Source organism: Bufo bufo, chromosome 1, assembly GCF_905171765.1.
Source record: "Bufo bufo chromosome 1, aBufBuf1.1, whole genome shotgun sequence".
Lineage (NCBI taxonomy): Eukaryota > Metazoa > Chordata > Amphibia > Anura > Bufonidae > Bufo > Bufo bufo.
The window spans coordinates 636,985,135-637,042,703 of NC_053389.1; the positions used below are offsets into that span (position 1 = coordinate 636,985,135).

Consider the following 57,569-nt stretch of genomic DNA (forward strand, 5'->3'; position numbering starts at 1 on the left):
TGGAGAAGGACAGAAAAGGGTAGCTATTGATGGCCACCACAGATGGCCAGCTTTTGGGACAGTATATTGTGCTATACTGTGATATTTCGTTCTGCTGGGATGGTATTTTGCACCATGGTATTGTTCACTCCGCCTACTTGTGTTTCCCCACCTTCTGTTAATTTGGACCTGCCTACAAAATGGGGCCCCTTTTTTTTTTTTCAAGGGCCATAAGTTCCCAGTCCGCCCCTGGCATCAGCCGTTACATCACCTTTCAGTAGGTGAAAGTCCAAACATCTTCATGCCGTAACTAGTGTATTCGAAGTAGAATATTGAATATGATATTGTGCATGCAATTCTTCTATGGGACTTAAATAGCACTAAATTTAGTGCATAGGGTTTAAGTGTGTATAAGACATGGAAGGATTTAACATGTTGCAGTATTACATATACTTGAAAAGTTCTTAGAATATTTCCAAAGTCTCTCTACATCAGAAATAAATATTTGCCCCATAAAAGGTATGGAAAGACAGGATACCAAGAATAGGACGTGATGCTTCAGGTTTACTGGAAAGTTATGCTCAACTGTTTTAAAAGCTCTCCAATACAATTCATAACATTCCCATAGGTTCTCAGTGTAGCAAGAATTCCACGACAAGATGCTTCAATGCTTATGGAAGTTCATTTAATTCACAGCACAGAAAATATACATTCTTTATACACGTCTGTCTTTGGAAGTGTACAATGAGCATTGCAGAAAGATTAACAACAGCCTATTGGATAAACTAGTCATAGCTGCCAATAGATTTTGGAGATAATGCAACCTGTTGCGTTCCTCGCCTTAGTATGTTAAGTGTCAATAATTAGCAATTGCTTCAGATACCCAGTAAGATCGAAATAGAAATTAAAAGGGTTTAACAAACTTAAAAAAAAAAAAAAACTAATAAAAAATATAATGCAGCATAACTGTTGCCACTGTACAAAGTAAGTGAAAAATCAGATAAAAAAATAATAAATACAGACTTCTTATCAGTCACTCTATAAATTCATATCTTGCCAGGTAGAAGCGTTGCCCAGCTCTGGAATAGTGGAGGCTCCACATGCACAGTCTTGCATACCGGAGACTTCAATACTAGTGGCAAGTGTTGACAGAATTTTAAGTCCCATAAGGTTGCATGGAATTCATAGATTCTGCACAAGCTTATTCCTTTCTGTCCCATTATGGAACCCTTTTGTACCATCAGGACCTCTAGGCAGCCTCAGGACACCAGGAGGAAGTCCATCCGCATTCTGTATCTTCCTCCCAAGCATTGGACTACACGCTGGACTTTTTTCCTGTGTTACCGTTTGGGCTTGTCTTCTTCTCTGGACCCAAGGGCTACTAGATGGCGTGATGCTGCTGTCTGAAGAGTACTCTGTAGACCTTCTTGAAACTTCAGGGCTCATGCCGTCAGCAAGAGGGGAATGCTTGACCCCCTTACGCTGGCCACAAGGACTACTCCAGGGGCTATTTCTGGGTGAAGCATTTGGACTCAAGTGATTATTTGGGTAAGCAGATGGGCTCAACTTATTGGTTGACTGGATCTTTCGGCCCACCATTGGAGAGTTGGGATTGCTATCAGGCTCTGAAGTGCTATAACCTGTAGACTCATCTCCAATATACTGTAACTCTTCAACCCTTTTGTTGAGAGACTTATTTTTGCGAAGATTCTTAGAGTCTTCTTCTTTGCTTCGGTCTTTCTGAATCTTTTTCTTTGGTGGCTTCATGCCTATTAGAACAACCTTTATACCATCATCAGTGTCACTTTCGGCATTAAGAGTTTCATGTGCTTTAATTGCAGCCTCCACCTCCTCAAACTCAACTATTGCACAATTCTTGGTTCCAACCTGAGTGTATCGACTGCTGAATCTTTTCACATCTGATGGAAGATCCCTACCAGGTTTTAGGATGCGTATAGAAGAGATGCTTCCAAAAGCTCCAAAACTCTTAAGTAGCTGCTCCATTATCTTTTCTTGCATCCCCCCATTTTCTTGCTCCTTATTTAAACATTGCAGCTCTGGAATAAAGTGAAGGTCATAAACCAAGAGCATTTTACTGGGGAGGTTCTCACTGGGAAAAACGGGAACTGGAGATTTTCGTCGAACTTTCCTGTTGTCTTCATTTAATTCAAGTATATCAGAATACCTTAAAGCGTAGGCAGTGGTCCTCCAGTCACGGGTGAGATGCTTTACCTGAAAAGAACACAATGTTATAACTTGTTGTATTAAACCTTAAAGGGAATGCGGGACCTTGATTCAATGTATCTTGTAATTTATTCATTTAAACCTCTGCTCTTTCTGTGCTTGGGAGTCCAGTGGGTGGTCCTTGTATATGTACATACAGAGATAGCAGTCAATCACAGTAGAATCGCTCACTGGACTCTTTAGCTTACATAGATTTATTTATTTTATTTTTAGATTTAGCCTACAGGAGGTTTAAATGAATGTAATCACCAAAGTGGTCAACAATTCAAGCGAAGCTTTGGAAAATATGCAAAATGATTCATGGTGGTCTTTTATAGCATTTATAAGAAAGATATACTATTACAAATGCAAACTGAGCCACATGTCTGGCACAGACGCTGTGCACCACATTTCTTTTTGTACCACGGCCAACACGGAGAGGGCAAGGCAAAAACAAAAGTTTAAAGGGTTTGTCCATCTGTGCACTGCTTCCCCCCCCCTTTGCTCCATTGCTCCCCACTGGCCACCACAGGTCCTGGGTGTAGCCGTGTCATCATCATTTTTGACGTAGGTCATGTGACTGCCGCAGCCAAAGCAGTGATAAGTCACCAATGTGCTACATCATGTGACCCACGTAACTACGGAACCAACGGCACCCGAGGTGGAGTAATGGAGCTGGAACCGAGCAGAGGGGGATCAGATCCAGCCTCGTGAGGAATCTGAAAAAAAATTTAAACACAATGCAACAGCATTCTGCTAACACCAAATAGTTGATTTATAAATAAAATGTAATGCTATATTCACTATATACATGAATATGAGGTACTTAAATATATTTAATTCAGTTTGTGCCCAACTACCGTGGCGCTCCCATTTGCTTGTATGGAGAGAGCGCTCAGCGGTGGCCGGACCCCAGGAAACCTGGGTAGGTGTGGGTCTCAGAGGTGGGACCCACACCTTTTACAAACAATGGGAGCATATCCTAGCAATATGTGCCCATTGTCTGTGATGGGAATACCCCTTTAAAGGGGTTATCCGAGTTAGGCTACTTTCACACTAGCGTTCGGAGCGGATCCGTCTGATGTTTCATCAGACGGATCCGCTCCTTTAATGCAGACGTTCAGAACGGATCCGTCTGCATTAAAACTTTGAAAATTTTCTAAGTATGAAAGTAGCCTGAGCGGATCCGTTCAGACTTTACATTGTAAGTCAATGGGGAACGGATCCGCTTGAAGATTGAGCCATATAGTGTCATCTTCAAACGGATCCGTCACCATTGACTTACATTGTAAGTCTGGACGGATCCGCTCGCCTCCGCACGGCCAGGCGGACACCCGAACGCTGCAAGCAGCGTTCAGGTGTCCGCTCACTGAGCGGAGCGGAGGCTGAGCGCTGGCAGGCGGATGCATTCTCAGTGGATCCGCCTCCATGGAGAATGCATCAGGGCCGGACGGCTGCGTTCAGGGCCGCTTGTGAGCCCCTTCAAACGGAGCTCACGAACAGACACCTGAACGCAGGTGTGAAAGTAGCCTTAAATAAATGTATTCTAATTGCTCTTATTGTAGTCCAGTGAAAGTTTGCTCAAATCACTTTCATAACCTATCTTTCACTATTTGGCCAGTTCAATTCAGGGTCATGTGACCCCCGACGTCAGCCAGCCGACTCTGGTGATGATGTTTCGTTTACAGGCTTCTCCCTGCTTGAGGGAGTGGCCAGGCTCTGTAAACGAGACGTCAGAGCCTCTGGTGCCCGCCCCTCTCCAGCTCTTCTCACTGCCTCGGCTCTGGTATGCGATCGCTCATGCGCAGTACATACCAGAGCCGAGGCGATATCTTATCCGGCAGCAGGATATGTTTCTCCCTCCTGCACACACTGGGGCTAGAGGTGCCAGTTTGTAAACGTTCCCCTCTGCATCTGGGGATCGTTAGTTCAGCCCTGAACCCCCCCCCCCCCCCCCCCCCCCTCCGTAGTCGGAGCTGCCTGTCGGATCTGCCGATCGGTTTGTCAACTGACAACATTTGTAGACGAATCAGTGTGCGGATTCGGCTAGAAATGCACTGCAATGTGACAGGAAGATCTTCTGCCCAGTGTGTGTATTTTTTTTTTTTCTTTTTTGCAAAGTGCAGAGCAGGGTGAGGGAAAGGTCAGGTTGTTCACGCCCAGAAATATTCATGAGGCAGAGCTCAGGCTTTGTTACACGCCCCCTCAGCATGTACTTCAGCATGTAAACAAAGCAATGACAGAACCATGAAAAGGTGTAAGTATGGGTTTTAACTTGATGAAATCTAGCTTAACCAAATTATATGTATATCCTGATGGATTTTAAGTGTTTTTTTTTTTTTGTTTTTTTTTAATTAACTCGGATAACCCCTTTAAGGCCTAATGGCACAAAGACAGGAGTCATTATAGAGTAGGTTCCCATCTAAAGAGGTCACTTTGCCTCTAAGCCATTTTTAGACTCCTCTTGTGCACATCCAACATGACAGAGAGGCCATGGCTATAGAAGCGTCAAAACTCAGGTGTACAATGCTAGTCCAAAATAAGCAGCCTAATAGATGGTTTTACACCACTCTGAGACTCAGATGCCAGAGGATGCACTTATTTTATGACTAGGCACACACCTTATCTTAAAGAGGACCTGTGACCACTCCTGACATGCCCATTTTAATATCTTCATGTATTCCTCATGTAACAATAATTCTGAAGCATCTATTCTTATGGCTCTATGTTGTGCCATTCCTTTAGGTGTGTCCCTACACAGTATGAAAATGGCAGCACTGATTGGATAGAGGGAGACTATGCAGGTACACACCCCCAACTGGTTACCTCCCCTCTGTACCCTTACTGCAGACTGCTAGCAATTCATTCATAACTTCTAGTAGAAATAATAAAGGAATAGTACAACATAGAGCCATAAGAATAGATGCTCCAGAATTGTTATTACATGGCTAATGTATGTAGCTATTAACACAGGCATGTCAGGAGTGGTGACAGGTCCTCTTTCAATTAGGCACATCCTCCGGCAGTCCTTGCGCCTAAATTGAAATCTACTTCAGCCCCTGACTGGAGTAAATTTAATTTGTTATTTGCCTGGGCTGATGGCCCTGCCCCCACTGTGCCTCCCCACTTTCCAGTGGCAAGGATGGCATAAAAACATTGTGTATGGCTACATTTAGGATTTAAAAAAAACTAGTTCTTGCAACTTGTACTCCAAAAAACGGCATAGGGGATCATGATAAGTGACCCCCAATGGGTCACATTTACCCAAGCTGTCTCTAATCTGCTCTGATTGCCTTTGCCACCCATAGCAACCACAGTGCAGCTGAAAGCTGAGCTCTGATTGGTTGCTACAGACAGTACCAGTTCTGTTCAACATCTTTGATGTCAGCCATAGAAAGGCATTGGGCCTGATTTATTATCCGACCACCTATTTTAGTGTATTAAGCTTTATTTACCAGCCAAAATTATTTCATACTTGCCATAAAAGTGCATAAACACCAGCCAAAGCAGTAAGGAAAAAAGTGGGGAATGGTAGCACGCACTGATGTGTACCCCATTATAATGCCATGAGTCGATTCTCAATGCGAACTTTACTTAACGAGTATGGGTCCACTCTCCTGACACGCTGGTTTTAGTAAATGCGTACACCAGGAAATAATTATCAATCATTGTGCAATTTGTAATTCCTCCTAGAGATTAATACATACATTGCCATCTGGGTGTTACCAGTCTGGAGGGTGTTCCTGCACAGACATTGTCCAGTCAGAGTCCTACTATGCTGGGACACACCCCTTTACACCCCTTTACAAGGGGAATGGAAACATCCAGCTGTCAGCTTATTCATAAATTTGTAAGAGCAATAACAGAGGAACGGCACTATGCAGTTCGAAGAAAAGACACGCCAGAAATGTTAGTTCATGGAATACAAACATTAAAGCAGACATGCCTGGAGACCTGACAGCTCCTCTAATTCAGGCTACTACTGAGGCCATGGAAGGGCGATTGTACTGGAAGGATCAATACGTGATAAGTAAAGCTACATGTTACCACTGTTACTGTAAACTGGTGTTCAAAACGCTAACAAAGGCCCATCTGCCCTTGTGGGTGCTCCCCATATGGTTAAAATACGTGTCATACCCAATGCTCCCTCTAAACCAGGGGTGCACAACCCGCGGCCTGCAGGCACCATGCAGCCCCCCGTCTTGCTAGGCAGAACGATGGAAGACCACTCCTGTCCCTGCACTGTAGCAGGAGCAGGAAGCAGGTCGGGTCGGGTCAAAACAAAGTGCAGAACCCCTTTAAGGCCTTTTCAAGCCTGGTCATTAAAGGGTTAACCAATGAGCTCCTTCCCCACTAGTAAGGCTACTTTCACACTCGCGTTTTGTGCGGATCTGTAATGGATGGATCTGTTCAGATAATACAACCATCTGCATCCGTTCAGAACGGATCCGTTTGTATTATCTTTAACATAGTCAAGACGGATCCGTCATGAACTCCATTGAAAGTCAATGGAGGACGGATGAGTTTTCTATTGTGCCAGATTGTGTCAGTAAAAACGGATCCGTCCCCATTGACTTACATTGTGTGCCAGGATGGATCAGTTTGGCTCAGTTTCATCAGACGGACACCAAAACGCTGCTTGCGTCTCCAAATCAGAATAAAGACTGAACGGAGCCAAACTGATGAATCCTGAGCGGATCCTTTTCTATTCAGAATGCATTACAATGCAAACTGATCCATTTTGGACCGCTTGTGAGCCCTGAACGGATCTCACAAACGGAAAGCACGAGTGTGAAAGTAGACCAAGTTAAAGCGCTTACCGGTTATTGCAGGGCCTCTATAATGGTAAGAGGCGGTAATAACCAGTGAGCGCCGGCCTCTGCAGGGAAGGAAAGTGCTTACTGGTTATTGCAGGGCTCCTATAACTGGGGGCAGGAGGTGGTAATCAGTGAGTGCTGGTCTCTGCAGTGAAGGAAAATGCTGATTTATAAATAGGAGGCAGGATGGAAGGAAATGTCACATGGACCCTGAAACAAAAGGTTTATACTTACCTGCTGCCTCCATCTTCCGGTCTCTGCACCGGTTTACACCTGGCAGTGCATGGCCATGTTCACATGCACCTCTCCAGCCAATGACTGGCTTCAGCAGTGACATGCTGCTTGTGGCCACATCACCGCTGAAGCCAGTCATTGGTTGGACAAGTGCATGTGAACATGGCCATGCACTGCCAGGTGTAAACCGGTGCAGAGACCGGAAGATGGAGGCAGCAGGTAAGTATAACTCTTCGGTTTCAGGGGCCATGCTGCAACACGATATTCGGGACAATTACTGGGAAAAAGTGTTCATAGGAGCGCTCCTATCTTAGATCTGGCCGATATAATCGCGCTGCTGGTCAGTCGATAACCAAGGAATCGCTCGTTTGTCGGCTGATCTCAGCAGCACATCTCCCTGTGTATTCAGGGATGGGCTACCAATAACCAATATAAACTAAATGAAGGCGGAATGATTGTGGTAGTGATCATTCCTCCCCAGTCACTTTACATTGGCTTGTGTAATAGGCTGATCGACTTTGTTTTTATTTGCGGCCCCTTGAAATAGAGCAATGTGACAATGTGGCCCTCAAACCAAAAAAGGTTGTGCACCCCTGATCTAAACCTTTGCAGCCAGTGATTAGGCAGTTTCCAACCTGGGTGCTGCTCCCTTTAAGCCAAGCACTACAGAACTGCATTAAAAAATGTATTAGCAATGGAGCAGCCAGATATACAGGGCCACAAAATCCAGGCAAATCATATTAAACAGCACTCAGGTCTAGCAAAGTTAATGGATTGCATTCCTGGTGGTCTAGGGCAGTGAAAAAGTTAATATCTGTACCCCTGGTAATAGAGGGCAGTGAGGGGGCTAATGTCTCTATGCTCAGTAGTGAATGGCAGTAAAGGTGTGCATGTCAGCGTCCATGTCTAAGGCAGTAAAATGGTTAATGTAAGAATGCTCATGGTCTAGAGCAGTGACCAAGTGAATGTCCATATACCTGGTGGACTAGGGCAGTCAGGGAATTCCTGAATTCCTGGGAACTTAAGGTGAAGGGGTTAATATAAGAATTGATGAGCACTGGCAGTCAAATGGTTACACGGGCAGTGGAAGGGTTAATGTTGCATACCTCTGTCCATAGGGTACTCAACTCTCTAGGCTTCAGCGTTGTCCTGGCTACAACAGGAAAATGAACCGCATGCGCTGATCATACAGATGAGAACCTGCTCGGTCCGGGAAATATGTCCGGTGTGTTCCCTGCATCTCTGTCGCATCATGCGATTACAGTGCAACAGATTCACGGTCAGATAGGAACTCGCTGCATCATAAATCACTATGATGTGGTGAGTTTGCATCAGAGTAGCCTCCGTCGGTCCGAGAGATGCAACCGATGGACAAGCTGTGTTTTTCAGACCGAGCCTGGTCGTTTGATTCCTTTCTGTACAGCTCACATTTCTCCCTAATACTGGGATTCTGGATTGCTGTGCCCGATCATTAAAGGGTTTGTCCAGCCTAGCAACTGAAAACCTATGTGATTGGTGAGGCCAGTGACTGGCTGCAGTGGTCACAGGACCAAACCACTTGAGGTCCCGCGGGGATCGGAAGCGGCTGGAAATGGGACAGAGGGACTGAAGACAGGAGAGTTATGGTTTTTTTTTTAAACTGGGCACAGGTTACCACCGCTGGGCCAGACAACCCCTCTAAGGAGAGAGCTCCAAGAACCTGTGCATGATCAGGGATGGCTCACCTTAAAGGTATAGTGGGCATAACTTCACATGGCTATTTTAGGACTTTAATTGGTATAAATGGGAATGGATCCTACTATATAGTCATGGGGAAAGGGCAGATATTCCCTGAAGCTTCCAATTTAGGACACACAGCTACCTATAATACAACTGTATTAAGTTCGGAATTTTAATTTGGTAATGTGCGCAGTGACTCTGCAAAAGACATTAAAAGGTTTTTTTCAGAAGTTCAATATCAGGATAGGTGATCAATATCTGATCGGTGAGGGTCCTCACATGATACCAAGCACAGCACCATACATTATAATGTGGCGGTGCTTGGTATTGCAGCCCAGGACCATTTACTTGAATAGGACTGAACTGTACGTAGGCTATGTGACCAATCAACGTGACATCACTGGCCTAGGAAGAGGCTGCAGTGTTCATGGGAACACCACAGCCGCGGGGTTCGGGAGTCATAGGTCATCAATACTGACCTCCCAGAAAACACCTTTAAGAATTATAAGCTTGAGCCAACTTTTTTTTCTCCTGTTCTGGCCTCCATCTCTACCCTCTTCAGTTAATAGGAACATGTAGGAGTTTATTCGATATTGCAGACTGCATTCAAAGCTCAAATCTCAAGATACCTTTTTGAAAGAGGTAAGTAGTTTAACACTGACAAATCCCATCTTGTTTCTTCTGACATGTTTCAACAGAAAGGCATCTTTCTCCAAGTTCTCATCAGAGAGGTAGTACTCTATCTGCACAACAAGTTTCTGGATAAGTTCTGGGTCTGGGGACTTCCAGTCCTGGTCAAGCTCATCCCCGTCATTCTCTCCTCCACTTGTGGCTGCTCCACTGCAAGACAGTATGAAATAAAGAATTCAATGATAGAAGACAGATTCTACCTCACACAAAATTGTGTCTTGTCAAACATTGTACTGCTGTACACACAGTGCACATGCTGTGGTATGGTCCATCAAATCTGCTGTGGCAACCATCGCTGTGGTTTTTACTGGCATGCATGTAAAAAGAGAAACCTCCAGCCAAATAACATTGTGGTACTGCAGCAAAACCACGTGCTTTTTCTAGATACAGTTATGATGTGGTTTATGTGCATAAGGGCTCATTCAGACGGCCGTATGCTGTCCGCAAAAATACTGAATGCTATCCGTTTTTTTGGGGATCCACAAAAAAAATGAAACATGTCCTATACTTGTCCGTGAAAATCAGGACATGGCCCCATTAAAGTCTAGGGGTCCGCAAAAATACTGAATGCTATCCGTTTTTTTGCAGATCCGTTTTTTTGCGGATCCGCAAAAAAACGGATAGCATTCAGTATTTTTGCGGACAGCATACGGCCGTCTGAATGAGCCCTTATAATGAGGTCTCGTTGGAGAAGATAGCCCTCTGGCCCGATCCGGCACCAGGGCTCAGGGGTGACTGCTCCTTCTATTGCTCTAGATACAAACCTGCAACAGCGATCCACTACCAGAAGCATACCGGCATGGTTTATGGCAGCTTGCATTGTATTAAGGAGTAATACAGTACAGCAATCAAGGGGCCTATCCTCAATATCTGACTGGTGAGCTGCACACAGGCCAGGTGACATCACTGCCGTGGGGAATGCTGGGAGTCGGACCCCCACTTATCAGATATTGATGACCTATTCTGAGGATAGGTCTTCAATATTATACTCCTGGAAAAATTATTTAAAATGTATGATCTATCCATAAGACAGATATTTATTCAGAAACAGTCCAATTTTAGACTAAGCAGTTTCTGTACTTCCCATAAGGCCATATAGATCAGGGATGCCCAACCTGTGGCCCCCTCCAGCTGCTGTGAAACTACAACTCCCACCATGCCCTGCTGTAGGCTGATAGCTGTAGACTGTCCGAGCATGCTGGGAGTTGCAGTTTTGCAACAGCTGGAGGGCCGCAGGTTGGGCATCCCTGATATAGACTATTAGCACGCATATACCTTAAAACTCTCCCACATGAAGAGGTCTCCCAATTCTATGAAATGGTAGGGGTCCCAGAAACATACATTACTTCTTCCATGGATAGGTTTCAATGGTTTGTGGCTGGAATACCTTTTAATAGGCTGCTCACAAATCCCAGTTTACAAAAGGTTCCTCCTGACGTTACCAGTTATCAGAATGCTTCAACATGTAAAAGGGAGCGATTGTGAAGATATTAGGCTTCATTTACACCAACGATACGGATGTGTCAGGGTGCGTTCAGTGAAACTTGCACCATTTTGTAAGCAAGCTCAGTCAGTTTTGATGCGTTTTTAAAGAGCGTAGAACAATCTACATCTTCTAGCAACCATCAGTGAAAAAGGCATTGCATTTAGACTGTATCCGGATGCGATGCATTTTTCACTGAAGCCCCATTCACTTTGTGACCAGGGCTGCGTTAAAATTGCAGACTATAGAACACGCTGTAATTCTCACACAACGCAGAAATGATGCGTTAAAAAATCTCATGTACACTGACCCATAGAAATTAATGGGTCAGGATTCAGTGCGGGTGCTGTGTGTTCACTTCACCTGCACGGAAAACTCACTCGTGTAAAAGAGGACTTTGGCCCCTTGCAGTCTGCAGCGCAGCTCCTGGCCTGAACTCTCAAGGTCACATAGCATTATATTGATTTATGATGCTATGTAACCCTTAAGTCACTTGCAGACGAGCGTAAGCGAAATAGGTCCAGATGCATTCAGTGAAAAATACGCGATTTCGCAAGCAAGTTCATTCAGTTTTGTACGCGCGGTTGTTCCGTTTTTATCGCGCGGGTGCAATGCCATTTAATGAGTTTTTCACGCGCGTGATAAAAAACCTGAATGTTTACAAACAACATCTCTTAGGAACCATTCGTGAAAAACACATTGCATTCGCACTTGCTTGCGGATGCGATTTTCACGCTGCCCCATTTACTTCTATGGGGCCAGCGTTGCGTGAAACTAGCAGAATATAGAACATGCTGCGATTTTCACGCAACGCACAAGTGTACACAGACCCATTGAAATTATTGGGTCCGTATTCCATGCGGGAGCAATGCATTTGCATCACACATTGCACCTGCGCGGAATAGTCGCTTGTCTGCAAGGGGCCTTACAGTTCTGGAATGTATTAGGCTACTTTCACAGTCACGTTTGGTGCGGATCCATCATGGATCTGCACAGACGGATCTGTTCAGATAATACAAACGTCCAGTGGCGTTGCTAAGGCTGGTGTCACCCGGTGCGGTAGAAAATGGTGTCACCCCCCCAGGATGAGTCACGTAGGGGACGTCCTTCAAGCTCCGCCGCGGTGCCGCTGACACCCCTTACGTCCTTCACTGAGCCTGCCGACTGACCCAAGCGGTAATGAGGGGGGAGGGTTTGGATAGTAAACAGACCGCTGACGTGGGAGGGGGGGGCTAAGCAGACAGATTGCCAACAGGAAGGGGGGTTGGGGGTGCTAGCAGGCAGACCGACAACTGGGGGGGGGGGGGTCGGATTAAAATTTTTGAGAACAGGTTCCCTACTACGGCGGGCGCGTGGCGTCGGGACACGTACACCATATATATCCAACACACATACATATAAATACACCATATACATGGTACACATACATAAATACACTATACTATACAGCAGCACATACCTCTCACATCCAGGGTCTCCCAGGTGACGTCTCCTCCGATGTAGATCTTCTCCGTTTGGTCCAGACACTTCTTTCAGCCACGTCTCGTCTCTGCAGAGTGTGAAACACGGACATCTTAGTGTCCTCACTTTTCTATCATCATCCCCCAACCTGGAGTCCCCACAGTGTTATCCTGCGGCTCGCTGTGCTCCCCAATACCCCCAAAAACTATCCTGAAGAAATAATAGTGCCCCCATAGTAATTGTGCTCCTCATAGTCCCACCCATAGTAATTCCCTTCTAGAGTTCCATAATTAGTAATACTGCCCCCTACACTGCCCCACATTAAGTAATATGCCCCCCCACACTGCCCCACATTAAAGGGGTTCTGCACTTTTTTTTAACTGATGATCTATCCTCTGGATAGATCATGAGCATCTGATCAGCGAGGGTCCGACGCCCGGGACCCCTGCCGATCAGCTGTTTGAGAAGGCAGCGGCGCTATAGCAGCGCCGCGGATTTCTTACTGTTTACCGCTGGTCCAGTGACGTCATGACTAGTATCACTGGCCTGGGCGGGGCTAAGCTCTGTTTACTTGAATAGAGCTTAGCCCCGCCCAGGCCAGTTGATACTAGTCATGATGTCACTGGGCCAGCGGTAAACAGTGAGAAGGCCACGGCACTTCTATAGCGCCGCTGCCTTCTCAAACAGCTGAACGGCGGGGGTCCCAGGTGTCGGACCCTCGCTGATCAGATGCTCATGATCTATCCAGAGGATAGATCATCAGTTAAAACAAAGTGCAGAATCCCTTTAAGTAATATCCCCCCCCCCCCCACACTGCCTCACATTAATTAATTTGCCCCCCACACTGCCCTCCATTATGTAATTTGCCCCCACACTGCCCTCCATTATGTAATTTGCCCCCCCCCCACTAAGTAATTTTCCCCCACACTGCCCTCCATTATGTAATTCCCCCCCCCCAATGAGTAATTTGCCCCCACACTGCCCTCCATTATGTAATTTGCCCCCCCCACTAAGTAATTTTCCCCCACACTGCCCTCCATTATGTAATTCACCCCCCCCCACTGAGTAATTTGCCCCCACACTGCCCTCCATTATGTAGTTTGCTGCATTTCCAGGAAATGCACTTTAATGCTCCATGAGTCAGAGCATTAAAGTGCATTTCCACCTTCTGTTCAAGCTTTAACCTGGCTGGACCTGGAGGCCAAACCCCCCCCCCCCCCCCCCCCAAATTTAATAAATACTATAATGGGGTATTAAATGAAATCATCTAAATATAAAGTCAATATACGCTCTCTGCGCTACTTACCACACCTCCTCCTCCCTCAGGCGCGGCAGTGGCAGGTCTGGCTGGCTGTGTGAGTGAGTCACTGCTGTCACGTGACTCACCACCCAATCCATTAGCTCCAGACTTGAGTCCTAGGCCTGCTGGCTGCTCCTGCAGTGCATCCGCCGCGGCGCCACTCATCAGGCAGTCACACCCCCTTCACCACGTGACGGCCGGGCAGATGTGCTTGCGAGAAGTAAGGAGAACTCCGGCGGCCGGCGGGTAACACCCCATCAGACTGGTGTCACCCGGTGCGGCCTGCACCCCCCTCGCAACGCCACTGCAAACGTCTGCATCTGTTCAGAACGGATCCGTTTGTGTTATCTTTAACATAGCCAAGAAGGATCAGTCTTGAACATCATTGAAAGTCAAATGGAGGACGGATCAGTTTTCTATTGTGCCAGATTGTGTCAGTGAAAACAGATCCGTCCCCATTGACTTACATTGTGTGTCAGAACAACGGATCCTTTGGCTCAGTTTCGTCAAACGGACACCAAAACGCTGCGTTCGCCTCTAAAGCGGAATGGAGACGGAACGGAGGCAAACTGATGCATTCTGATCCTTTTCCATTCAGAATGCATTAGGGCAAAACTGATCTGTTTTGGACCGCTTGTGAGAGCCCTGAACGGATCTCACAAACGGAAAGCCAAAACGCCAGTGTGAAAGTAGCCTTAGAAGACACTGACATAATGCTGTCAGTGTTATCCAATACATTCCAGACCTCTAAGGGTTATATAGCATCAGAAATCAATATAAACGCTATGCGACCCAGTCAGTGCTGGGAGGTCAGGCCGGGAGCTGCGCTGCGGACTCCAAGAGTGACACACGCTTGTCTGCAAGGGGTCTTAGTCTATTCCAGGGCTGCTAGAGAGACAGCTGGGAGAGATTTTCTAATGCAAACAGAAAATCATACGGCAGCAGCGCTGATGATCACATAGCGGCGGTTTAAAGCTACAGTGAGAACGCACATGTCCCTTATCGGAAACCGCTGCTCTGTCATCTTCAGTGGTGCCTACCATGGAAATAAACCGCGTGGTCAACTGGTAAAGTTTCGGTGCGGGTGACCATGCCAAAATTCTGTCAGAAAAACATATAATGTGAACGGGCCCTTCGACTACCCGCACACGGGTGTGGTTGGACTTGCAGAAAATCCTCTGCATTAAAATACATGTGCTACTTATTGATCATGTTCTGGATTTGATGCAATTTTGCCACAGGCCTGTGTGCGACAGCCACACAAAGAATTAACATCCTGTGGATTTCTAAATCTGAACAGGTCAGTTTCTGCACAGAGAAAAAAAAATAAGCTACATGTACATGAGATTTGTCTAATCCCATGCACTTTGCTGGTACTGTATATAAGCCTGTAATTTATTTTAATGCCTGCTCTTGTTATGCTTCGGAGTCCAGTGGGCAGTCCTCTATGCACAGGGAAGGCTGCCACTCACTGATCAGGCCAAAATGAGCAGGGATTTCAATCCCGCATTGTTTCCTAGACCTGCTGATGCGTCACCTGTCGCGCGGATGAATACATCCGGTGATGGGGGAGGAGCCAACAGCAGGCAGTGATGGGGACGAGCCTCCCTAGCATCGCGGTCTCCGTCGCGGCCTGCTATTGGCTGCTTTCCCTGTCACCGGATGTTTTCATCCGTGCAGTGGCTGTCAGAAGCGAAGCAGGAGCAAGGTAAGTAGAATCAGTGTGAGGGGCCCAAATGTTTTCCTATTAAATTCTACCAGTCTACTCAGCTCCTTCTGCTCTATAACATGCTGCCTGCAGATTGGACTATATGTACTATGTGACAGGTTCCCTTCAAGGCTCTATTCACACCCGTCATAGCAACAGAATATTGAAAACACTGACCAACACCAATGGTGCCCGACCAACCCCACTCACTGAAATGGAGTTCCTCATTTTACTGCATTCTGCACCATTTTATCCAGCGATTTGATAGAATCTACAATGTGCGGATGTGAACACAGCTTAGGCTACTTTCACACTAGCGTTCGGATCGGGTCCGTCTGATGTTTCATCAGACGGATCCGCTCCTATAATGCAGACGTTTGCATCCGTTCAGAACGGATCCGTCTGCATTATAACTTAGAAAAATTTCTAAGTGTGAAAGTAGCCTGAGCGGATCCGTCCAGACTTTACATTGAAAGTCAATGGGGGCGGATCCGCTTGAAGATTGAGCCATATAGTGTCATCTTCAAACGGATCCGTCCCCATTGACTTACATTGTAAGTCTGGACGGATCCGCTCGCCTCCGCACGGCCAGGCGGACACCCGAACGCTGCAAGCAGCGTTCAGGTGTCCGCTCACTGAGCGGAGCGGAGGCTGAACGCTGGCCGACGGGTGCATTCTCAGTGGATCCGCCTCCACTCAGAATGCATTAGGGCCGGACGGCTGCGTTCAGGGTCGCTTGTGAGCCCCTTCAAACGGAGCTCACGAGCGGACACCTGAACGCAGGTGTGAAAGTAGCCTTAACCCTGGGCCATACAGTCCCTGGCACTTTATTATCATGGGGAGAAAAACAGAACTGGATCGCACATCCACAGCGCTATGCTTTGATCTGAACTCGCTTCTCAGCGCCATTTTAAAGTGTACAGCCCCCCATACTGCATGCTGTACCAGAGGCATTAGTGTACATTTTGATCAAAAGGCATAAGCTCACTCACCATGCCAAGGTCGCCTCTGAGTGGGACCTACTCTGACAAAAAGGTGCAGCACAATGCGGTGACAAAGCGGCACTGCCCTAGTAGGCGGCGTCAGGAGTCAAACAGCAGCCCTGCTGTCTGACAATGCCACCCATGGCACTGGGTCCCACCAACCCACCACGCAGTACTGCACCATGTGAACAGTTGTCTAACAACATGTCCACTACTATCAGGAGCTGCAGGTCAATGACCACTTTATGCAGACTTCTGTGATTAAAACCACCTTTATATTGTGAGTGAAGTATTTCCGTTACATCTTTAGGCCTCTTGCAGACGAACGTATGGGCTTCGTGCCCGGGCCCAGCCGCATGCAGATCGCGACCCCATTCACTTGAATGGGGTCCGCGATCCGTCCGTTGCGCAAAAAGATAGGACAAGCTCTATCTTTTTGCGGAACGGAACACCACAGAAGCACTCCGTAGTGCTTCCGTTCTGCATCTCTGGATTTGCAGACCTATTCAAGTCTATAGGTCCACATCCGCGATGCAGAATGCACACGGAACGGTGTCCGTGTATTGCGGATCCGCATATGCAGTCCGCAATACAGCAACGGAACCCTTACGTTCGTCTGCAAAAAATAAAAAATATCACTATGTGACATTGCCTTAATGGACCTGGTGTAAAGGTAGAAAATATGAGAAATTAGGACTACTAGAGAGAATAGACACTTTGGGATTCTGTATAAGCCAGTCCTTACTGTGCACAATCCATGTTAAAACTTGTCTGTCACAAGGATTATACTGGTCTCAACTCACTTATGTAGCACATTCCTGTTAGTGTTCACAGTCTTCAATTTCTGTGAAATCCTCTGAAAACATGTCACGTGGACAGCACAAAGCTCAGCTCCTGCACCACCTCATTTCATTCAAGCCATATCATGGAAAACAGGTTAATATATACCAAGAGTCAATACAAAAGGTCAGCCAAAAATGGAATGCAGTTCGGATGCAGTTATTGATGGAGATGCGATTTTTACAGGTTATACAGATTTACGTAAAGGGGATGTCCCACCTCAACATTTACAGCGTATTGATCGGATATGGCACAAAGAGGTGAAACCTGCATCTATCTCCAGGAAGAGGCCCTTGAAGTGAAGTAGAGCACACCATGCATGAGCCGCCAACCTCCATTCATGGCTATGGGAGCTTCAAAAATAGCCAAGGGCGCTCGCTTGACCATTTTGGAAATCCCATAGTAGTGAATGTAAGGACGCTGCGCATGGACAGTGTGCTCTTCTTCCTTCACTTGAGACCTGAAACTCTGACATTTGTGGCATATCCTAGCAATATGGCATAAATTTTGAGATGGAATAACTGTTTCACCTATAAAAACCATAGCCGCTGCATACAAATTTATCCTAACACTAGAAGGGGCTCAAACCCAGGAGCAGCAGACTAATGCCTATTGCACACGACCATATGGCTTTTTCAGTATTTTGCAGTCTGCAAAAAACGGATACGCAAAAAAATACAGATGACGTCCGTGTGCATTCCGTTTTTTACAGAATGGAACAGTACTATCCTTGTCCGTTAGGCGGACAATAATAGGACATGTTCTATCTTTGAACGGAACGGAAATATGGAAACGGAATGCATACGGAGTACCTTCCTTTTTTTGCGGATCCATTGAAATTAATGGTTCCGTATACGGAAAAAAATAAAAGATAAAAACAGTTGTGTGCATGAGGCCTAAGGGTGCAGTTTTTGAAGCCAACACCAGTTGTGTCCTAAATATTTTCTCTCCTATGATCCACACCTGATTTTGGCTTTAAAAACTGCAAAAGCCTGAACGTGTGTCAGCACCCTAAGGGCTCATGCACAATTTGCGGTCCCCAACGAAGGGAGAACGTTCATGAGGCCTCCGGTACGGATCCAGACCTATTAAACTTGAATGGGTCCGCATCCCTCCGTTCCGCAAAAAGATGTTCTATCTTTTTGCGGAACGGAAGTACGGAACAGAACCCCACAGAAGCACTCTGTAGTGTTTCCGTGGGGTTCCGTTCCGTGCTTCCGTTCCGCATCTCCGGACCCATTCAAGTGAACGGGTCCGCATCCGTGATGCGGAATGCACACAGAACGGTGTCCGTTTATTGCGGATCCACATATGCGGTCCACAATACAGAAACAGAACCCATACGTGCATGAGCCCTTAGGGTGGCTGTTCAGAAAATCCTCACCAAAACAGCAAACACATAAATGGCACTATATCATGGTTTTGGAGAGTTATTGTGCAGTTTTGCCAATGATCTCACTATTCCATAAAAAAAAAAAAAAAAAAAAATTAAAAAAAATGTGAAATCTAAAAAAAAAAAAAATTAAAACAAAAACCAGGCCTAGTCATAAATTACCACTCAGTGAACCTGGAGTAAAAACTATTCCAGCCCCTGACTGCAGTAGTTTTCACTCTACAAGTATGCCTGTTTCCAGGTGTAAAAGATAGTGGGAGAGCTTTATCAAACAGGTGTAAAGTAGAACTGACTTAGTTGCCCATAGCAACCAATCAGATTCCAGATTTCATCTTTCAGATCTCCTTTGGAAAATGAAACGTGGAGTCTGATTAGTTGCTATGGGCAACTGAGCCAGTTTTCCTTTACACCAGTTTGATAAATCTCCCCCAGTAAATGTGTTGGGCCCGAATATCTCGGCAACACCTAAGTGGTGAGCAGAGAAAAACACCAGCCCTGTTAAAAAAAAAAGTCACAAATGACCTCCACTGTACTAATTTCATAGCCTGGCACAATACTGAAATAAAGCTGCAGCCTTCACTAGTGTCTCCCATGGTATCCAACAGCTAAAATGAATTATGTAAAGTGTCTCAAAGTTGCACTTCCCCATCTTGACACACTGCTATCTGTTAGATGTGCGGTCACAAGCTGTTGGTTCCCAGGTAGTTAGTCTTACATGTGATCGGACAGCCAGTACCAGGAATGAGTGTAATAAACATTGAGAAACTTTTTATAGACTATCCAGCCCCCACCTTCCCATTTCGCAATATTTCCATTGTGCAAAAGAGGACTATGGCTGCAGCCTGTATTATGCAGTGCTAGAACTAGAGGCCATGTAACGTACAGATGGACAAACATGTGAGGCCTACAATAACACATCTGTAGTATATAGTATTATTTAGGCCCATTAACCTAAACACAATGTTATAAAGCAGAAAAAACAAAAATACCCAGCCTTCTCATGCCTGCTGTAGTCCTCGTCACTGCCACTTCCTCCTTCTGTGACTCCGAACTCTGGGTCTGGACCAGTATTTATTATAATTTGGCCTAAATGATTTCCAATTCCATAACATTCCATTCCTGAGAAAGTTTCAAAGCCTAAATCAGCCCTTAGAGGTCCTCTCACAGGATGAAGTTGTGACCATCTTACAGGTGCAGAAACCATTTCCCCACCAGGTTCTAAGGGAAGCCACACATCTGAATCAATAGGCCTACCAAAATTCATAGGAGAGGCCACTGACTCATCTAGGTATTCAAGGAGACTATTCATGTCTTCATCAGTCTGACATTCCCCAACTGCAAATGAGGAACCACCTCCTGTTTCAAAAACAGTTAGCAAGTCTTCTTCAAAGGTCTGGTCTAGATCTAATCCTGAACACTCTGTAGCGTCTAATAGAATTTCAGGCCTGAATTCAAATTCACCTACAAAAAATTGGTCTGAACCTTGTCCCAGCATAACGGTTCCCAAACCACTATCAAAATGATCATCCCCTAACTGAGGAGGAGGTTCAAATTCCTTATTAACTTCTGAAAACCCAACTGTGGAGTCTACCTCAGTCAAGAACCCAAACCCCATTTCAGTATTGGAGCAATGATCTTCTGTCCCCTTTGTATCTGACTGCATGATGACATCTAAATGGTTAAATGGTTTGGGGAAACCTAGTAGGCTCCTCTGCAACACAAAGGGAGAACAAATGTGCAAGTCAAAAAACTGCCAGACCGCCCAGAACCAAGTACTTATTCCCCAAAGAAAGGCTACTGGGCCTAGATGTGAACTCCGGCCTGAATATGGTACACTGGCAGCCTGATCAGAACAGTCCAGCAATCCCTTTTTCCTTCCACACAGACAACCAAACCTGAGGTCACTCCTCTGCCCAGGCCATAGAATACCTTGAATGGGGAAAGGCAAATGAGCTAAAAAGCAGCTTACAAATGTATTCATTAACTGATACATCTTGTATGCAGACCTATCTAGTATAACCCACCACAGTCCCAATCTGGCTATATGAAAGCGCTCTGCTTTATATAAGGTAGGAAGTTTAACCCTGTTTGCTTTCTAACATTCATCCTACACAAGTGAGGTGAGGTGTGTAATCAAAGGTGGACTTCTCAGCCATTCATCGCTCCACCTGCACAACCTCGGGGTAGATTTTTCAACACTGGTGTAAAGGAAACCTGGCTCATTTGCCCATATCAGATTCCACCTTTTATTTTTCAGTTCCTTTGCAAGCCAGGTCTACTTTATACCAGTTTGATAAATCTCCCTCCCGTGTCCTGCTGCTCACATGATCAAAATGACTCCAGAGTATGATCCTACATTGTAAGGTAAGTGGCCGTTTTAGGCCAGGTTCACACACTACAGTTACTGTGCATGTTCATATTAAGCTTTCTTTTTTTTTAGATTGAGAATAATGGAGATGTAAAAGAATGGGTCTGTAGAATATTTCATTGTGGCGGCCACATCTTATATGACATTTTCAAAAATCATGCTGATGTGATAAAGCCAAAACCTAAACCACGCCTGCCATTTCTTCTCCAATCGATGTGATGGAACACAAGGGGATAATGATGGCTAAAAGTGATGCTCCTAACTACCTTTTTAGGGTCCATTCACACGTCCGTAATGCATTGCGGATCCGCCATACACCCGGGGTTGGCACCCCCATAGAACTGCTTATTCTTGTCCGCAATTGCGGACAATAATAGGACATGTTCTATTTTTTCCGGAGCCGTGGACTGGAAGATCGGGGCTGCGCTCCAGAAATGCTGATGCAGAGAGCACATAGTGTGGTCTCCGCATCCATTCCATCCCCATAGAGAATGAATGGGTCTGCACCTGTTCCACGGAATTGTGGAACGGGTGCAGACACATTCACGGACGTGTAAATGGACCCTTAGGGTGTGTATGTGTATATATTATAAAAAAGTATATATTATTGTGTGGGGAAAAAAAGTTACAAAACTGCACACGTTTTTACCATGAGTTGTCACGGTTTTGCAATCTGGTTTTAGGCCACACCGCTTGTGTAGGTGAGGTATATTGAAATCATGAGCTGTGTGGTCTAAAACACTGCGGGGGAGATTTATCAAAAATGGTGTAAATGAAAATTGGCTTAGTTGCCCACAGCAACCAGTCCAATTCCACCTTTCATTTTTCAGAGTGCCTCTGGCTTAGTTGTCTATAGCAGTCAATTTCATAGACCTTCCCTGCAGTGTTCGGTTTCGTATTATTATTTTTTTTTACCACACGGTCAAAGTCCTAAGTAAATACTCCCTGGCGGTCAATTACTATCTGCCCTACACCAGTTTTTGGTGTAAAAGTAAAAAGTCATAAGACCCTGTTTCGCTACTTTTTTAACGCCTGTGTGACACTATTTTGTCACGAGCATTTTTGTCCTGTGTTCGACACTTGGGAGTGGCAGGGTCTGGGTCTGGACATCAGTACCAGCAAATTTACTACCATTTACACCTGGTAATAGGCGCATGGACTGCCTGTGCCTTGTCATAACTTAAGCACCTCCCTGTTTTTCAGACAAATTCAGGCGCAAAAAAAAGGAGCACCTACGTAAATAGGTCAGAAAAAAGCCGCAAAAGTTAGAAAACATCAGAGTTAGGCCTCATGCACACGACCGTTGTGTGCATCCATGGCCGTTGTGCCGTTTTTTTTCACGGACCCATTGACTTTCAATGGGTCCGTGGAAAAATCGGAAAATGCACCGTTTTGCAGCCGCATCCGTGTTTCCTGTCCGTCAAAAAAATATGACCTGTCCTATTTTTTGGACGGACAACGGTTCACAGACCCATTCAAGTCAATGGGTCCGTGAAAGAACACGGATGCACACAAGATTGGCATCCGCGTCTGTGATCCGTAGGTTACTTTCATACAGACGGATCCGAAGATCCGTCTGCATAAAAGCTTTTTCAGAGCTGAGTTTTCACTTGTGAAAACTCAGAACCGACAGTATATTCTAACACAGAGGCGTTCCCATAGTGATGGGGACGCTTCTAGTTAGAATATACTTTGAACTATGTACATGACTGCTGCCTGGCAGCACCTGATCTCTTACAGGGGGCTGTGATCCGCACAATTAACCCCTCAGGTGCTGGCAGCCCCCTATAAGAGATCAGGGGCTGCCAGGCAGCAGGGGGCAGACCCCCCTCGCTCCCCAGTTTTAATTTCATTGGTGGCCCCCCTCCCTCTATTGTATTATCATTGGTGGCCAGTGTGCGGCCTCCCCCGGCCCCACCTCCCTCCCTCTATTGTATTATCATTGGTGGCCAGTGTGCGGCTCCCCCCGGCCCCCCCTCTATTGTATTAATATCATTGGTGGCCAGTGTGAACATGTCCTATTCTTGTCAGTTTTGCAGACAAGGATAGAACATTTCTTCAGGAGATAAAAAAAAAAAAAAAAAATGGTGGCATGCACTCGGCCGCTATCCGTGTGGACCGCAAAACACTTACGGCCGTGTGCCCCAGATCTCACCCTCTGCATTGCAAAGAGTGAAATCTGTACTGAAAATCCACACAAACAAATGACATGCTGCAGATTTCAGAAACCGCACCATAGGTCAATTTCTGCCCCGTATAACAAGAGATTGTAAAAATCTCAACTACTGAGAGGGTACTGCATTATGTTATGTAATACACATAGGGGCATATTTATGATGGTGTTTGCGCCTATTTTTGAAAAAAAAAATGCTGGGGCACATTTTATTAAGCTCGTTTTTTATGGTTTAAAGCCTCATTCACATGTCTGTGTCCGTGCTCAGATCCGTGAGCAGGTGGTCATGCATCCGTGAAGGATCCGTGTTGGGTCCATGTTTCTGTTTTTTTGCTGTCCGTGTTTCACTGACCCTGAACAGCTGAAAAATAATTTTCAAAGAATCTCTTAATGATCCGTGAAACACGGATGCAACACGGATGGCATCTGTGGTTTTCTCGGACCCATAGACTATAATGGGTGTGATGGATCAAAATAGAGCATGCATCCGTGCTAAAAAAGGGACCCACGGACGTGTTAAAACACTGATGTGTGAATACACACATTAAAATGAATAGGGACGTGTGCTGTCTGTGGAGAACACGTACAGCACATGTCCGTGAAACAATGACAAGTGAATGAGGCTTAAGTCTGACATCTGGTGGTTGTTTTCTTGCAAAACACGGATGCCGCCCGTGTGCCTTCTGCAATTTGCGGAACGGAACAGACGGCTCAAATGCCAATTTTTGTCCGCAAAACGGACAAGAATAGGACATGATCTATCATTTTTGCGGAGCAACGGATGCGGAGAGAACACATCTTTTGCGGCCCCATTGAAGTGAATGGGTCCGCACCCGAGCCGCAAAAAATGTGTGTGAATGAGCCCTAAAAAGGTGGTGCAAGTGAGCTGAATTTTGGCGCACGTCTTCATGTGGTACAACTCGCCACGCCAAACAGAAAAGTACGCCAGGTTATTTTTTACAACCAAATCAGGCGCACCTACGTAAATTGGACTGAGATTAGGCGCAAAAGTTAGAAAACTTCAGAATTTGTCTTAAAACAAGAATAGTTGGTAAATGCGACTTAAAAAATAAGACTGTCGTAAACAGGCTTTTCACTCGTGAAAACAGGTGGCGAGTTTAGTAAATGTGCCCCAATAATTTTTGTTTTAAATTTTTCTTTTTTTAAGGTGCATTTACTACAGAAAGAGCCTGTTTCAAAGGCATTTGCTCCTCATTCAACAATTTGGAAGTTTTCGGCTACATACACACGAACGTTTGTTAGGATGGCATGCGGACCCATTCATTTTATCGTGTGCTGTCTGCATCAGTATGTCCGTTCCGTAGCCCCGCAAAAAAAATAGAACATGTCCTATTCTTGTCCGTTTTGGGCATTGTTACAATGGATCCGCAAAAAAAAACGGATGGCATACGGATGCCATTGTTTTTTTTTTTTGCGGATCCGCAATTGGCGGACCGCAAAACACGTACGGTCGTGTGCATGTAGCCTTAGACTGATTCTGCAAAAAAAAAATCCAAAAAGGTCTTATTTATACTACTTTTTTTAATCTATTTATGGAGGTGTGCCTTTTTTTTTACAACTAACGTGTGCAAAAACTATCAAATTTTTACTCCACTCGAGGGCTGGCTTATTTTTATTTGTCAGTTTTGCAGTTTAATTGAAATTGAACCACCAGAGACCTAATGCAAAGACTCCTCGCATCATTCATCAACTGCTGTGCGACTTGTAATGACATGTGAATCCACTACTCCAGTCTAATTGCAGTCTAAGGCCTCATGCACACAGCCGTTGTGCGGCCGTTCCGTGCATTGGGGACCGCAATTTGCGGTCCCCAATGCACGGGGAACTTCTGTGCGGCTGCCGGGACGGATCGAGACCCATTCAACTTGAATGGGTCTGTGATCCGTCCGCACTGTAAAAAAATAGAACACCGCAAGTGAATGGGTTTGCGGGCCGGGCAACGGCTGTGTGCATGAGCCCTAAAGAAGACAAGCTTGATAAATGTGCCCTGCCGTGTTCATATACCCTTTACTATGCAGCAATTGGTAGACTACTACAAACTACCACTAAGGCCTCATGCACACAACCATTGGATGTTTTGCATTCGCAAATTGTGGCTCCGCAAAATACGGATACTGGCCGCGTGTGTTCCGCATTTTACGGAACGTCCTGACCTCTACACAACTGTCCTATCCTTGTGCTAAAATAAACAAGAACAGGACGTGTTTTTTTTGCAGGGCCGTGGAACGGACATACGGATGCAGACAGCACACGGTGTGCTGTCCGTATCTTTTGCGGCTCCATTGAAGTGAATGGGTCCGCATCCGACCCGAAAAAAATAAATAAAATGCAGACCAAAAATACGGATTGAAATCCCATTTCATACGTTGCTTGGTTTTACATCTTTCCTCTTTTAAATTTTCTTAAAGATATACTTTTAATATGCTTTTAAATATTCGTCTGGGAATCCATGAAAATGAAGCAGCAAAAAGGTACAATGTGCGGCATAGCAGTGGTCTAGCTTGTGGCCCTCCTCTGGCTATGCTGGGTTTTGTAAGGGTGCCTTCTTACGTTAAAGAAAAATCCTCCAGAAAATATGCAGCATAAATACTTTCCCAGAGTTATCCTATGGCCCCTTGCAGACGAGCGTGTCCGGATACGTCCCGGTGCATTGCGGCAAACTCACGCGAGTAGGTACGCAATTGCAGTCAGTTTTGACTGCAATTGCGTTCCGATGTTCAGTTTTTATTGCGCGGGTGCAATGTGTTTTGCACGCGCGTGATAAAAAACAGACTGTGGTACCCAGACCCGAACTTCTTCACAGAAGTTCAGGTTTGGGTTAGTTGTAGTGTAGATTGTATTATTTCCCCTTATAACATGGTTATAAGGGAAAATAATAGCATTCTGAATACAGAATGCATAGTACAATAGGGCTGGAGGGGTTAAAAAAAAAATTAAAAAAAATTTAACTCGCCTTAATCCACTTGTTCGCGCAGCCGGCATCTCTTCTGTCTTGTTCTGTGAGGAATAGGACCTTTGATGACGTCACTACGCTCATCACATGGTCCGTCACCTGATCCATCACTATGGTGATGGATCATGTGACGGACCATGTGATGAACGCAGTGACGTCATCACAGGTCCTATTGCTCACAGATTAAGACAGAAGAGATGCCGGCTGCGCGAACAAGTGGATTAAGGTGAGTTAAAAAAAAAAATTAACCCCTCCAGCCCTATTGTACTATGCATTCTGTATTCAGAATACTATTATTTTCCCTTATAACAAGGTTATAAGGGTCAATAATAATGATCGGGTCTCCATCCCGATCGTCACCTAGCAAACGTGCGTGAAAATCGCACCACATCCGCACTTGCTTGCGATTTTCACGCAACCCCATTCATTTCTATGGGGCCTGCATTACGTGAAAAACGCAGAGGAGCATGCTGCGATTTTCACGCAACGCACAAGTGATGCGTGAAAATCACTGCTCGTGTGCACAGCCCCATATAAATGAATGGGTCAGGATTGCAATGCGTTGCACCCGCGCGGAATACTCACCCATGTAAAAGGGGCCTATGAGGTTGAAAAGTGTCAATCTCTGCCGTGTGGTCCATTGCAGAATAACATTCTGCTGTGTAAATAATGAGGTGTTGCAGCTTTTTTTTAAAGCAGAATGGGTGTCATTTACTATCAGCGCTGCGTCAGTTTTTTGAGTAAAAAAGTCACAAGATTCTGTTTTGCAACTTTTCATAATACCCGGGGGCACCAATATTTTGCTGTACAGGCATTTATACGCCATGCTCGACACTTGGGTGTGTTAAGGGAGCAGGGCCGGGGTAAAAAAATTTTACATTTACGCCTGGAATAGGCATAAATGTTGGCAAAAACTCTAGTCTTTTTTACTCCTGTGGCAGGGACTGCTGGAAGTGTGCCTTATTTATGATAGGGCCAGTGCCTCGTCATAAATTAGGCACTTCCTTTGGGAGCACTAAGGGGGACCTACTCTTATCTTCAGAATGGGGCCTCTGAGCAGAGCACACTGTGCATGCATGGCATGCTTGAAATTAATTGCTCTGAATTCCTCCGAAAATAGCAGAACTAGCAAGCTTGGCTGTTTTGGAAGTCCTATGGCGGTGAAAGGAGAGTGTGCCATGCATCTGGAGATGGTATCTGAATACCATCAATGGTAATGCTAAGACGCAGGACTACAAGAAATGAGCAAACATCATTAAAGGGGTTTTCCTAGATATTTTACTGATGAGTTATCCTCTGAATAGGTCATCAGTATCTGATCGGTGGGGGTCCGACAACTGGGACCCCGGCGATCGGCTGTTTGAGAAGGCACCAGCGCTCGCAGTAGCTTTCCCTAGGCCAGTGGTGACACGTTCGTCAGATGGCCTAGGCTCAGCCCCATTGAAATCAATACAAAGCACAGTCTCAGAAAACGCTTTAAAGTAGTTGTCCATGTACAGTCGTGGCCAAAAGTTTTGAGAATGACACAAATATTAGTTTTCACAAAGTTTGCTGCTAAACTGCTTTTAGATCTTTGTTTCAGTTGTTTCTGTGATGTAGTGAAATATAACTACACGCACTTCATACGTTTCAAAGGTTTTTATCGACAATTACATGACATTTATGCAAAGAGTCAGTATTTGCAATGTTGGCCCTTCTTTTTCAGGACCTCTGCAATTCGACTGGGCATGCTCTCAATCAACTTCTGGGCCAATTCCTGACTGATAGCAACCCATTCTTTCATAATTAGTGGGTTTTTGTTTGTCCACCCGCCTCTTGAGGATTGACCAAGTTCTCAATGGGATTAAGATCTGGGGAGTTTCCAGGCCATGGACCCAAAATGTCAACGTTTTGGTCCCCGAGCCACTTAGTTAACACTTTTGCCTTATGGCACGGTGCTCCATCGTGCTGGAAAATGCATGGTTCTTCACCAAACTGTTGTTGGATTGTTGGAAGAAGTTGCTGTTGGAGGGTGTTTTGGTACCATTCTTTATTCATGGCTGTGTTTTTGGGCAAAATTGTGAGTGAGCCCACTCCCTTGGATGAGAAGCAACCCCACACATGAATGGTCTCAGGATGCTTTACTGTTGGCATAACACAGGACTGATGGTAGCGCTCACCTTTTCTTCTCCGGACAAGCCTTTTTCCAGATGCCCCAAACAATCGCAAAGAGGCTTCATCGGAGAATATGACTTTGCCCCAGTCCTCAGCAGTCCATTCACCAAACTTTCTGCAGAAGATCAATCTGTCCCTGATGTTTTTTTTGGAGAGAAGTGGCTTCTTTGCTGCCCTTCTTGACACCAGGCCATCTTCCAAAAGTCTTCGCCTCACTGTGCGTGCAGATGCGCTCACACCTGCCTGCTGCCATTCCTGAGCAAGCTCTGCACTGGTGGCACTCCGATCCCGCAGCTGAATCCTCTTTAGGAGACGATCCTGGCGCTTGCTGGACTTTCTTGGACACCCTAAAGCCTTCTTAACAAGAATTGAACCTCTTTCCTTGAAGTTCTTGATGATCCTATAAATTGTTTATTGAGGTGCAATATTAGTAGCCACAATATCCTTGCCTGTGAAGCCATTTTTATGCATCGCAATGATGGCTGCACGCGTTTCTTTGCAGGTCACTATGGTTAACAATGATTTCAAGCATCACCCTCCTTTTAACATGTCAAGTCATTTTAACCCAATCAGCCTGACATAATGATCTCCAGCCTTGTGCTCGTCAACATTCTCACCTGAGTTAACAAGACGATTACTGAAATGATCTCAGCAGGTCCTTTAATGACAGCAATGAAATGCAGTGGAAAGTTTTTTTTGGGATTAAGTTAATTTTCATGGCAAAGAAGGACTATGCAATTAATCTGATCACTCTTCATAACATTCTGGAGTATATGCAAATTGCTATTATAAAAACTTAAGCAGCAACTTTTCCAATATTTATGTAATTCTCAAAACTTTTGGCCACGACTGTACTTTATATGAGAGGCCTCGCGCCCAGTCTGTGCTCACAGTATCACTTGTGAAAGGTAAGATGCCTTCTCTGATACAACCCCAATTCCCCAAAAAGTTGGGACAATGTGAAAACGGTAAACAAGAACAGAGTGCAACGATTCGAGAATGTCATAGATCCATATTTTATTCACAACAGATGATCTCAGATCAGGATAGCGGTCTAATAAAATGAAGGCGGCTGGTGCCATTTAATCCCATCTATTTTGGCATTGGGGTTGTACATGCTGTAAACCTACGGCGAAGGAAAGTGAGTAAAACATATTACCTGAAGATACTGTGTGAGAAGAGGCTCCTGAACATCTGGTATTCCAAATCGTAATCCTCCGCACCAATGGACTGGCTGCCTTTATTTAATTAGACCACTTTCCTCAACCCATTATGTCAATATGACTTTCTGCGCCAGACTATCCTGCCAGAGATTACGGTCCGAGTGCAGGAGACACTAATCTGATTATCAGTTCCCTAGCAACAGATTCCACTTCATCTGCAGCGTTGTTTCTAGTCCCCAGCATCATCCTCCGTCTATAAATCATAGGTGTCTCTGTTTCACGAAACGCCAGCTGTGATGCTGGGCAAAACAAAGTGACTGGGCGATGTGCCGCAGTATCGGGTCTGAGCTTCTCCACTGCTATAATGGTTGCCTGTGTTAACAAATTTTGTTCCTCTTACTGATCTCTGTGTGGTAGGGTACGACAACCATTTGTAACTTGTGCAGTCTTATGCTTTTATGTGATGTACTTCAGCGTCCTTTTGTATGTACTTCTGGCTTTGGCCCAAAAACAGCATCAAACCTGCATGTGTGAATCTGGCCTAACTCAAGTGCCTACATAAAAATGTTCTAGTTCTCATTGCCTAGTCATGGTTCTCCCCTCACCTACTGGCCCATGTGTAGGGTGCTCTCTCCTTCTGTCAGTTCATGCATATTGTTATATATTATGTATATTACACGTATGTACAGCACCCTGGTATAAATGGTGCTTTAAAAAAATCAGTTACTCTTCCCATCACCGCAGTACAAAAATATAAAATGGAAACAAATGACAGAACAGGTTCCCTCCTGCGGGGTCAGTTTTGTGTCTGGTGGCACCACTGGTGATGCCCAACATCTCCCTGAGCTGGATAGTGAAGTGCTGTATCCACCATTTCTGTGCCCAGCTATGAATGACCCGAATGGTGTATAATTTGTCCATAAATCGTGTCTAGCTCAGGTAAAAACATCTTCTGGGTGGACTCAGCTGATGTCTGTGTTCATCTTTTACCCGCATACACTCTATGCCCCCTTATGTCTTAATATGTGCGATACTGGTCTCCCAATACCCCGCACAGACATGAAAAGTTTGCACGTTTCTGATGCATAATGTTGCATCACGTTTTAGACCTATTTATGAAGCAAAAGCACAAAAACCTCCCACGGCACCGAGTTCACCTGTGCTGCTTTTCCAGCTCAACCAGTGAATCTGTCACCAGGATTATTCTCTGCAGTAATACACCAGTCTCCCCGTTGTCAGGACTCAAAGCTGCACTGAAATACACAGTGCTGACCTTACATAATGGAGAGGACTCGTGTGCGCATGCACAGCAGTCCTGAAAATGTATAGGAGGCAGTAGGAAAAAAAAAATAATAGATCTAGATTCCTAATCTGCAGTGTTACTCCTGTATTACTGTGTAGATAACAATGCAAGATCGTATTGACTGAGCCCTAAAAGGAATCTTTCACACGACCGTATGGTCGCCGTGCCCGTGTTGTGGACTGCAAATAGCAGTCTGCAATACATGGACATGCGCCGTGTGAATCCCATATTGTGGTGCGGACCTATTGACTTGAATGGGTCCGCAATCCACAAAATACAGCAGGAAATAGGACGCGTCCTATCTTCTGTGGCGCAGAAGCATAGACCCAAAGCACTTCTGATCCATGTCTCCACTGGTCCTATCTTTTGCCGTATCTTGCCGATCGCAGACCCATTCAAGTCATTGGCCGTTTGCAGTCTGAACTGTGGGCACGGAGCCCATATGTTCGTGTGAATGAGCCCTTATGAAGTCACAACGTGTGCCAAGATAAGCCAATCAACAGTTGGTGTAAATCGCACAGCATGACCCACTGTGATAAATGTGGAACATCCTTAGACTGCCTGTCTACTGGCCCTCACCCACAGCTTATTGTTGGGAGAATCCACCATTTTCAGTGGGAGAAGCAGACAATATGAAGTGTATGGATTGCTTCCGACAGATTATGTCTGGGGAGAGACGGATCAGGCATGTTGAATTTTAACATTCGCTCCTTTTGATAACTTGACGCAAGAGGTGTTGGGCAGCGGCTTTCTCTTCTCGCCCTGTGAACTTTCTCAGTGAAAACGCATACATACCTGTTGACCATCTGTGTATGAGGGAGTCGGGAGAGATGGCTCATGTCACAGGTCAGCCTGCTTTACCACCATGATTCTAATGAGACGGACCATGTGATGAGCGCAGTGACGTCACCAAAGGTCCTTTTTCTCCAATGTCATCAAAGAAGAAGAAACAAGAGAGACTGGGCTGCACGAACAAGTGGATGAGGTGAGTTTAATTATTTTTTTAACCCTTCCATCCCTAATTTACTTAGCATTCTGTATTCAGAATGCTATTATTTTCCCTTATAACCATGTTATAAGGGAAAATAATGAAATCTACACAACACCTAACCCAAACCCGAACTTCTGTGAAGAAGTTCGGGTCTGGGTACCAAACATTAAAACGCTTTGCACATGCTCGAAAAAATCGTGCATTTTCCCGCAACGCACCCGCATCCTATCCGGCCCTCACACGCAATGCCCGTGTGAAAGAGGCCTAAAAAAAATTACTTGTAAAAATGACACAATCTGCAGCTTTGGTATAACATATGTAAGGCTACGTCCACATGTCTGTTAAGGAGATCACCTGTCTGTTAAGGAGATAGGCAGCTGCTGCCAAGGCCAATAAGATGATGGGTTGCATCAAAAGGGGCATAGATGCCCGTGATGAGAACATAATCCTACCACTTTACAAATCACTAGTCAGACCACACATGGAGTACTGTGTACAGTTCTGGGCTCCTGTGAACAAGGCAGACATAGCAGAGCTGGAGAGGGTACAGAGGAGGGCAACTACAGTAACAACTGGAATGGGTGGACTACAGTACCCTGATAGATTATCAACATTAGGCCCCCTTTCACAAGAGCGTGACGGATTAGGATTTTTTTCTCCAACTTAAACCTGGTATTTATGCAGTCAATGGGGATCCAGAGGTGAAGTAGAGGATACGGCAGGCTGAATGAGGCCTCAGAAAACATATTAATGGCTATTCATCTCTAAGGCCCCTTTCACACGGGCGAGTATTCCGCGCGGATGCGATGCGTGAGTTGAACGCATTGCACCCGCACTGAATACGACCCATTCATTTCTATGGGGCTGTTCACATGAGCGGTGATTTTCACGCATCACTTATGCGTTGCGTGAAAATCGCAGCATGCTCTATATTCTGCGTTTTTCACGCAACACAGGCCCCATAGAAGTGAATGGGGTTGCGTGAAAATCGCAAGCATCCGCAAGCAAGTGCGGATGCAGTGCGATTTTCACGCACGGTTGCTAGGAGACGATCGGGATGGAGACCCGATCATTATTATTTTCCCTTATAACATGGTTATAAGGGAAAATAATAGCATTCTAAATACAGAAGGCATAGTACAATAGGGCTGGAGGGGTTAAAAAATAAAATAAAAAATAATTTAACTCTCCTTAATCCACTTGCTCGCGTAGCCCGGCATCTCCTTGTGTCTCCTTTGTTGAAGGACCTATGGTGAGCATTAAAGGGTTTCTGTCACCCCATTAAACCGTTTTTTTTTTTTTCCTTTACTAATAATCCCTATAGTGCGATCTCATGATACATAAGCAAATTAATCATTTTGGTTCAGTAGAAATTGCTAAAAATCGATTTTTAAAATATGCTAATTACCTTGCTACCAGCAAGTAGGGCGGCTACTTGCTGGTAGCAGCCGCATCCTCCGATGGTAATGACGCCCCCTCGGCATGCTGATTGACAGGGCCAGGGAAGGGAATCGTTCTCTGCTGGCGCTGTTAGAATTTGAAATCTCGCGCCTGCGCCGTACCTGTCTTCAATCGGCGCAGGCGCACTGAGAGGCGGCCGCTCTCTCGACCGCTCCATCCTCAATGCGCCTGCGTCGATGACGTCATCAAGTACACCCGGAAGAGATTTATTATTAATAATCGTTGGTGGTATAGTGTTAATAACTGTCATTTTTATAAAATTATTTATTCCCATTTGGTTTTTGTGGCAGCATGCTTATTATGTACATACTTACCTGATTCGAGCATCCAGCGACATCACCAGACTCTCCGCCTCCTTCCAGCGATGCCGGCGTCTTCTCTTCCGGGTGTACTTGATGACGTCATCGACGCAGGCGCATTGAGGATGGAGCGGTCGAGCGAGCGGCCGCCTCTCAGTGCGCCTGCGCCGATTGAAGACAGGTACGGCGCAGGCGCGAGATTTCAAATTCTAACAGCGCCAGCAGAGAACGATTCCCTTCCCTGGCCCTGTCAATCAGCATGCCGAGGGGGCGTTATTACGATCGGAGGATGCGGCTGCTACCGCCAAGTAGCCGCCCTACTTGCTGGTAGCAAGGTAATTAGCATATTTTAAAAATCGATTTTTAGCAAATTCTACTGAACCAAAATGATTAATTTGCTTATGTATCATGAGATCGCACTATAGGGATTATTAGTAAAGAAAAAAAAAAAAACGGTTTAATGGGGTGACAGAAACCCTTTAAATACAGTTACAGGACCTTTGATGACGTCAATCCGGTCATCACATGGTACGTCACATGATCTTTTACCATGGTGATTCACCATGGTAAAAGATCATGTGACGTACCATGTGATGACCGGAGTGACCTCATCAAAGGTCCTTTACCCAGGTCCTAAAGAAAGAATACAGAAGCAGATGCCGGCTGCGCTATCAAGTGGACTAAGGTGAGTTAAACATTTTTTTTATATTTTTTTTTAACCCCTCCAGTGCTATTTTACTTTGCATTCTGTATTCAGAATGCTATTATTTTCTCTTATAACCATGTTATAAGGGAAAATAATACAATTTACAGAACACCGATCCCAAGCCCGAACTTCTGTGAAGAAGTTCGGGTTTGGGTACCAAACATGCGCAATTTTTCTCACGCGCGTGCAAAACGCATTACAATGTTTTGCACTCGCGCGGAAAAATCGCGGGTGTTCCCGCAACGCACCCGCACATTTTCCCGCAACGCCCGTGTGAAAGAGGCCTAAGGCTTGGTTCACATGTTTCATAGTGGTTTTGTGCACTTGTGTTTTTTCATGTGTTTTTTTTTTTTGCAGTAATAAGTCCAGGTCCAGATGATGGCTAAAAGTCTAAGGCCCCCTGGACACGAACGTGTGCACCTCGTGGTCGTGCTGCGGGCCGCAAGCAATGTACGAACACCGTCCATGGGGCAGCCGCAGCGGATAGCGAACCCATTCACTTTAATGGGTCCGCGATCCGGCCGTTCCGCAAAAAGATAGAACATGTCCTATCTTTTTTCGGAACAGAAGTATGGGACGAAACCCCACGGAAGCACTCCGTAGTGCTTCCGTAGGGTTCTGTTCCGTGCTTATGTTTTGCACCCTTCTGCATCTCCGGATTTGCGGACCCATTTAAGTGAATGGGTCCGCATCCGTGATGCGGAATGCACACGGAACGGTGCCAGTGTATTGCGGATCCGCAAATGCGGTTCGCAATACGGCCACGGAGTGCACAGGTTTGTGTGCAGGAGGCCTAAGGAAAATATGAAACTAAGGATACACTAGTGTTTCTGCTACTGTTTTTTGTTAATTAGGTGGTGTTTTGGGTGTGTGTATAATATTATTATTATTATTATTATTATTATTATTATTTTATTTTTTAATGCTGAAGCTTTAGATGGCAGAAAAAAAAATGATCACACATTAGTTTAGAAAAAAAAACTATATAAAAAATATTGATAAAACCGCGAGCAGGTTGTATTGATTCTGATATTTTATACTTATTTTTCTCAATTGAAAAACATTCCTCTTTCAGTAGTCATCAAGCGAAGCTCATGCTGGAGGAGTACGTGACTCACTAATTTAATGCTCTTGTGGTATGGTCTCTGTCAGTCCTGGCAACGTGATGGCTTAAACCTCCAGAGGTTTAATAAGCCTGGCACTGGAAGAGAGCAGTATAAAATGACAAAAACCTTGCTAATGTCAAGATAACAATATGGTTTAGTCTAGCACTCCCCCGGTTATGTACAGAGCATGTGTTCATCCTTTTTGGCTTGGACCTCTCGGTCCAATGGATCGGATTCCAGGCAAATTATCTGTGTTTTTACAAGCTCAAACTGAAAAACCAAACTTCTCTTTACAAGAAACACACTTAAAGGGGTTGTCTCATGAAAAATATTCTACTGCTTTCAAACCAGACCCTGGATCTGAATATTTTTGCAATTTCATGTAATTAAAACGTTCTGTATAGCGCCACCTGTTTGCTCTTTTTCTAATTTACGCGTCCTGCTCAATTCCATCCCTACAACTGCCCCAACCTGCAGCAGAAAGGACATGCCTCCGAGCCGTCAGCTTCAAATAAATGTATATTCTTTGTGTCCGTTCCGTGTTTTTTTTTTTTTGCGGACTGTATGGGTCCGCAAAAAAAATTTAATATGTCATTCGAACATGTCCTATTATTGTCTGCATTACAGACCAGGATAGTACGGTTCTATTAGGGGCCAACTGTTCCGTCCCGCAAAATATGTCATCCGTATTTTTTGCAGACTGAAAAATACATATGGTTGTGTGCATGACCCTTTAGGCCTCTTGCACACAACCTGTTCCGTTTTTGCGGATTCCGTTTGCGGTCCGTATGCGGAACCATTCATTTCAATGGTTCCGCAAAAAAAAACGGAATGCATTTCCGTTCCGCTAAAAGATACAACTTGTCCTATTATTGCCCACAAATAACATTCCGTGGCTCCATTCAAGTCAATAGGTCCGCATATTGTCTATATAAACCCATAAACCCTATACCATTTGACTCTGTTATTACATGCCTTGACTAGCAGTTTCGTTTGATTGTGCTATCTTAATCAACAGATTACCATAATGATATAGCATCCATTATCAGAAAATCTGTATAAAGTTATACAAAAAATTACCATAAGAGTAAGAAACTTGGACACACAAATGAAAGTGACAAGACACGACACAGTGGGATTAGGGTGAGGGGAATAAAGTGGGAGCCTAGTCATTCCGGAGCATCAAACACCAGGTCCCATTGTTTCCAAACTCGGTCGAATTTATCCACCGAGGCAAGCAAGCGCTAGCTTGATTTTTAGTTGAATATTTTTTTTTTTATAAAACAAAATAATAAAATATATAGTTTAGACCAGAATACACAATCGCATTCCTAGAATGTGTGTAATTGGCACATCCACAAATCCGGATGGCAAGCTCTTCAGCTCTGTTTAGATATAAACATCAGTGCTTTATACATGGACATTTTATTTTTAGGCTCTTGACCGTATAATGCTCTACAACAGCTTTAGATATTTATCCAGGATGACGATGGTCCACCTTGGTTGTCAGGTGCAACCAGATCAGGCAACACAGCTGTAAGGCTACCTGCTCTCATTGAGGAGTAAGTGCGTTGTTTTTTTTTTTTTTTTTTTTTTTTTTGTACCCATTGACTTCAGGGAGTTCATGGTCTGCATTTTGTGTCCAAGAATAGGACATGTTCTATCATTTGAGGAACAAGTATATGGATGCGGGAAGCACAAGAGTGGACCAGTCACATCTTCTGACATGTCTGTTTTACGTGCATTCCCTTTGTAATAAATATTCTGGAGCATCTACTCTTATAACTCTATTTTGAGCCATTTTTCTGTTATTCCTACTAGAAGTTTATGACTGAATTACCAGCTGTTTACAATAAAGGTCCATCTGAGTGTTAAGGCCTCTTTCACACGAGCGTGTCCGGATAAGGTCTGGATGCGTTGCGGCAAACTCACGCGAGTAGGTACGCAATTGAAGTCAATTTTGACTGCGATTGCGTTCCGTTGTTCAGTTTTTATCGCGCGGATGCAATGCGTTTTGCATGATAAAAAACTGAATGTGGTACCCAGACCCGAACTTCTTCACAGAAGTTCAGGTTTGGGTTCAAGGTTGTGTAGATTGTATTATTTTCCCTTATGACATGGTTCTAAGGGAAAATAATAGCATTCTGAATACAGAATGCATAGTACAATAGGGCTGGAGGGGTTAAAAAATAAAATAAAAAATAATTTAACTCTCCTTAATCCACTTGTTCGTGCAGCCGGCCTCTCTTCTTTCTTCTTCTTTGAGGAATAGGACTTTTGATGACATCACTGCGTTCATCACATGATCTATCACCATGGTGATGGATCATGTGACGGACCATGTGATGAGCGTAGTGACGTCCTCAAAGGTCCTATTCCTCTAAGAAGAAGACAGAAGAGATGCCGGCTGCGCGAACAAGTGGATTAAGATAAGTTAAATTATTTTTTATTTTATTTTTTTAACCCCTCCAGCCCTATTGTACTATGCATTCTGTATTCAGAATGCTATTATTTTCCCTTATAACATGGTTCTAAGGGAAAATAATAAAGATTGGGTCCCCATCCCGATCGTCTCCTAGCAACCGTGCGTGGAAATTGCACCGCATCCGCACTTGCTTGCGATTTTCACGCAGCCCCATTCACTTCTATGGGGGCCTGCGTTGCGTGAAAAACGCACAAAATAGAGCATGCTGCGATTTTCACGCAACGCACAAGTGAGGCGTGAAAATCACCGCTCATGTGCACAGCCCCATAGAAATGAATGGGTCCGGATTCAGTGCGGGTGCAATGCGTTCAACTCACGCATTGCACCCGCGCGGAAAACTTGCCCGTGTGAAAGGGGCCTAACAGTTGGGGGGGTGTCCCTGCACAGTTTGACACTATCCAATCAGTGTTGCCAATGTTTGACTGTGCAGGAACACCCCCACCCTAAGGCCTCCTTCACACGAACGTGTGCACCCTGTGGTTGTGCTGCGGCCCGCAATGCACAAACACCGTCCGTGGGGCAGCCGCAGCAGATCGCGGACCCATTCATTTTAATGGGTCCGCAATCCGGCCATTCCACAAAAAGATAGGGCATGTTCTATCTTTTTGAGGAATGGAAGTACAGGACGAAAGTGTGCTTCCGTGGGGTTCCATTCCGTGCTTCCGTCCCGCACCATTCCGCATCTTCGGATTTGCGGGCCCATTTGCGAAATGCCCACGGAACTGCACCCGTGTATTGCGGATCCACAAATACGGTCCGCAATACGGCAACGGGAAGCACACGTTCGTGTGCAGGAGGCCTAACTGGTAAAACCAAGATGGATCTTCTAAAAGGAATATTAGAGGTACAATATAAAGTTATTACATGAGAAGTGGCAGCAGTTATAAATCGACATGTCGGGAGAGATGGCAGGTCTTCCTTACAGTTAACACTTGGGTGAAGACTATATCCATTAGTCATATCTTTGAGAAGTAAAAATAAGCCCATTAGTGGGGCTCAGTACTACCTTCCCCAACTAATAGTGGCTCACAACAAGCTATAAAAGGTTGGAGACCTCTGCTATAACTGAGCTGCTGCTCATGTAGTGTGTCGGTCTATATCTAACACTCATGTACATTTTAGGCGCTGTTCACATCCCGTTCTGTGAACACATCTGCAGCTTATGCACCCCTCACACACAATGTACTAACCTCGCTCCCTGGCACCAGCGCCGGTTCTGAAGCCCACACTGCCGCCGCTGCATCTCCCTGTCGCACGGATGAAAACATTCGGGGGGACCAGCCAATAGCAGGCCGCAACTGAAACTAGCATCGCGGGTGACACTAGGGAGGCTTGTACCCATCACCGCCTGCTATTGGCTGGTCCGCCTTTTATTATATTGAGGCGCATCCTCCAGAAGTCCGTTTAACCTAGACCTAAATCCACAGCAGCTCCAAGCTGCTGTAGATTTCTGTCTCTTTTTACGCCCACCCCTTCTCACAAAGTGGCGAGGGTGGCATAAAAATGCCACTTGCCTCTGGATTTAGGCACAATGGCTTTTAAAAAAGTAGTAACAGCAGTGCCAGCAGCTCATGTTGTTCTGCAAGCATTGCTCCCTATAGGCAGTCAGCCTTCAGATGTCATTAGACGGGCTCCCACTACTTTTTGGTTGTGGATATTTTGTAATGCTAAATCAACAATGTTCTGCAGAAAAAAATAGTTTAACACCTCAGAAAACTATTTCTGATTAAAAACATTTCTGATTAAAAATTTAAGAATAACTCTTGTAAATCCCCAGTGATCCAATACACAGAGGTGAGTCATTCCAAGAGACTAATTGCTGCTCTTCTGCAGATACTGTAACCTTCAGGGAGGTTTACTGCCGGAACAGATATTCTCCTCATGGGGAAGAAGTGGATATATCGACCTGTGTGCACAGGCACTTCTAATCTATGATGACTTATGGCATTGGAATATAGCATATAATATGTATGCTCATATCCTAAGGCCTCTTTCACACGGGCGTTGCTGGTAACAAGCGGGAAAAGATGCAGGTGCGTTGTGGGAAAATGCGTGATTTTTTTTTTTCCCTGCAAGTGCAAAGCGTTTTAATGCGTTTTGCACGCGCGTGAGAAAAATCGGCATGTTTGGTACCCAGACCCGAACCCAGACTTCTTCACAGAAGTTCGGGTTTTGGGATCGCTGTTGTGTAAATACAGAATGCAAAGTAAATTAGGGATGGAGGGGTTAAAAATAAATAAATTAAAAACTCACCTCATGGTGATGGACCATGTAATGAGCGCAGTGACGTCACCAAAGGTCCTTTTCCTCCCAAGTCCTCAAAGAAGAAGAATGAAGAAGAGTCGGGCTTCGCGAACAAGTGAATGAGGTGAGTTTTATTTTTAACCCTGCCATCCCTAATTTACTTTGCATTCTGTATTAAGAATGCTATTATTTTCCCTTATAACCATGTGATAAGGGAAAATAATAAAATTTACACAACACCTAACCCAAACCTGAACTTCTGTGAAGAAGTCCGGGTTCGGTTCTGGGTACCAAACATGCCGATTTTTCTCTCACGCGTGCAAAACGCTTTGCACTCGCGGGGAAAAATCGTGCATTTTCCCGCAACGCCCGTGTGAAAGAGGCCTATGGGTGGATTCACACGTGGTGTAATTTTACACCACAGGCAAATACGTTGCAAAATCCATGTTTTACATGTGGATTTTCATGCCGAATTCACCTTTCAGTTGCAAAAGTTGAGATCTGCAGTAATTCTCTGGCACATCCCATCTTACACCTGCAGACTTTATGGCGGATTTGACTACCATAGTCTGTGTTACCACAATTTCTTGCCAAATTTATCAAATGTTACAAGAGGGTCGATACATTTGCTGCATCTTCCAGTCTCACACTTGTCTTGAGAGGTTACTCCACTTTCTATGCCACCCCTTTACTGACGTAAGATTGAGCCAATTTTTTAAATGGTGCAGTGGATAACCCTGGCTTAAATCGGCTCAATAAGCTAACCTTGCCCAAATAATCAATGGCCTCGTGACTTTTGCCATCTGCACCTTGGAGTTGTACCCTTACGGAAGTTTTCCAGGATTTGGTCCCTTTTTAATTAGCCCCCTAGTGTGTGGAACCTAATGAACAAATCGTACTCGCCTGCTCCCCGCCACTCCAGTCTTGACTCCATTCGATGATCTTCATTCCCCCAGCTTTTTTTTTTTTTTTTACTTCTGGCTGGGGTATGGATGGGGTGGCCTCGGCAGTCCCCAAGCAGCACATGACCCCGCTTAATGTCACCGTTGAGGCCAATCGGCTGCAGCAGCTCACTTGACCGTGGCCAGAAGTAAACAAGCCGATGAATGGAGGCAGGTTGCAGGCACCTAATTTTTTAGACTCCTGGGATCTTAACATATATCACACCTACGTTTCTGGCAGTAGAAGAGTAGAGGGACTATATTGTAGAGCCTGCCAAAAGGATATGTTTTAAAAGCCAAGATGATAAGCAAGTTTCCATTTCTGGACAACAAAGACGGCAACACCCAAAAAGTGAGACCAGCGAGGAGATAAGGGGCAAAGGAAAACTCTGAGGAATAAGGAGAAAAAATATATAGCAGAGCCCCCGCTTTCCATAAAGGCAATGTAAATGGATTACATGACTGGGGTCTCTCGGGAGCAATGGGAGGGCTTGTTACCAGGAAATGGTTCTTCTTATGACAGATTGTTTGTGTCACTGTAAGCGGTTTCCCGTGGTATACTGAGAAAAATTACATTTTCCATTTCCACGTATTTCTAATGTAAGACTCTATAACTGATGATGCCCACAATACCATTCTGAGGGTTCTGAATGAATTGAATGTACAAACCTAGCGATGCGTCAAGTGATAAAAGCTCATGTCCCTGAAGTGGACTGAGGATGACACAAGTCATACAGGTACATGTGTGTACAGACATGTCGAAGATGGACTCGGGAAACTTAAAGAACGTGATCAGGAGAACAGAGATCCCATGAGCAACTGTGGGAAATGTCCAGCAGAGGCCACCAAGGGGGGAGAAGAAGCTGGAGGTCCATGTGCCGTCAATAGGACTTGATAGAATGCTCATTTTTTGTTTAAATTGCAGCATTTTATTAAACATTTTAGAATTTTATATATTCAGCTTTGCATAGACTTTATGAAATACCTGCATTTTACAGTTTTGAGTACTACAAACTCACATGTTCATACACATTAAATGGGTTGTCTGGGCTACAGATACTGATGACCTATCCTGATTTGTATCAGACTGGTAGGGATCCAACACCCAGGGGATAACTATTTAAGGGAATTCGGTCCCCAGATTTTACCCTATTAAGCTAGCTGACATTAGTGATCTGCTAATGTCGGCTAAACCTAACTAGCCTATTCCTACTTTTTTTTTTTTATCTCTGCCCCCCGTTACGCCAGAAATCTAACTTTTATAATATGATAATTAGCCTCTAGGAGCGGGCGTTGTTCCTGCTCCTAGAGGCTCCGTTCTCCCACCTTTGTCGCCTCCCTCCAAGTCCTGATTGACAGGGCCAGACAGCGCTCGCATCTGTCTGCCAGCCCTGTGCTCTGGTGAAATCTCGCGCCGTTCAGCATTCGGCGCAGGCGCAGTGAGGGAAAGACTCTTGCAGGCTGCCAGCTTCCGCACCGCGCCTGCGCGAGATTTCACCAGAGCACAGGGCTGGCAGACAAATGCGAGCGCTGTCGGGCCCTGTCAATCAGGACTTGGAGGGAGAACGGAGCCTCTAGGAGCAGGAACATAGGCTAATTAGCATATTCTAAAAGTTTGATTTCTGGCGTAACGGGGGCAGAGTAAAAAGTAGAAATAGGCTAGTTAGGTTTAGCCGACATTAGCACATCGCTAATGTCAGCTAGCTTAATAGGGTAAAATCTGGGGACAGAAACCCTTTAATTCAGAGGGGTTCCCTACCACTCAGGAGAATGGGGACCCCTGAAATACACATGCTTTACCTGCCACTCTGTTGGTTGATGGATAAAGGATATAAACGTATGATTGCTGAGGGTTGGACCACTGAAGTCCTCAACAATCACAAGAATGATGGTCACTGAGTCCCCTGTGTGAATGGAGCAGTGGTACGCATGTGACCACTACTGTTCGCTTTTGTGGAAGTGCTAGATAGCCAAGTGCTGTACTCCAGACAGTGAATGGAGCAGTGATCACACTCGCACTCTGTGACCCCTGTTCCTGTGATCGGTGAGGATCCCATATCTCCTATCCTTGTTCCTGGACCAAACCCTTTAACTGCTGAGAATTTATCTGGAAAGCTGTCCTATCCAGCTCTTTCCAGACTAGGTGGCTCAGGGAAGATGACTGCACCCATAGCATACGTCCTTTCCACTAGACGCATCTACTGTACCTTGTGATCAGCTGGAAATGACAGTGTGCAGACTGCTCTGTAAATTGGAAATGTTGGCAATAAAGATAATCTTGTCCATCTCCAGCCATTGATTTGTTTAAAAGCCAGATCTCACGTAAGGTAAGGATCGATAACTTCCTCTTGCTGGCAGCCTGAGATAAATACTGGAGATCCCTGCAGTGGTTATACATGCAAATGACAGTGTCTGCTCGGCTTTATGGACCTCGAGCAGTTCCAGAACGGCTGGGTAACCTTACCCCTAAACTTTTCAGATTATGGCTGGAAAAAGGAGAACTAAGGCTACTTTCACACTAGCGTTTTAAGTTTTCTGGTATTGAGATCATAGGGGATCAGTACTGGAAAAAAAAGCTTCAATTTTGTCTCCATTCATTGCTAATAGGGACAAAACTCTACTGAACAGAACGGAGTGCTCCAAAATGCATTACGTTTCGTTTAGTTGCGTTCCCATTCGGAGAGCAAACCGCAATATGTAGTTTGCTTTCCGTCCTGGGATGCGGAGCAAGACGGATCCGTCATGACCCCCAATGCAAGTCGATGGGGATGGATCCGTTTTTTCCAGGACGTCCTCCATGACAGCACCCATGGAGGATGTCCTTACTGGTTTCTGTTGGGACAGGAAGAGAGAGACAGTTTAAAGGGCCCCTCCCCACCCCCTTGCTCCAGTGTTCTTCCTGTCCCAACAGGGATAGGAGGAGTTAGGCAGCTCTCTCCTAGTAAGTTAGGTAGGGAACGGGGGCGAGTCTGGTCGGGGGGTTCCTACCTCTCCTCTTCAGACTCCAGCAGGCCCCCGAACCAGCACCACTCTGGGAAGCGGTCCCCTGGTTAAGTCCCCGATTCTCTCTCTGGCCGGCCGCATGAATCGGGGACGCTGTTGCCGCGTCTCCCCATCGGAGCTCTGGGCTCGGCTTCGGCTCCTGCCTCCTCTGACGTCCTGGCCGCGCTCACGTGACCGGAAGCCGGAAGTAATTACGACGCGATGCGGAAGTAACAAGCAGCATGCTGGAGACACGCCGATCCGGTGGTCTCGCATGTCCTGGGGGTTGACTCTTCCCCGGAATGAGTCCCCCTGGGAAAGAGCAAGTGGAGGCGGAGTCAGGCGGCGACGGGCGGACCGGTAAGTCACCTGAATCTTATTTAAGACGCCAGATGGCAGCCTGCTAGGTTGCATCATGGAGGTCCAGGCGTCCAGCAAGCTTGAAACTTGTTCAGACTCCCCCGTCCAGGCCCCTGTAAGTAGTCACTTGCATACTTTGTACAGGGATAGGTCTTTGGCTCAGCAGTTCCCTAATGGCCTTATCCTCCCTTTTCTCTTAGACTTCTAAGGAACCAGGGCACAGGCCTCATGGGGATCCCAAAAAGAAGGGCAGGAAATGCCCGACCTGCCAAACAAAGCTGCTAGAGTCCTATAAGAAACAGCTATGCCCAGAATGTATCTCCAAAATTATGAGGGACGAACGGGCATCCTTGCTTTCAGATCTAAGGGATATTGTAAGAGAGGAGGTGCAGGCGGCAACCTCTAGCCAAACACCCCCTCCTCCTCCCCCCCCCCCCCCCCCCTTCTCCAAAAAAGCCAGGATCCAGTCAGGCTCTGACTCAGAGGAAGAAGGGTTATGTGTCTCAGACAATGACGACATAGAGTCCCTCCATCAGAATGAGCAGAGGAGATACTTCTTTTCGTCTGAGGACTTAGATTCCCTGCTTACCGCCATTAGACAGACCATGGCTATTGAGGAGGAGGAACAGACTCGTTCGGTGGAGGACGAAATGTTTGGGGGTCTTAAAGTCAGGAGAAAGAAGGTCTTCCCAGTGAATGAAAATCTTAAAGATCTCATCACAGAGGAATGGGCTGACGGCGAAAGGAAGCTCTTTATTCCCAGGGATTTTAAAAATCGTCTGCGGTTTGACCCAAAGGACACTAACCTCTGGGACGAGGTTCCCAAAGTAGATATCCAGGTGTCCAAGGTTGTGAAAAAAACCTCAATACCCTTTGAGGATTCGTCACAGCTAAGGGACCCCATGGATAGGAAGCTAGACGGCCTGTTGAAAAAATCCTGGGAGTCAGGGGCAACCGCAATTAATACCAACATTGCAGCTACTTCGGTTTCCAGAGCCTTAATCTTATGGATTAATCAACTGGAGAGTCACCTTAGGGCAAGAACATCCAGGGAAGAAATCCTAGAGTCTCTCCCGCTTCTAAAGATGGCCTCTAGTTTCCTGGCGGATGCCTCAGCGGAGACCATTAGATTCGCAGCCAAATCCCAGTCTCAGACTAACGCCGCTAGACGGGCCCTCTGGCTCAAGTCCTGGTCTGGGGACGTAGCGTCAAAGAACAGACTCTGCTCCATTCCGTTCTCTGGCTCGTTTATGTTCGGCCCAGTTCTGGACTCTATTCTCCAGAATGCGGCAGATAACAAGAAGGGGTTCCCTGAGGAGAAACCTAAAAAACCCCAGCCCTTTCGGAGACCCTCGGGCCAAAATCAGGCCAGGGCCTATAGAGGGAAAGGAAAATCGGGCCGCTGGAGCTACCCCAAGGGTAGAGGTAGGGGTTTCCTCTTCAACCCCAACACCAATACAGGGAAACCATGACGCCAGACCAGTGGGAGGGAGACTTCGTCACTTTTGGGAAAGATGGAAGAGAGTTACCTGCAATCAATGGATCCTGGACTCCATCAGGGACGGCTTCAGGATAGATTTCAGAACTCCTCCTCCCCAGGTGTTCCAGGTGACCTATTTCGAATCTCCTCTCCTCCAACAGCAACTAAGGTCACATATTCAAGACCTCCTGTCTCTGGGAGCTATCACCCAGGTTCCTCCTCCCCAGCAGTTCACAGGCCATTACTCAAGACTTTTCTTTGTGAAGAAGCCAGACGGGTCGATGAGGACTATCATCAACTTGAAGTTTCTGAACAGGTGGGTGACGTACTACAGGTTCAAGATGGAGTCAATAAAATCCTCCACTCCTCTGATCCCTCCAGGTGCTCACCTTTGCACATTGGACCTCAAGGATGCGTACTACCACATCCCCATACATCCCCAACACCAACAGTACTTAAGGTTTGCGGTCAGGTACGGAAAGGAGACCTCTCACTACCAGTTCCAGTGCCTGCCGTTCGGCATCTCATCTGCCCCCCGCCTATTCACAAAGGTAGTATCCGAAATGATGGCCTTCCTTCGCCAGAATACAATCACAATCGTGCCCTACCTGGACGACTTCTTGCTGATAGCAGACTCTGTTCAAAAATTGCTGGGGGACATCCATCAAACCTTAGCCCTATTCAAGGACTTGGGGTGGATCGTGAACTACCCAAAATCCGACTTGATACCGGACACAAGAAAGGAATTCCTAGGCACTCTCCTGGATACAAGAATACAACACTCTTTTCTTCCAGAGAGAAAACAGACCAATCTGAAACAAAAGATAGAGTTGTTCAAAAAGAGGAAAACACACTCAATCAGGGAAGCCATGCAGATCCTGGGACTGATGACCTCCTGCATCTCAATAGTACCCTGGGCCCAATTCCACTCCAGGACCCTCCAGAATGCAGTTTTGACAGCTTGGAACAGAGATCACCGTTCTCTGAACTCCAGGATGAAAATATCGGGAAAAGTGATAAAATCCCTGTCCTGGTGGACAGAACCAGGGAATCTGGAGAAAGGAGTCCCGTGGAATTTGACTCCAGCCATAACCGTCACCACGGACGCAAGTCTGAATGGCTGGGGGGGGGGCACGTGGACCAGCATCTCTTCCAGGGTTCCTGGGTCCTTCAAGACAAGATAAGATCCTCAAACTACCGGGAACTGAAGGCAGTGCTGAAGACTCTGAGAGCAGCCAAACATCTCCTCAAGGATCAGCATGTCAGGATCCTATCCGACAACATTACTACGGTATGTTATCTAAAAAGACAGGGCGGTACCAGATGCCCGCTCCTTCAGGATCTTGCAGATCAAATCTTCATATGGGCAGAAAAAGAAGTTCGGTCCATTTCAGCAACCCATCTAAAGGGGTCTCAGAACTCGAGAGCCGACTTCCTAAGCCGTCATAGGATCGACGCGGGAGAATGGAATCTGAACAAACAGGTTTTCAGACAGGTCTGCCAGCTATGGGGTTATCCAGAAATAGACCTCTTCGCATCCAGGGGGAATTCTCAACTGGACTGTTTTTACTCGCGAAAACCCAGTGGCAGTAGACACCTTAGCCCAGAATTGGGACATGAAACTGGCCTACGCCTTTCCTCCCTTTCCCCTAATCCCGGCAGTCCTAAAGAAGATGAGGACCAGTACCACCACTCTGATCCTGGTCGCACCAGACTGGCCCAAGAGAGCTTGGTATCCCATCTTGAGGGAGATGTCGATCAAAGACGCGTACCCCCTTCCAGACAGGAAAGATCTGTTAACGCAGGGACCTCTGGAGCATCCCAATCTCAACAAGCTGAGACTGACTGCTTGGATCCTGAGAGGCAAACCCTGAGGAAAAAGGGTCTCTCCGATCAGGTAATATCAACACTGCAGCAATGCCGTAAACCTGTGACTTCAGCCATATATCTCAAAATATGGAAGAAATTCTCATCTTGGCTAGTTCAGAATCATCCAGAGTCTAGTAATCCATCCATAGGCAATATACTAGATTTTCTTCAGAAAGGGTTCGATATAGGTCTAAAACCAAGTACCCTCAAGGTACAGATCTCAGCCTTAAGTTGCTGCTTAGATATACCATTAGCAGAACATAGGTGGGTCAAGAGATTTGTCAGAGCAGTCTCCAGAATACGACCCACCCTGAGACAAACAGTTCCTGAGTGGGATCTAAATATAGTTCTAAATGGCCTATGTGATGCTCCCTTCGAACCTGTTGAGGATATTCCCATCAAACTTCTATCCCTCAAGGCGGTGTTTTTAATAGCTATCACTACTGCTCGTAGGATAGGCGAAATTCAGGCCCTGTCAGTTAGGGACCCCTTTTTAAAAGTCCTAGACGATAGGATAGTTCTTAGGCTGGATCATTCCTTTCTTCCCAAGGTTGTCTCAACGTTCCACAGAGAACAGGAGATAATTCTCCCTTCGTTTTGTACCTCCCCCAAAAACATACAGGAGGAGCGGTTCCACTGTCTTGATGTGAGAAGAACGGTCCTCGCCTACATCAAGCGGACAAAATCCTGGAGAAAGTCGTCAAACCTCTTCATCCAATTCGGTGGTAGGAACAAGGGAAGCAAAGCCTCTAAAACCTCTTCAGCCCGCTGGATCAAAGAGACTATCAGTGAATGTTATAGACTGCAGAGTTCATCCTGCCCCATAACGTTGAGGGCTCATTCTACCAGAGCCATGTCTGCAACCTGGGCGGAGAAGGCTGGAGCTTCCATTGACCAGATCTGCAGAGTGGCAACCTGGTCCTCCTCCACTACCTTTGTCAGACACTACAGACTGGACTCTATGGCCAATCAGGACTTAGCTTTTGGCCGTAAGGTCCTACAAGCAGTGGTCCCCCCCTAATATGGCGTTCTAAGTTGTTAGTTCTCCATGGGTGCTGTCATGGAGGACGTCCTGGAAACATATGTTTAGTTTACCGGTAAACTGCTTTCCAGGAGTCCGGAATGACAGCACCCAATACTATCCCCCCATTTTTTGTTCCTTCCGGGACACTTTTTTGGTTTGTATATTTGTACTGCTACTGTATACAGTGTGAAGTAACACTTGTTCTTGAAAGATGTGGCAGCCTATCCGGTGTAGTAAGTTATAAACACTGGAGCAAGGGGGTGGGGAGGGGCCCTTTAAACTGTCTCTCTCTTCCTGTCCCAACAGAAACCAGTAAGGACATCCTCCATGGGTGCTGTCATTCCGGACTCCTGGAAAGCAGTTTACCGGTAAACTAAACATATGTTTCTGCCACAATAGAAAACTGATCCGTCCCCCATTGACTTTCAATGGAGTTCATGATGGATCCGTCTTGGCAATGTTAAAGATAATACAACCGGATCCGTTCATAACGGATGCAGATGGTTGTATTATCAGTAACGGAAGCGTTTTTGCTGAGCCCTGCCGGATCCAGTAAAAACGCTAGTGTGAAAGTACCCTGAGAATGGCTGCATCGGATGACACAGGGATTTTCCATGTGTAAAAAACCAATGAGGTTCCTGTTTTTCTGGAGATTACAAGTTAAAGGGGTATTCCTACTGTATCCTGGTAATCGAAGTTAGCCTTTTAGTGAAAGTGAATAAATGGTGAAAAAATTTTTTTTTTTTATTTCAGTCTCCATATTCTGACTCCTATAACTTTTTTGTATTTATGTATGCGGATCTATGTGAAGACTCATTTTTTGCGGGGCAATCTGTACAGAGATACCATATTGGGGCGTGTTCGACTTTTGGATCACTTTAATAAATTTTTTTGTTGGAGAAGCGACCCAAAAAACCAACAAATCGGCCATTTTGCTTTTTTCCGTATGGGATTAATTTTTTTTATATTATAATAGTATGGGTATTTGTGCACACCGCGATACCTATCGTGTGTGTGTGTGTGTGTGTGTGTGTGTGTGTGTGTGTGTGTGTGTGTGTTTTTTTTTTTTTTTGTTTTTTTTTTCATTTTGGGGAAAGGGGGTGATTTGCGAAAATCAATAGGTGATAAACCTATAACCAATATACCAATAAAAGTTACATTTTTGCGTATCCCACACCTTCCGTGATTCAAGGGGGTGATTTGAAAATATATATATATATATATTTATTATATTACATTAAAGGGATTTTCCATGTGTAAAAAAACCAATGAGGTTCCTGAAGCAGTGTTTTTCTGGAGATTCCAAGTTAAAGGGGTATTCCCACTGTATTCTGGTAATTGTTAACCTTTTAGGGAAAGTGAATATGACTTTTACAACATGTCTGTATGTAAGGTGCAGTCATAGTGCTTCCAACTGGCCTGCATCCAGGGAGTGATGGATCGGGGAAGAATGGACCACCCATGGATGGCATCCATGTCCAGTCCCTTTCCGTGTATAGGTTTTTCCAAAAGCTTCCTAAGGGTTCTAAGTACCGTGTGGCAAATCCATGTGCCATTGTTTTCAATGCATTATTTTAATCTGGGCAGGTTTGAAATCCATGTAAAGAAGGGACATGTTCCTTCCTGGTATGGTTCTATGTGGAAACTGTAGCGGGTGTCTGCACAACATTTACCCCCATGGCTAAATCTAGGGGTCAATCTACAGCATGCAAACTCTAAAAAACGTGTGCGCCCCGTGGCCGTGCTGCAAAGCACGAACACCGTCCGTGGGGCAGCCGCAGCGGATCGTGGATCCATTTACTTTAATGGGTCCGCGATTCGTCCGTTCCACAAAAAGATAACAACACATGTTCTATCTTTTTGCGGAACAGAAGTACGGGACGAAACCCCATGGAAGCACTCTGTAGTGTTTCCGTGGGTTTCCGTTCCGTGCTTCCGTTCCGCATCTCCGGACCCATTGAAGTGAATGGGTCCGCATCAGTGATGCGGAATGCCCACGAAACAGCACCCGTGTATTGCGGATCCGCAAAACGGCAACGGCAGCACACGTTCATGTGCAGGAGGCCTAATACTGCTGTCGAAATCCGAGTGTCGGGCTCGGATTCCTGCTGCGGACCATTGCCATGGTTTTTTACATTTTTTTTTATGTGGTCAGTCGTTACTTTAATTGCAATGCAATATGAAATGCACTACATACTATTTTTTTTTTAGGTGGTACTTTTCGTGCTGTATTTGAGCATTTTTTTGTTTAGACTAGCCTAGCCCAATGGGGAAGGCGTATACCGTACTTTAATACAAGCTGTAGGGATGTGTGAAAACTGTGGATAGCCGTGAGGGGGGGGGGGGTCACTTGAACTGTGGGGGTTCAAGGTGTATCAGCTGCATTACGCTAGTTTCAGATAAGGGTGTTCGCTCCATGAAACACGCTCCATGTGAACACGGCTTCACAGCTTGACCACTGTTCCTGTGACAGGACTTTTATGGCGTTATAATGAATTATTCCTGTCCGACCTCCACTGTACTGAACTGTATGAGAAATAATGCTGTCAGTGCAATTCATTACAGCTGATGTCGGGCAGGGACACACAGCATTATAAATCTAGAATGCCGTGAGGACCTGTCAGGGAAATAACGCTCCCACCCGGAGCATGTTTCCCACAGTGAGCACGCTCGTCTGAAACTAGCCTTTTGGTAAAGGGGAGTGCTCATTTTTGAAGATATTCAGAAAAGTCTCAAAAAGGTCTTAGGGTTCTTTCACACGAGCGGATCCCGTGCGTGACATCCGCTGCGTGAAAGAGTGCCAAGCCCCGCATCCTCCTTGTGTGAAAGGGCTCTTAAAGGGGTTGTCACAAGAGCTAAATGTATCGCCTATAAACCAGAGAGGTGACACGTGTCTGATCAGTGGGGATCAGACTGATGGGACCCCACCAATCACACAAATGTGGGACCTGTGTCCCTCTAATATAAATGGTCAAGCATGTGTACTGCTGCTCCATTCATCTCTGATAGTGGCGAAGAAAAGAAGGACTCGGGACCCCCGCCGATCCTGTGCATCGGTGATAAGTTTACATACAATTTGATGACCGCAAGCAGGTCTTTAAACTGGTGATGAATTAAAAAATATATAATATTACGTTAGAAAGTTGTATAACTTTGCAGTAATTATGCTTTATATAGTGGGAAAACAAGATTTTTACATGGGGGGGGGGGGCCTTCAGAGACCCCCACCTTCTCACTGCTCAGAGTTTGTGCCTTACTCAGGTAGACAAGCCATTTGTTGGCCATTCACGTTCTTCCACATTTCTGTTTATCTGCCGGGAAGGTGACAGTGACATCTGTAGCCCATTGAGGGAGTCTCTAAGATATAAACCTAGAACACAGATTTCACACTAGTGGTTTTTCTGGGGGGATGCTCCAGGCAATGTCTTACTGGGAAACTTGGGTCCTAGCATTCATGCGGATGTCACTTTGACATATATCATTGCCTCGTACACCCCTTCATTACAATGGTATTGCCTAATGGTGGCGGCCTCTTTCAGAAGAATAATGGGTCCTGCTACGCACAAAAATGGTTAAGAAATGAGCTGAAGAACATGATTTCCTCAACCGCCAAATTCCTCAGATCTCAGCTTCAGGCCTCTTGCACACGACCTTGTGGCTTTTTCAGTATTTAAATACGGATGACGTCTGTGTGCATTACCTTTTTTGCGGGACGGAACAGCTGGCCCCTGATAGAACAGTACTATCCTTGTCCGTTATGCAGACAATAATAGGACATGTTCTATCTTTAAACGGAAATACGGAAACGGAAGGCATATGGAGTACCTTCCGTTTTTTTTTTTTGCGGATCCATTGAAATGAATGGTTCCGTATACGGAACGCAAAAAACGGAAAGTAAACGGGAAGAAAAAAACACGACCGTTGTTTGGCTGTGCCTGTATTGCGGCCACCAAACAGCTGTGAGCACCCCGCATCACGGAGACGGACCAATTCACTTGAATGGGTCTGCAATCCGAAAGGTCAGTGCAAAACGGAGGCACAGAACCCCACGGAAGCACCACAGAGTGCTTCCGTGCGGTTTCTCTCCGTGCCTCCGCACTGCAAAAAAAGTAGACCATGTTCTATTATCTTTTGCAGTGCGGACAGATCACGGACTCATTCAAGTGGAATGGGTCTGGATCCGTCGTGGCAGCCGCATGAGGATGAGAATAGGTTATCATTATCACATCAGCGGGGGTCTGACTCTCGGCACCCCCACCGATCAGCTGTTTTAGGGACCTGCCATGCTCAGGGGCGCACAATCTGCTCCCGGCAGCTTTCCAGAAACGGCACTGTACATTTTATAGCAGCTGTGCTTGGTATTGCAGCTCAGTCCCATTCACTTTAATGAGGCTGAGCTGCAACTAGGACACGTGACCAATGAACGTGTCGTCACAAGAACTAGAAAGAGGCCACGGAGTTAGGATAGGTCATCCATACAAATTACCGGATAACCAACTTTAAAAAGGACCCGTCGCCTCTCCTGACATGTCTGGTTTAGTAACTACTTGCATTTCCCATAAAATGACAATTGTAAGGCCTCTTTCACACGGGCGTTGCGGGAAAATGTGCGGGTGCGTTGCGGGAACACCCGCGATTTTTCTGCGCGAGTGCAAAACATTGTAATGCATTTTGCACTCGCGTGAGAAAAATCGTGCATGTTTGGTACCCAAACCCGAACTTCTTCACAGAAGTTCGGGCTTGGGATCGGTGTTCTGTAGATTGTATTATTTTCCCTTATAACATGGTTATAAGGGAAAATATCAGCATTCTGAATACAGAATGCATAGTAAAACAGCGCTGGAGGGGTTAAAAAAATAATAATAATAATAATTTAACTCACCTTAGTCCACTTGATCGCGCAGACCGGCATCTCCTTCTGTCTCCTTTGCTGAACAGGACCTGTGGTGAACATTAATTACAGGAACAGGACCTTTGATGATGTCCCTCTGGTCATCACATGATCCATCACCATGGTAAAAGATCATGTGACGTACCATGTGATGACCGGAGTGACGTCATCAAAGGTCCTGTTCCTGTAATTAATGCTCACCACAGGTCCTATTCAACAAAGGAGACAGAAGGAGATGCCGGGCTACGCGAGCAAGTGGACTAAGGTGAGTTAAATTTATTTATTTTTTAACCCCTTCAGCGCTGTTTTACTATGCATTCTGTATTCAGAATGCTATTATTTCCCCTTAGGACCATGTTATAAGGGAAAATAATAATGATCGGGTCTCCATCCCGATTGTCTCCTAGCAACCGTGCGTGAAAATCGCACCGCATCCGCACTTGCTTGCGGATGCTTGCGATTTTCACGCAACCCCATTCACTTCTATGGGGCCTACGTTGCGTGAAAAACGCAGAATATAGAGCTTGCTGAAATTTTAACTCAACGCACAAGAGATGCGTGAAAATCACCGCTCAGCTGAACAGCCCCATAGAAATGAATGGGTCAGGATTCAGTGCGGGTGCAATACGTCAACTCACGCATCGCATCCGCGCGGAATACTCGCCCGTGTGAAAGGGGCCTAAAGCATCTGTTCTTACAATTCTGTTGTACCAACCCTCTGTTATTCCTACTAGAAGTTTATGAATTGCCAGCAGTTTATAATGAAGGTCAAGATGGGTGTTACCTGTTGGGTTTTGTCTGATACTATTCGATCAGTACTGACAGTTAGGTTTCCTGCACACGACTATATCCGTTTTTGCGGAACACAAATAGCTAATCCACAAAGCTCGGATACTGGCTGAGAGCCTGCCATTTTTTTTTTTTCTCCTGCAGAAATGTCCTATCCTTGTCCACAAAACAGACAAGAATAGGACATGTTCTATTTTTTCCCGGTACCACAGAACAGACTGAGATGAATGTGTCTGCATCTGATCCGTAAAAATGCGGATTGGATGTGGACCAAAACTATGGCCGTGTGCATGAGCTCTTAGACTGGGCAGGGACACATGCCCAAATGGTAACACCCAGCTGGACCATTACTGCAGATTGCTAGTAACTCATTCAGAACATTGAGCTATGAGAATAGATGCTCCAGAATTATTACATGGGGATGCCAGTAGTTACTGAAAGACATGTCGGGGGAGGTGACTGGTTAAAGGATCTGCTGCTAAGGTGGTGGTGACACCGCAGGACCCCTTGTCCCTGTCCTGATGGCTCCTGCTGTTGTGGCAGCACAAGGTGAACTTGCAGAAATGTGGGTGGTTTTAATGTTCTGGCGGCAGACACGTGATGCATGCGGCTGTCAGTTGTGCCCATGCTCCTGGCATGTCCACATACCCAGGGGATGCTCGTCCCTGCATGGAGGACATGAATGACCCCTGTGGAAGGAGCAGGGTCGCAGCATCCACATTATTATTCCCAGGGCATCGTCAGCTGGTGCTGCGTCACTGCTGGAGGAAGGGCACGGGACAGCATGCAGGCAGGGCATGCAATGCTGTGCCCGGGAGCGGAGGGGTTAACCCGTGTGGGGCGGGCGATACCTGTATCTGTCCCCGCGGCTGTAGTCATCCTCGCTGCAGCTTCCTCCTTCATGGCCACCTCCATAATCCACAGTGTCCGGCTCGTCGTCCTCGGCGGCTTCTATGGCCACCCGGATCTGCACCTGCGTGCCCAGGTCCCATCCGCTGCCCGCAGCTGGTTCCATGCTGGTGCTGTCAGGGACCTCCATGGCTGGCACAGCTTGTGACACTGGTAGAGATTAGGGGGCAGCCGGGTAGGCGTCAATGCAGAGCCTGCCAGACCCTTCCGCGGAGCGGGCGCTGGCACTGCCTCACACTGCTGCCCCTTCTAGCCCCTATCTGCTGCTGAGAACAGGGCTCTGGTCGCCGCCTCCTCCCTCCAGAGGAAGAGACCTCCTCCTCCTCCTCCACTTCCCCCGCTAACAACCATCCGCAGCCCTCTGCTCGCTCTTCTCAGGGACGGTCAGCAGCCAGAAAAAGGCGGCGCGAGGAGGCGGCGACCAGAACCTCCATCCCTAGCATTCTCTGATTATACCGTCACACGGGCGCCGCCTGCTGGCGTAGAAGGAGGGTACCCGAGCGGCGCACTGGAGAATGTCAGAGGACCTCCTAAACTGCTACCAGGTGCGGAAACCTGCACGGGCTCCTCTCATGGGGCCAAATGTTTAATACTAAGCCAGGCTTCTATATGTATATCTATACTTGCCCGTTCCAACCCTAGTGCCCACATACAGTAGTTATATCTACATTGTGCCCTCTTCACAGCAATGTCCTTATTGTGCCCCCCCAACAGTAAAGACCACATTGTTCCCCCAAACAGTAGTTATGCCAACATTTTGCCCCCTTACAATAGCTATGCCCACATTATGCCTCCTCAATTATACCAACATCGTGGCCCCTTACAGTAGTTGTGCCCACACTGTGCCCCCAAATAGCACTAATGCTCACATTGTGCCCTCTCTCGGTAGTTATGCCAACATTGTGCCCCCACATGTCACGGCGGTGTCACGGTCTTGTTGCTGTGCGCCGTGACACGTTTGCCGAGCATGCTCGTTGCCAGGGGCAACGTGTTGTTTGCTGTATGTGTGTGTACTGCCCCTCATATCATGGTTCCTCCCTGTCTTGTGCTGGAGGGGTTAACTACCTGGCTGGGTGTGGCCACAAGGTTTATATTGCCTGGGGCCTGTTGGCTGGGGTGAGTTGTCCTCCAGGCAGCCTTGGTGTGTGCTAGAGCTTGCTCCTGTCTGGCTTTTTCCATCTGCCCAGTGCTTGAGGGCAACCTTGTGGAACATCAAGGTCTTTAGCAATGTCTCTCCTATGTTATCCCGGTGTCTCCTTCCCTTCACTACCCTACGTTATGTGTGGTGTCGTTTGTATGGGTAGGTGTTATGTCTGGTTGTTGTTACATGTCTGGTGGTGTTAGTTGTCCAGCATGTTTGCTAGACATTCCCCTGACTATCTGTGTGTCCTCCGGAAGGGGGTGTCAGGGTTCCCCTGAGGGGGAACTACTAGTCTATATGCAGCTCTGCCTGGGGCCACCATGCGTCCTGTTTGCATGGGGGTCCAGGTAGTAACTGGTGTGCTGGATACCTGGGTGTGGTTGTTTGTACTGTGTCCTGTATGGTGTGTGGGCACCAGTACTTATGCACAGGTTCCAGTTGTGGTGGCTGCGGCAGGTGTGTTGTTCAGTGTGCTTACCTGCCGATCCAGTTGCTGTATATGGTTTCCACTTTTTCCTTGCAGCTAGGTCGGCGGAGACTCCTGTTCATCCGGGTCTGGGATGAACAGGTTGTCTCAGCCCGTTCTCTATTTGAGGGATTATCAGGGCGACTCAGGGACCTAGGTTCCTGGGTATGAGCCGCCCTACCATCCAGGTCCGCTCATACGGGTCAGAGTTAGGGCGAGTGTTAGGGAAGCTATAGGAGGTGTCCTACTCCCTTTTCCCAGTCTCAGGCCTAGTTGCTTTTCTACCAGGTCCACATTGTATGGTGGGGAGTTTCCCCCACTCCCCACCATGACACCACACAGTTATGAGCGCACTGTGCTTCCAAATAGCACTAACATCCACATTGTGCCCCCTCACAGTAGTTAGGCCCCTAGTGTGCTCCCTCACAGTAGTTAGGCCCCCATTGTGCCCCCTCACAGT

General features: G+C 46.0%; 1 protein-coding gene across 1 annotated transcript; it reads right to left on the reverse strand.

Moving 5' to 3' along the window:
• Positions 1-653: 653 nt before the first annotated feature.
• LARP6 (La ribonucleoprotein 6, translational regulator) lies at positions 654-55,874 on the reverse strand. The gene is made up of 3 exons (XM_040413863.1): positions 55,445-55,874; positions 9,602-9,812; positions 654-2,211 (listed from the first exon to the last, which is right to left on the reverse strand). Exons 1-3 carry the CDS (start codon positions 55,630-55,632, stop codon positions 1,162-1,164), a joined length of 1,449 nt encoding a protein of 482 aa, XP_040269797.1. The 5' UTR covers positions 55,633-55,874; the 3' UTR covers positions 654-1,161.
• Positions 55,875-57,569: the final 1,695 nt, after the last annotated feature.

Coding starts and splice junctions, on each gene's coding strand:
- LARP6 (XM_040413863.1), bottom strand. CDS start 55,632: ATGGAGGTCCCTGACAGCACCAGCATGGAACCAGCTGCGGGCAGCGGA. Junction 9,813..55,444: donor AGCCGCGGGGACAGATACAG/GTATCGCCCGCC, acceptor ACTGTCTTGCAG/TGGAGCAGCCACAAGTGGAG. Junction 2,212..9,601: donor TACTTACCTCTTTCAAAAAG/GTATCTTGAGAT, acceptor TGTTCTTTTCAG/GTAAAGCATCTCACCCGTGA.